The sequence below is a fragment of the Carcharodon carcharias genome, chromosome 1 (assembly GCF_017639515.1).
Source record: "Carcharodon carcharias isolate sCarCar2 chromosome 1, sCarCar2.pri, whole genome shotgun sequence".
Lineage (NCBI taxonomy): Eukaryota > Metazoa > Chordata > Chondrichthyes > Lamniformes > Lamnidae > Carcharodon > Carcharodon carcharias.
Genome location: NC_054467.1, coordinates 27,441,917 through 27,514,005, shown reverse-complemented (window position 1 = coordinate 27,514,005; position 72,089 = coordinate 27,441,917). Strand labels below are relative to the sequence as shown.

Below are 72,089 nucleotides of genomic sequence, written 5' to 3'. Positions count from 1 at the left end.
TGAAACCTGCCATCACCTGACAATGCAGCAGGTGTGGGTGGACTATAAAAGAACCTCCTGGGCAAACTCACAGGCTCTGCATCATGGCCCCAATTTGCCTGCCAAGCTCCCTTGCGTCAGTAATCTCATTTTATGGTTGAACAGATTGTGACCCTTAATAGCCACACCCCCAACTTCTTCCCACATTACTCTCTACCTTATTATTTACTGTCATTCACCAGCTCTCCCCCTACCCTCACCCCTCACCCCACACCACCCCACCTATCACACCTAGTTCCTAATGTTGAGGCTAGACAGAGACCAGCCCTATGGTTTAGCAATGCCTCCCTGATGGTTCTCCTCCAGGCCAACAGGGAAAAGTGGGAGGTGCTCTTTCGCACAGTTGGCAACCAAAGACCGTCCCACTAGAATCATGCAGCCTAGATAGAGGTCACAGAGGAGGTGAGCAACTATGAGGCCCATGCAAGAACCTGTGTCCAGTACAGGGACCCTGGCAGATCGGAGCAGGTCGTTGATCTGTTTCCTGTACTGGATGCAGGTTCTTGTATGGGCCCCAAAATTGCTCACCTCCTCTGTGACCTCTATCAAGGCTGCATGATTCTAGTGGGAGGGTCTCTCATGGAGACATCAATTAGTTTATATTTGCAAGTGGGCAGCTATGCCAGGTGGGTGAATATGTGATCAGCCTCAGTGTCACATGGCAACTGAGGCCGAAGCATGTGAAAGTTTGGTTTTTGTGTGCACTTGGACGCAATGCTTGATTGGTAGGGCAGTGTGTGTGTGATGGGGATGCATGGAGGCAAAGGTTGGGTGTCACTTGATATGTCACTAACTCTGCATGTTTTCATGCAGGACAAACAGACCAACAATGCAAGGGAGGTCAAGGACAGGAAGCAGAGTCGCAGACCTCGGAGGCTCTACAACTCACAGGAGAGGAAGAAGGCCAAGTGGTAGAAGATATTGAGGCTGGAATGGCCAGGCATAAGCATGAAAATGCATCTAACCTGGCACTGGCATTAGGACAGGGGGAACATGCGAAGACATGTGTTGCACTCAAACTGTGATGAACTTTAGTGTGGCTCCTTTTGCTATCTGGTGTCTCTGGTATCCCATGCACTTCCCTCCACAGCCCTAGCATCCAGCAAAGGCTCATTCAGATCCATGGCCTCCCCCTCAGGCACATCCAATTCAGACCCACCTGGGAAAGAGTGCTGCTCCTTCCGCTATTCCTGTTACAGCGATACTCCATGCTGCATGGCCATGTTGTGCTGTGCACAGCGATGACCATTTTGTGGTGTGTGCTGCAGAGCTCCTTGAGATCGGTCAAGGCAGGGGAAGCGTATTTTCAACAAGCATTTTCAACCTGCTAACGGAAAACCGAAATTTAGACTCCCACCTAATTAAGTCACCCCACCTCCTACATTTCCCAATCTTAAGGCGGGATTTTCTGCACCCGCCCACTGCCGCGATCTCCCAATCCTGCCGTAAGTCAATTGACTTCTGGCTGGGGCACCACCTTGCCCACGGGGGTCCTGCCTGCAACTGGGCTGGAAAGTCTCAGCCTTACAGGCCCATAAAATGCTGCCCATTGAGTCACCCACCGTACTGTAAGGTTTGAGATGCTGCAATGTTGAAGAGCCCAACTTCTCCCCATGACCATGTGGATTGGATCTTCTAATAATGTAGGGGAGTCATAAATCCCTGGAATCATCTAAAGGAGCAGTTGAATGCTGTGATGAGGCATCCACATCATCATTGTACTGATGAGATAAAGTGAAGTGAATAGCTTTCTTATCCATATCCCAGCATTCAATTGAAGGTTCATACAAGTATCTGAAAAACTAAACTATAAACGAAAAGTAAAGAGTTTCACTTGTCGGACGTAAAGGGTGGAATTTTCCGCTCTGGGCCTAAATCCTGGGGATGGGGAGAGTTTCCCACCGCGGAGGGAATTTACGTCATATCACGTGGCGCTGGCCTAATTAATTATGCAGTCGGATGTTTCCCAACACTTAGGGCAGTGGCACCAGCTGGATGGCTTGTGCCCTGCCTCATATCTGGGTGCCCTATTTAAAGGGTGCCCACGCATCGACTGAACCACTGCTGCTGATGGAAGATCCACCTCCTGAAAGTTCCCAATAACAGAAGATGGGCCTCCTGAAAGATCCTGGAGGCAGATGATCCGCCTCCTGGAAGATGCAGCAACTCGAAGATCCAAATAGTAGATGCTCCATTCACCCATTGCTGAACGTGGTGTTCCAGGGTTCACGGTCACTGGAGGCCTCCATCCCAACCTCCACAGGCTGCCACAGGCCTTCTGCAGGTAAGAGTTAACATCTTCACACCACATTAGTCCAGGCATGTTTTGGGCTGGCGTGATATCCCACTGGCGGTGTGGATAATCGGATGCGGAGTGGGGGCAGGGAGCGGTTCCTGTCAGACCTTCATCTGCATCCCATTAACAGGACGCAAAATGTTTCACGCCGGCCTCAGGCGGGAATGGCGACCAGCCATGATGGGCGGGACCGCAAGTCCCCACCATAATTTTACGCTGGCGAGAAAACCATTTTTCAGCTCCTGCTGCATTGTCCCCCACCGCCCCCCCCACCCTCCCCACCCGCTATTAAACCTGCCATGGGAGGGAGTGGAAAATTCCACCAAAAAGGCTTTAACTATTAAAAGCTGTTCTCTTTTGCTTTGTAATAGTTTTGTGTAATAAGATTTCGATGATTATGATAATCAAGGAGGTCAACCTGTGTAGCTAGGAAACACTTGTCACAGCTTTGATTTTTATGAACATATTAAAAATTGTTGTAAATGCAGTGGGCTTGAATTTATTTTGTGGGGCAGTGGGGTGGAATTATCCCAGTCTTCTGCCACATTTTTGAAGGGAGACCAGCAACAGACGTCTGCATCCCCCAACCCAAAGAAACAGTGCAAATGCTCATTTTCAGCTGCTTTTGCCATTTCTCTGCAGGTTCCGCCAATCCACCACCGGCACTACAGCTAAGATCAGGAGAACCGCTGTGGGAATTCAAAGTTGGTGATATTTACTTTAATAAAGTGCTTTGTTTTATTTGTGTGCAAACTGAAATTTTTATGTTACCACCTTTCAGCCCTCATCAGAGTTGCAGTTCAAAACCAATGAACCTGACTATGCTACCTTTACATAACAGAGCTGCTTTGAGTGTAGACGAGCAGGATAATTTGGGGGTTCCTCCACCTTGTTTCATGATGATGTTGAGTTGAAGTATTATTATTTGAACTGCCCAAACGTACAGCAAATATCACAACTCAGAATGGGTTTGGGAGCAAGACCTAGGCCACAAGTGATAGCTGCAATGGATTGCTTGAGACAAGCTTGCACAGATATCACATGCAGAACAATATGTTAGTCCACATAAATTTCGGCCCTGAATGATAACGAGTCTGCTGTCTGGACACCGTTGTTTTAAATAGAGCCTGGCCTTTCCCTCAAAGCCAACCATCCTGGGTGTAGTTTAGGATGTTAGAGAAACCTTAGCAGGCCTAGCTATCCTTTAGGTCTATCTTCCTCCCTTCTGGCTTATTGTCCAGATAATTGAGACTCCCCACATCTCCTCCCTTCACCATTAGTGGCATGTTATTGTCTAATATTAAATAGCTACCAGATAGTCTTTATATTTTATTTTCATCCTTGTTTCAAGAAATAATAATTGTCACTCTAATTTTACTCAAGTTCATTACAAGAAAGTAGAGCAGTTTTTCCTCTTATTGTGCTTAGTTGTATTAAAGCCATAAGTGGATTTATACAGCACAGAAACAGGCCCTTTGGCCCATCGTGTCCATGCCAGCCATCAAGCACCTATCTGTTCTAATCCCATTTTCCAGCACTCAGCCCGTAGCCCTGTATGCTTTGGCGTTTCAAGTGATCATCTAAATACTTGTTAAATGTTGTGAGGGTTCCTGCCTCTACCACCCCCTCAGGCAGTGTGTTCCAGATTCCAACCACCATCTGGGTGAAAAAAATTTTCCTTGAATCCCCTCTAAACCTCCTGCTCCTTACTTTAAATCTATGCCCCCTGGTTATTAACACCTCTGCTAAAGGGAAAAGTTTCTTCCTATCTACCCAATCTATGCCCCTCATTATTCTGTATCTATCAGGTTCTCCCACAGCCTTCTCTGGTCTAAGGAAAACAACCCTAGCCTATCAGTCTCTCTTCATAGCTGAAATACTCCAGCCCAAGCAACATCCTGGTGGATCTCCTCTGCATCCTCTCCAGTGCAATCACACCCTTTCTATATTGTGCTTAGTTATTCCACATCCCATATTTGTTGAAGGATAGACTCTGGAATATATTGAGCACTTCCTATACCTAAGCAGTCACCCATCTCAAAAGGCCACCACTGACAAGGAGATCCAGCAACGGATTAGCTGCGCCAGCTCAGCCTTCTACGCACTATGACAGCGAGTGTTTGACAACCAAGACCCCTGCAAGACAACAATAGTTCTAGTGTGCAGAGCAGTTGTTGTCACCACACTCTTGTACTGCAGTGAGACCTGAACTATCATTGACACATAAGAGTGCTGGAGAAATTCCATCAGCAATACCTCCAACACATCTTCAGAGTTCAATGGGAAGACCATCGAACAAATGTTAGTGTCCTTCTTGAAGCCAGCTCCACAAGCATTCAGGCAACATTTCTGCAAAATCAACCTTGATGGGCTCAACACTGCACAGATGGTTGAAAACTATTTCCCATGCCAGGTCCCATTCTCCCAACTTTCAAATGGCCAACATTCGAGGTGAGGACAAGGAAAACACTTCAAAGACAGTCTGAAGCTTTCCTTGAAGTGTGGTGGCATTGGCATTGATGGCTGGGAGGAACTTGCTCCCAATCATTCAGAATGACAGCAACTTTCCATCAAGCTGCATCACACTTTGAGTCTCAAATGTCTTAACGCTGCGGCAAAACAGCAGCAGAGAAAGAAAAAAAAGGAAGCAAAGCATGCACTCTGGATCTCACTACCTCATGGGATATCCTGTTCCATGTGTTCAAAGATATGTGGGTTGAGAAGATGAAGACCCACGGCAGAAACTTATGGCCCTGAGTGGACATCATCCACAAATCGAGGGACAACTAACAGTCGTAGCTTAGTCATAAAAGATCACCTGAGCACAGTGCATAAAAGGAATTGTGTGAGGGAAGATCAGATGGCCATAATGGAAACTGCTTGATTTTTCTGACCTAGGTTCCTCAGCAACTTGGGCTTATTGTGGCTCTTCAGATCTTTGAGAAAACCAGGAACAGCAGTTGACTGAAAATACAAGGAAGACCATACAGCTACCAGGATGGTTATCAAACACACTCTCATCACCTTCAATCACCTCAGATGCCTAGACATCTCAGGGCGCCACAGTACCATCAAGAATTGGCAGTCAAGTACTAGCAAGCTCCCTTTTTCGCTGTGGGGTCATGTCAGGAGGGTGCTGTACAAATCAAATGACCTGGAACCCAGTGAGATGGGTTGGAATCAGAGCAGATTTGGAGGGATAGACAGAAGTCCTGTCCCGCCGGAATCCTGCCTTGAAGAGGTGAATCTGGCCCCATTTTCTTAAAAGGAGAAAGACATGTAAATCAAGTGGGATTGTGCTGTAATTTCTGAGTGAAAAATAAAAATAAAATTTGGCCCTATGTGGTTTGATTTTAATTTGGAAATTAATTAGCTCCTAATTTAACCCATTAACCTAATGAGGTAATGATATTGCAATAGGACAACAGTTTTGCCATATGAGCAGCTTTCAAACATATGCCAGTAAATTTTTATTCAAACAATAAAACTATGATAACCAGGTTTGTTAAAGGGTTTAAGGAAAATCTAAAATGTTAATATGTTGCTATCAACATTAATTGTTACGTCATATTCAGTGGAATGCTATTATTCTGATCAATTTGGCCAGCAGCCTAATTGATGGTAACCAATTAACACCCCATTAGTAATGTCCTCGGCCATTAAATTCTGCAATGATGTTACGACCAGAGCATTTGTCCTTCAGCAATAAAGAGGTGCCATTACAGTGACCAGTACAATACGGGAATCAGAATGAGTAGAATCTGCAGATGACACCAAATTAGTGTATGGTTAATTGTAAAGAAGACAAAATGCAAGGCAACTTTAATACATTTGCAGAAATGGCAAGTAAATGCATATAGGTTTTAATATAAATAAGTTTTGAGGTGGTGCAATTTGGCAGAAGGAATCTGGAATTCACATACACCTTAGAAGTTAAGAGTCCATATAGGGTGGAGGAGCAAAAGAATCAAGAGCTGCAGACTCACAAATCATTAAAAACAGTAAGGCCATAAAAATGCAAACAGTGCACCGGATTCATTTCTAGAGAAATAAAATCGAAAACTAGATGTTATGCTAAACTTGTATCAAACCACACATAGTCATGGGCTTTATGTAACAAGTCAGATATAGAAGGACTGGAGAAGCTGCAAGGATTTACAAGGACAATAGCACAGCTACAAGGTTAAAACTATCAGGAAAGGCTGAACGGGCTCTAGAAAAGAGAAGGCTGAAGGGTGACCTAGGTCATAGAAATTATGAAGGGGGTTTGTTAGCGAAGATGTAGAGAAGGTGTTTCCACTTGTGGGAGAGTCCAAAACTATTGGTCATAAATATAAGATAGCCATTAATAAATTCAGTAAAGATTTTAAGAGAAATTCCTTTATGCAGAGAATGATGAAAATGTAGAACATGCTATTGTATGGAGTAGTTGCGATGTATAGCATAGGCACCTTTAAGAAGATAGATACATGCATAAGAGAGAAAAGAAAGGAAGGATATGCCAAAAGAGTTAGATTGAGTATGGTGTGAGGTGGGTTATGTGGAGTATAAACCGCAGTTGATATTCTGGTTTATGATGCAAAGTGACGCCAACAGCACGGGTTTGATTCCTGTACTGACTGAGGTCATCCATAAAGGCCCCGCCTTCTCAGCCTCATTCTTTGCCTGAAGTGTGGTGACTCTCAGGTCAAACTTACCATCAGCCGTCTCTCTGAAATGAGAGAGCAGCCTATGGTCCTCTGGGACTATGGCAACTTTCAAACACCAGTGCAGACTAGTTGGGCCAAGTACCCTGTTTCTGCACTGCAAGTTATTTTTAATTCTGTGTAAATGATCCATAGAGACACATGTGATCCCAAGTTTGCTTCTTTGTTCTTGTACTGTATTGTAGTTTTAGAAAGCAGGTTTTGATTGTTAATAAGGAAATGATTGTGATAAATAGCAATCAGTATTACAGATCTTAATAGTGTTAATCCCCATTGCTGTTTTTCATATGTGAGCCATCAAACTCTTCAGCAATGAAACTGTCAATCATGCCATAATAATAAACCAAGGATATGCCAAAATTAACAATGACTTAAGAGAAAAAACAGAAGCATATAGCAGGTCTGTGAGGATCTGAAAAGAGAAAAATCAGGCAAATGTTTTGAGTTCAGGCCTTTTGCCAAAACATTACTGTTACTTTTTTCAGATTTCCAATATGCGTAAAATTTTTATACCTTAACTCAGTTTATTCATGATTGAAAAAGATTTGATGCATATCTTCAGGTGGTCACACTTTGAGCACGGCATACACTATGGGCAGGATATAAGACAAACATAGTATTCTTGATTATTTAAGAGACTCTGTGAACTTCACTACCACAGCTTATGACAATGTTCCTTAGGCAGCCCTCTTCAGGCTTTGAGCAGAGCACGCAGCTGACAGAATGTTCAGCCACAAGATTACATGATCCCGTTTCCTTTGCGGCAGACAAGAAGGGGAACTTATACCTTTCCTGCCACAATCTGGGGCATACAAATTCTCTAATATTAACCTTATTTACTTTTTGAAGAAATAGGACAAATTAGAAGGAAAATATGAGGAAACTTTGTATAGTAAAAATAATAATTTGTCAAAAAAATCATCCTAAATTTATATTATCTATACAAACTAGAAAACACATATGAACAACTCCAAAAAACTAAAGCACAGAGGATATCACTCTTCAAGGAACAAAATTTGCATCCTAAAATCCAATGTCTATTGGTTGTATGTTAAACATCTGACAGCCAATTAGTGAACAAGGAGACAAGAAATCAATCTTTACTCAGATTTTAGATTTCTCAAAATGAAACATTACAAATGTACTACTCTTAATGCTGCAAACCCACCACCAGTGTCCGTCCCTGAATGCCTCTTCAGTAATTATCCAATGAGGGCCCTCAACCCCTACCTGTACACATTTAACCTTAATTTATACAATTAGCACTGTGGAGTGGGCATTTGACCAAAGCAAAAACAAATCTTAATTTGGCACTCTCACTCAAAGAAGCCACAAGATAGCAGACATGGGAAGTGTAAAATGTCACATAAGAGCAATAGAAGTTGGAGCAGAGGTACATTCTTTGAACAGATAGAGGGAGCTGCAGCTAACTGTACTAAATCTGACCAGATATAGTACTGCTTGGTGGCCAAAATGGAAAAGTGCTCCATTTTCCAGCATCGGTATGCCTCATCTTGATGCCAGCTTTGCAACATATATAAAATGGAAAAACATATGTTGAGGATATTAAAAGGAATATTGACAAGTAGATAACATTGAAATTGGAAGGAGAGGAAATAATAAAGAATAAGGTAATCACATTCAGAAGAAGATATGAAAGCAAGAAATCGGAGCAGGAGTAGGATATTTGGCCCTTTGCACTAGAATTGAATATGAGATAGGCTGATCTCCTATATCAAAACTACCTTCTTGTACCATACCCATTATAGTATCCAAGCATCCTTTGATTGCTGTTGTTACGATCCTGTTAGAGACTGTTACCGGTTCAAGAGAAATCCAACCTCCTGTGATTAACTAACAGAACTATGCCACAAGATTTCACATTATGTTTTTCATGTTCCTATGTTATTGTATATAAAAAGACTTAAGCAAAGCAAACACTATTAACTTAAAACTATAGATAATAGCTAATTATGCTATGAACTCATTTCCAATTTTTACTTCCCCCTTATACATTCCAAGAATCTTGAAGGTTCATTCACTTTTCATGGGACTAACCCAAAGGTAAAACACAGGCTTCTGGCATTCAGTCTAATTTTCCTCAGTATTCCAGCTTTCTCCAAGGTATGAAATTCCATGGTGATCCCTCCATTAGCTTTTGGCTAAGCGATCATCCAAATTATCTTCAAAACCTCACGACTCTGGACTTATTGGCTCAAACTTAGGCTTCACTGCATTTTCCAATCTAACTGCTGATTTTCACTATGAGGGTTACTGTAGATTTCTTCCTCTAGCACCAAGCAAGGCAAACCTTGTAGCTTCCTTCCCCCTCTCATGAATACAAAGTCTGCACACTGACTGACTTCTGCCACAAGACTAATTGCCTTTCACTGTGAAGACACTGTGTAGATTTCTTTCTCTAGCTTCAAAGTAGGCAAATCTTCCAGCTGTTTTCTCCCTCACAAAATCCATACTGAACCTAAGCCTCACCTGCATGCCACACAGTGAAGAATAAAGTTAGTATTTTCTCTTCTTGAAGTGCAGACCTGAGTAACAATTGTCTCCTGTTGGCTCTTTCAATCCAGTGAGTTACAGTTTACACCAAAGCAAAATTGCAATTTCCTGCTTTCTGAGTAAACATCCAGATAACTTAAACAAAAGAATCTTGTACCTCCACGGCTCATCCCTATGACAATGTGGCATGCATTGGGATGTCCTCAAACAGAACTGTAAATTTATTATTTTGCCTTAAACATGATCCTTTGATTCGTGAACCCATATGAATAATTAATATCCCTAATAGAGTTTTACCATTCTTATTAAAGGTCCTCTGGCTCCATTACAAGCTTAGAGGTAGGTCATTCATTATTCAAGTTTTTTTTTCATTATCAACTCTGACCTTGTAAGATAAGCACAAGCTAATTAAGTCTAGGCTTATTTGATTTGCCTTTATATTAGGGTTGTTTATCAATTTCTTAACCAGGCAGTTCCATTTATCTTACATTGAATGCTTTAATTCCTAAAACTGAAAGTTATATTCTAAAACATAGAAATTATGAACTAGATATTTGCAACACTAACTTGAATATATTTAATGGCTGAGCATCCACAACCCTCTGGGGTAGAGAATTCCAAAGATTCACAACCCTTTAAGTGAAGACATTTCTCCTCAACTCAGTCCTAAATAGCTGATCCCTTATTCAGAGTTGGTCACCTTTAGTTCTAGTCTCCTCAGTCAGGGGAAGCATCCTTCCAGGATTGACCCTATCAAGCCCCTTAAGAATTTTATATGTTATAATGATATCATCCCTCATTCTTCTGAACTCTAGGGAACATAGGATCAGTCTTCTCAATCTATCCTCATAGAATAATTCACTGATCTCAGGAATCAGCTTAGTGACCCTTCATTGCAATCCTTCCAAAGCCAGTATATCCTTCTTTAGGAGGAGGGCCACCAGGTCCAGGGGATTTGTTGACTTTAAGTTCCATTAATTTCTCCAGTACTATTTCTTCACTAATAATAATATCCCTAAATTTCTCATTTACAATCACCTCTTGATTCCCCATTATTTGTTATTTTTGTGTGTTTTCTACCATGAAAACGTATATGTTAAATCCCTCTGCCATTTCCTTAATTCCTATTAAGATTCCTCCTGCCTCTGCCTGTAAGGGCCACATGTTTAGTTTTGCCAATCTCTTCCTATTTACAAGTCTATAGGAACTTCTACAATCTGCTTTTATCATAGTTTACTGTCATATTCAATTTTTCTTCTTTATCAATTTCTTGGTCATCCTTCTCTGAATTCTAAAACCCTTCAAATCCTCAGTCTTACTACTGTTTTTGCAATATTATTGGCCTCTTCCTTTAATCTTATACTACCTTTAACTTCTCTTGCTAGCCACAGTTGAACCACCTTTACTATGGAGTTTTTATTCTGTACATGAATCTATATTTGTGGAAAATTATGAATTATTCCTTTAACTGTTTGACATTGCCCATCTACTATCATATCTTTTAATCTAGTTTCCAAATCTGCCTTCGCCAACTTTACCCTCATACCTACATGGGTTACTTTGTTCAGATTTAAGAACCTATTTTGCGACTTAACTAAATCAGTCTCAAGCTCAATACAAACTTCGAACATATTATGATCACTCTTTCCAAGATGTCCCATTTCTGCAAGGTTATTAATTAACCCTTTATCATTGCACAATGACCTAAAATAGAATGTTCCTTAGTTTGTCCCTTGACATACTAATTAAGAAAAATATCTTGCATGCATTCTATGAATTCATTCTCCACAGTACTATTGTAAAATTGGTTTGTCCCATCAAAGTGAAAATTAAAATGCACTACAATGTACCCCTCTTACATTTATGCCTCTAATTTCCTGATTTGCATTCTATCCAACATTGGGACTCCTGTGGGACCACTAACGTTTTCTGTACCTTTTTATTTCTCAGTTCCAATCAAACAGCTACTAGATCAAGATTTTTAGAATTAGGACCATTTCTCTCTACTGCCTTTATTCCATCCTATATTTTTGGGGATACCACCCACCACCCCCCTTTCCTTTTCCATTTTTTTCTATCTGTTGCACCTCGCTGAATCACTTTCCAAAACTAATGGACATCACAAAAAGATAGCCAAAAAATAGCCTTAATAAACCAAAACAGCCCAGAAATGAAACTTAATGGAATGAAAATAAAAACAGAAAGTGTTGGAAACATTCTGCAAATCTGGCAGCATCTTTGGAGAGAGGAACACAGTTAACATTTTGAATATAACTCTTCATCAGAATGGAACTGAATGGAACTAATGGAACTGAACATCCCTCTAAATGTTGTTTCTGTAGCATACGTCATGACTGTGGCATGTTTTGGTGGGTGTGATAAGGGGCTGATGAACCAGATACTCCTATGCATCAGTTTTATGATACGATCCGCATTTAGGTGAAGAACCCTTATTCACATATTTTACTGAGGTCAGCGTCTCTTTCAGACAGTCACCAGGGACTCGAATGAATGTCTGACTATGATATTGGGAGAGTGCCTGTGCAGAATGGTGCGCTGCAAAATATGTCATCCTTTCGTCCATTGTAATTCCAGAACATGGGTGAACACATTTCAATTTCTCACTCAATTCCTCAGAAAACTTACCTCATTGAAACAGGTTTGCTAAGAATTGCATTCTATAACCCTAACCATAGATTCTTGGTCACATAACAACCTAAAATTGGAAAAAATCCTTCCCTGAAGTATTTATTGATGTTCCATTTGATAGCCTGACTTGGCAATAAAAAAGAAAAACAAAGCTGTACAAATTTAAAACAGTGTTCTCTCAAGGTACCAATGCAAAGCAAATGAAAAACTAGTCTGCATTTAAAATGTTAAAAAGTTGCTAAGGAGTATTTGTGTGTTTATTTTTGAATTAAACACGTGCTTAATATGTGTTTCATAAAACATTAGCTTAAAACCTAAAGAGTCAACTTCACAGCATGAGTGCTGGGTTGTGCCCACAATGACTCCCTGACCCCATCAGAGTATGCCTTATTTAAATATTGCCTGTGAACTCGGAATGCATTTTGAGCACCTGACAGAAGGAGGGAAGTAAATGCCAGCTGCCAACAACATACCATCATTGTTTCTCTCCTTTGGGTAGCCAAAATCTTTAGAATTGTCCAAATACTGCGAGGCCCAGACCAAGTTCTAAACTTGGTGCACCCAGGCAGGTCCCACAAACCTGGCCAGGACTGTCCTGATTAGGCACAGCAGTCCACTGGCAGATACCCAGCCAGGGCTCCGGAAACCTCTGGCTCTGTCCCCTCTGATCCTGATAGCCTCGTTTAAGCTAGACAAAGCTTCCACCAGAAACAAAACTTTGTGGATACCCAAATTGGAGATCAGGGCTCGGTATTTGGGATCCTGTTCTATTTCTGTACAGCTAGAATACTGTGGAAGGCCATGGGAATTCATAGTCACTGCATTGAAACTGTTAATTGCTGCTGTGTCATAATTATTTTATTTTACTGAAGAGCTCCTTCTATGAATAAAGGAAGGTAATATAGTGATAGAAATATAATGACTTACTAGAATCTATCACTGTTTTCCTCCTTTTTTTATATATGTAATTGTCTTTGGTGTAATTTAAATGTATGAGCAAACTTACCTTTGGTTCAAACTGGATACACTTATTTATGAGAGCTGGAGAGTACATGCTAAAGTAAATACTGTATGCAATGCTAATGATAAAAAAGAAAAATAATCCTTGTTGACAGGAAAGTAATGGTAAAATCAAAAATGATTCTGAGTAAAATACCTTCCTCAGGCAAATTATATGCAATTTTTCAAAAAGATAGAGTAAATAATTTTTGAAGAGGTAAAGATGATGGTATTCCTTACAAAATAATTTATGAGGTCAATTACATATCTAAATATATTTGAACATCCTAGTGCTTTGTGTAAAATATCAACTTTCTTAATTAAACAAGCTGAATCCAAATATTTTGCAAGAGAATTTGAAGTATAATATTTTCCTTTTTCTTAATGAAAAATCTAAAGAGAATACACCACAAGAAAGAGAGGATACAAAAGTGGAAGAATACAGCACTGCAAAGCTGAAATAAAAATAGGAATATGCTGGAAAAACTCAACAGGCCAGGCAGCATCTGTGGAGGGAGAAACAAAGTCAATGGATTTTCCAGTGATCCTGATATTGGCCTCAGTTCATTTGATAGGATTTGGGAGTAGCCTGCCTGGTGATCAGATGCAATTAGGGGCAGCCAGTTAAGAAGCTGAATCCAAATATGGATGGCAGCTGGGTTCCAATGCCAGGAGGTCGATTCAACATGACCCATGGGTCGAACTGTCAGCTGCCCTAACTGTGTTGCTGCTGCTGAGAGGCCAACTGGATGAGCATCAGTGGCGCCATAGAGGCACCTTCAATAGGAATGCAGCAGCTACCATTTCTTTTGCTTATTTGTTCTTGGGTTGTGAGTGTCACTGGATAGGTAGCATTTATTGTATATCCATAATTGCTTTGGAGAAGGTTTTGGTGAGCTATTTTCTTGAACCGTTGCAGTCCACGTGGTGTAGGTGCACCCACAGTGCTGTTCGGGAGGGAGTTCCAGGGTTTTGACTCAGCAACAGTGAAGAAACAGTGCTATAGTCCCAAGTCAGGATGGCGTGTGACTTGGAGGGGAACCTACAGGTGGTGGTGTTACAATAGATCTACTGCCCCTGTCCTTCCGGGTGGTAGGGCTTCAGGATTTGGAATGTGCTGTAGAAGGAGCCTTGGCCAGTTACTGACATTCAGCTAGATTTGTACTTCTGTATCTGTGTGTTAAGAAAGGGCAAATTGAGTTTTCATTTTACTTTAAAAGGTGCTTGTAGTCCTAATGAGGTTTTTACGACCATAAGCTAAGCTAAGCAAACAGGAGTGAAAATAAAACAGCGCTGCTGCCTAGCAACAGGGGTCGAGAGAGGCATGTCCCTTCCACAGACACGCAGACAGAAGAAGAGAAATAGTATTTTGATTTTGGAAGCTGTTTGAGTTCAGATGGTTTTGAAAGCATCTACCAGATAGAGACTGGAGAAAAGGGGACAGATAGCTAGTCCTAAGCTAAAGAAAAGTCTGCAAAATTCAGAGTAGAGGGACAGGGGAAAGCCGCAAGCAGACCTTCCAGTCAAAGGAAGCACAGGAATCTGGAAAAGGTCCTGTTTATGAAATTAAGAGTGAGGAGCAGTGAGAAAGGCTCCATGCTTCAGATTTAAAGAGAAAAAAGCTGCAGAAAGCAGAATTAAAGTGACAGCAGCTTGCAAGAGGCAAGAAGGTCCAAAGAGACAACTGAAGGCCTGTAACTATGGGCATGTGAAGCAGTGGTACCATTGACCACTGAGTCGGTGAGAGCGAGTGGGTGGAAGACAGCTTGAATGTATTTGGTGACCCAGAGAAGAGGAACATCAGAAGGACAGTTCGAAACCCTGGAAGTGAAACCTTGCAGAAAGCTCCTGAGAGAAAGCATTAGTTTAGAAGAAGATTTCAAGGTGAGGTCTTGGACAGTGGAGGTTGGAAACCCTTGTGTGAAAGGCTGAGTGCAGTGAGACCAGTTGGTTCATGGTGAGACAAACATCTAGAGGGAGTTGAGGAGAGATCCATATCTGGCTGAGGCGACATCTGTCACTTGGTGCAAAATTTTTAGGTAAGCGGGCTGGTGCGATCGGCGAGCCTGGGATTTGCCGGGAAATGGACTGCTGACCACGATCAGCCCCCGACTGCGATTTCCCACTGGCTGGCCAATTAATGGTCTGCCAGCATGAAACCCATATTGAGAAGCTCAGTGCTGCCTGGGTGGGGGCTGGGAGGATGGTGGGCACTGACATCAGTATGGGCGCGGGTGAGCGCTGACAGAAAGGGAGCTGCCTCAGGGAGCTGAAGACCTGGAAAGCATTAAATAACGTTTTTAAAATCAGGGAAAAATTTGCAGGCAGCACTGTCAGTCACCTGAACTATGATAAAAATGCTGTCCATAGATTTTTCTTTTTCTTTCATTTAATAGCGGAAACCTCATCCTGCCCTTGGATAAGGTTTCATGAAAATTGCAAAGTCCGGCTGGCCGATTTGCCCATCCGCCAACTGTAAGGTTGGGTGAACCATGAAAAATCGGGGACAATTGCACCTTTAATTACCTTAATTGGCTTCTTAATTGTCGGTGGGCGCGCTTCTGGCTTTTGCGCTCGCCCGCTGACCAAAATATCACACGAGTGCAGGATGACGTCAGGACGCTCGCCTAATGTCATCTCGCATGATTTCACACCTGATCAGGTCGGCCGCGTGCCAGCCCACCAACCTAAAAATTCTGCCCTTGGTTTCAGCACGTGGTGAGTCTGAGCACAGGGTGCCCAATGGTACATGCTCTGTGTACTTGCTGTGCACATTAGAGTATAAAATAGCTTTAGTAACTTGTGTTATCCTTACAAATCTGTATATATCTGTAATGGTATAGTTGTGGGTGAAGGAGTATTGTAATATAGCTCATCTTTTCTTGTTTAATAATTGTTTTATTCTTTTGTTAAAAGTTCACCAGCTGATTCCTGTGACTCTGTTCAGTAGCTACTCTCTACATATCTAAACAAACAAATAAAAGTAAGGATCTATCAAGCTGGATTCCACTCTGGGCTTGTTCAGGGGTAACCTCAGCTGGGATCATAACATTTTTAAAAATGTTAACCTGGACTTTGCAGTGCCAACGGCAGCAAAATTATTAGCATTTGCTATCATTACTCTACTGAAGCTGACAGCAATGTCAGGAGTTTTGACTTGCACAGCTAAATTCTGAAATCCATTCTGTTGTGGCCCCCTCTGGAGCGCAATCCCTAAGCAATGAGTGAATTGACACAAATTTCATTTTTACAGTAATTAGGGAGGAATTTTACTTACCTGACCTGTAGGGTGCAGGTCAGTCAGAAAGTCAGGGAGGAGCCACAATTTGGAGTCTTAGCACCACACCATGTTTGTTACTTCACCGATTGGCTCTCCACCCCATTGACACACTGGGTCTTCAATCAGGCAGGACACTGATGGTAAAGGCCTCAGCAGCAGGTATATCTGTGTTGGGGACGGGTGTTGTTGATTGGGTAGGGAGGAGAGGCTGCTCAATTGAAGGGGAGGGGAGGGGAGGCTCAATCAGGGTGGGGGAAAGGGGGAGGAGGGGAGGGTTCTTTGGGGAAAGATGGGGGTCTCTATTGGGGTTGGGAGAATTGCACAGTAGGAGGATGTTGATTGGCTGCCCCGCTGATCCCGGAGGGGAGATTGTGTGCCTCAGGTGGTGGTGGGATGGATGGGTGCAGAGGTGGGCGGGGGAGAGTAGGCTGGAAACCTTGGGGAACAGGGGTGAGAGAAAGTACTGGTTTTGATGGTGGGGATTCAGAGGCCTTGGAGTGTTGGGAGAGATTAAACATGCAAGGGAAAGTGTGGATCATGGCCAGGGTTATTCATTAACCGGTTACTGAATTCTGAAGTAATTTAGTTGAACTGAACGGTGCCCATCTGCTGTCCTTTAATAACAACAATCTTCATTTGTTCAATTTAGTGAAATGTCTCGCAATGCTTCATATATGCAACAAATGACTGAGAGAGAATCAAAGAATTGGGAGATTTGACAGAAAACTGCAGAAAAAAATACTGTGGCCTGAATATTTTGGATGGAGGAGTTTTTCTACCTGCAATCCGAAGAGTTGGAGGGGAACACATCCCTGCCGACTCTGACTGCCCCACAGCCATTTCATGCTCGAATGAGCATCAAATGGCTGCAGGCAGGACCTCTGCCCCTCACCCGGGAGGAAGTCTCACCTTAAGAGAGCTGCTGACCAATCTGATTGGCTAGCAGCCCTCTAATTCCTGCAACGAAAAGCGCTACAGTGGGCAGAAGACAAAGTTCAGGAAGATATCTGAGCTTAAGCCCTGGCACTGGATGGCAAGGTAAGTTTACAGGGCCCCAGTGCGGTGGGGGTGTGGAAAGTGGGCAACTGGGGTGTTGGAGGAGAGGCCGAGAGGAGGCAGGGAGGCACAGCTGCCACTGGACCTTAACGGGGGTGGGGGTCACTCTAAGTCAGAAGGGGTCTTCTGATAAAGGCGCCACCCCCCCCCCCCCAACTACCGCCACCCCCCCACCCTTCCCACCCCGAGAAGTAAGCGTGTCCATTTTTCCCATTCACCTTGTAAATCCTCCTGTCAGCCTAAAAATTGAGGCTGGGTGTGAAACGGCCATTAAATGGCCACTTAAGGGCCTCAGCTGGGGCAAGGACTGGTGGCCTGCCTGAGGCCTTGCCCGCCACAGTGTAAAATCACTGCGAGGCTGTGGCAGGTGGGAACCCAGAGGGAATCCCATTCCTTCAATCTCATGCTCCCGCCATGCCTAAAAACCCACCAGTGGGGGAGCATGACATTCAGGCCAGTGAGTGACTGGTTAATCTGTGTGGCAGGCTCCCTAGGGAGATACTTAAAGTAATTAGCATTGATTCATTCAAATGCAAATTTTTAGATAGATATCTCTCCCAAATCACATATTGGGATACAGTAAGTATGTACCTTGAGGAATGATATGTGATAAACGTAGCTGCTTGGAGGAACGATGACTTTCCACCTATGTTTCCTTAGTTCACCAAAACTGTTTTTCCTTGCGGTCGGAGTCTGTTGCAGACTAATCATTAGAGATTGATTGCTATGATTAGACAACTCTATTATTGTTATACCATGTGACTGTCAGGATGGTAGAAGATTACTAGATAGTCTTTAATCTTTTTGCTTCAAGCAGTTCCTATGTTTCTAAAACATGGCCAGGGACGTAAGTTTTAAGGAGGCTTGTTCGGTTGGGAGAAAAGTGGCAAGCCAATGAGTTTTAGGGAAGGTCAAAAACTTTGTCACCAAGTGAGGAACAGTGTGAAGGGGAGACCCTGTCAGCCTGAATCAGCAGACCAAAAGCACAAACTAGGACATAGGACTAAAGAAAGTGGCAGGATAGAACTGAGCCACGGGGGATTTGTAAAGGGGGATATGGGTTTTCAGTTCCATGTGAATGGATACAGCGGAGGTTATATATGGATGATATAGGGCGGGATAGGATATAGATGGGGTACATTTGAAAAGTGTTAGCATTTGTGTAAGGCTGAGCTTGGAAGGCTGATGAATAAGGCATTTGGAAAGTCAAGCTTTGGCTTAACAAAATGTTGATAGGTCTTTCAGCAGTGTTAATTGGGGAGGTCAGCTATTGCATTGTTGTATCTAAGAGGAGGAAAACACCTAACAATGTCATCTCACCGATCTAACAAGCGTTTTATATAATGAACACAAACAGCCAAGAGTCTCTCTGCTTTTAATTAGTGTTTTGCATGCAAACTGCATTCAAAATTGTGCTTGTTTTATGAAGAGTTTTCTTTTGCTCAAGTTTCCATTTAAACTCATTAGCATGTTTTGTAAAATCTTCCATGAACCAGTGCAACTGGGCATTTTTTTTGGAATATAATTCTTTTTTAAAAATGCGTTAAATTACCCTTTGAAGAATTAGGGATGGTAACCTGGTGGAGTTTATTAATAAAGCAAGGAAATAGGTTTATCACAAAAAATAGGCATTTTTAGTCAAAATGTCCAGCCCACTACCTGATTTTAAAATTCTGAAAATTACTTTAAGAAGGTATACAGAACCATTTACTAATTACATTGATGCACCATATTCAGTTTCTCATTAAATAAAATTAAAAGGTGTTAAAAATACTTGTATGCTCTTAATGTCCTTTCACTTAAAAAGCTTAATTTTAAGACCCTCCTCAACATCTTGCAGACAGCACAGTTAGTGGAAACTCAGTCATGATTAACATGTTCTGAGGTATGGCCTGATTAATGGCTGAGCAGGGATTCCAGCACAATATGTTTAAAACAGCATAAAAAGTTGTGGAAACTTGATTTGCAGGGGATGTTAATGGTGCTTGAAATTCCTGAAACTTTTGTGCTTGTTTGGTTGATATTGGGTTAACTGCACAGGCAAAACCCATGCAACCTCGCAGAATCTAGTGCCCAGCACACAGAGCGACAAAATTGCCCTGCATAAAATGCTCAAAACCAAAAAGCACTCCAGCCAGGTTTTACGGCCCAGCCCCGACTGATGTGGTGAGCCATTTAAGTCTCCATTCAGTTCGGCGGGACAGTAACATCCCGACGGGTGGGAGGGGCTGTAAAATCACTAATCCAACATGGCAGTGGTGGTCAATACCAATGCTGCACAGAAGAGGTTGGTCACACAATGCAGATAGGGGATGAACGATCTCATCCGTGCAGCCAGGGTATGGCCACCATCTCATCACTTGAAACTCACACACTCAAGCCCATCACACATTCACTGGCATCTCACTCACTGCCAGCTCAAGGGACATCGCCACTCATTCTCATGCACATACCCTCACATGTCCATCTGGTCTCATCTCCGCTGGCGACTGCCTACTCAGCCCTCACCATCTTTAGGCTACTTGCACACGTCAATGTGTGCACCCACACACACCTTGGGATAACACCTTCTCCACTACAGCCCTTGTACTGCAGCCTCTTCTCTTGGCCTGAAGCCACTTCTCCCCTTTCCCCAAGCAAGGCTTAGCCCTGCAGCCATTGAAATGCCACCCACATATGGCTGATCTGGTAGGTAGAGACGTACATGTGAGCACCCATAAAAGTGATGTGGTGCTAACTCTGAAGCCTGGCGCTAATGACTGCGAGTGCTGACCAAAGCAAGATAGGCAAACAAACCTTGGAGCCCCAAGTGAAGGCAGCCTGCCAAGTGCACGTCTCTTGTGTGCTGTTGTGAAACACGTCGGTGTGTTTTCTCGCCAAAGTAGGCGGACAATCCAGGGGGGGATGAGTCCGGTGGGCTGGTGTTATAATGATTTGCTGATGTATTACAATGAGGTTCCCAATATCCAATGGTGGGGAATGCGACTTGCCAACTGCGAGCAAATCGGACAATCGCAAGCTGGTTTCACGACATCGTGAAACTGATTTTTGGCCTTCTCACTATATTATCTGCTTATGCCACTGGCAGGCACAGAAAATCCTGGCCAATGTCTTTGACAGCATTCACATAATGTTATTAATGGCTTGCAAAGTCACCATTTCACGTTTATCAACAAATAACCTGTAGTGTATTGGAAGGAAAATCCTTGCCATATAACAATAGCATTCATGTTTTTATTACCTTACTTACTTTCAGAACTTACATTTAGGAATGTACAATAAATCCACTGCACTACTTTGAAAATAAATGGAGAGAAATTGAAAAACCTCTTTGAAATGGATTTTATAGAAGTCTGAAATGCCTACAAATTGATTTGTATGTATTTGTGTCACATTTAGCATGTCAATACAGTATGAATTACCAAAGAACATTGTTTTTTAATATAGTTAAGAAAGTAACATTGAATTAATTTACTAAGTAAATTAGATAGAAATGAGAAAATTAATGAGACCTATAGTTACTTGAAGTTGATTGTTAGTTTGTAAAAAATGGCAGCTTGTCATATTGAGCGAACAATGAGAATTTATTTCTTCCCCTGAAAGTTACTTTCATTGAAATAGCACTTCAATGGTTCTCAATTTTCTTTAATCTTTGAAGTTTATTGTTGTATTATAAATCGACATAGGATAACATAATTTCCTGGGGGAGGAAAAAAATTCTCAACAACAGCTTAATTAATCTGAAGTAAAATTTAAATGATGTCCCTTGCTAAAAGTACAGGGCTGATTCCATAATTCTCAGCTGATAAGAGCTCACTTTGCTGAATCAGCCAAGTAAGTCTTTATGCCAAATTTGCAAGGAGATGAATCCAGAATTCCAAACATTTTTACTGATTTTGGATGCCATGCCCAGAGCATGTTTGGGCCTCAATAAATCTCTTAATTGTAGTCAATCCTATGCACATTGTTCCCATAATGAGTCCTATGGTTTTGTTATCTTCCTTCCTCTAATAGCAATGCTCTTCCACTGAAAACTGGTGCTTCTGGGTTTGACTGTCTTGGCTCTGACAATGACAATTCTAAAATTTATGAGTGACTACTTAACAATAACAGCAACTTACATTTATATAAAGCCTTTAACAAGTAATTTGACAATGAGACACAGGAGGAGATATTAGGGCAGATGATGGGTTGTAGGCCAACATTTTTTCGAGTTTCCATCCTGTGGTTTTTGCAATACTTTTGGAGCATTACTTTCTGATGCTGTTTGTTGCTGTATTTTTGCATTGCAAGACTTCTTTTCCAGTGACCTTTCGTCACAGCACTGATACTGATAGCTGCTACCCAAGTTAGTAACCACAGTAACTCAGCAGAGGCCTTCCATTGAACCTTCCAAGCATTTGTCATCCAGGGAAAAGAGAGTGCAACACTTTTACCATGTGTCAGGCTTTATAAAAAAATGTTGGACAACCATGGCATGTTTGAATAGGATTTTTTTTGAGAAAAAGGAAAAGTTGAGGTGGAAGGGCCTAAGACAGGTCTGCTTATGTCAGGCGCTTGGTGCTCACTTGGTCTTATCTCAGGACCAAATCTTCAGACCAAGGTACACTTACTTGATGGTTACTGAGTCATGTGGCTTCACCATCTGTGCTTCACAAATAAGCTTATGCAATTAACATAAGGCTAATTTCCAGAGAAGATCTACTACAGAGACAGCCCTGTATGCTGCTATAAAGAGAATCACAATCATCACTGCTGATACTTGCCATACTAGTTTATCTTCAGTCCTTGATGGATCGAGCAAGAGAGAGAAGCCTTCACCAGGGGAAATATATTTCTTTCTGATGAATCCAGAGTGCAAGACCTCATTGGGAAAGATTCAGCCATTCAAACTCTTAACAATAACCCCATGGCATGTTTCAATAGAAAGGGTTTTAATTCCATAAAGATGCAGGGTGTGATGGATCACAGGAACAGAATAATGGTGAATGTGCCATTCAATGACAGTAACTACAATATCTTAATCTTGCAGCAGTTCACTGAGCCAGTGTTTTTTGAACAAGCAAGCAGACAGGATGGCAAAGGCTACCCCTGGGTCCTGTCTGTTGATGCTACTGAGGAAATCCCAGTGGTAGAATAGGATTTCAATGGCACTTAATCTGATAGAATATATAATTGGAATGATGAAGCAATGATTCTGCTGTTGGTTAAATCAACTAGTCGGAAGGGTATGCTTTCCTTTTTTGACAAAGTTGTTAAAATTATCCTCATCTGTTCAAGATATGAAAAGTTATGCAAATGTGTCCGGTGCTCTGTTGCAGGTGTTGCACCAAGATGGTGGCCCAGTATTTGAGGCTTGCATTGATTTGTTTTGAGTTGTTAACCTGTGCTTTGCCACTTCCCTGGGCCAGCCAGTTTCTTTCTCATTTGCTCCCGTGACCTATAGATGTGGGCCGACAGCCACCCTACTGCCCTAAGACAAGGCTGCCCTCCAATGCCCCACTTCTACAGGCAGAACATTCCAGCCCTAGATTTCCTGAGGCCAGCAGTACCCACTGGAAAACAGACAGAAATCCTGTCCTGCTGAAACCCCGCCACTTTGTACTCCAGAGTATTTTTCCTGTAGGCTGGAACCATGTCAGTCAAAGCACTTAGCTGAAAATGGCTGATGCTTCATGTGTAGGTTCATCCACTCTCTGTGTCATTATCTACCATTCTGTTTTGAATGACCAATTTAAATCATGCCCATTTCAGCTTCCTCAATTGCTAAGCAGTGGAGGTCATGGAAAAGATAAAACAGCACAAAGTTAAGTCTTTAACCATTTTGAAACTGTTTTTCTTCTTTTCAAGCCTAGATTTTGAGATCAGTGTTACTTTAGTACCAGAGTCTGTCTCTCATGGCCCTTTGTGCCTAAGTTATCCATCTCCTTACCTCCAGCACCAATGCATCGGACAGGTTTATAAGAAGGAAAATCTATGAAGGGATACCAGACAGATTAGGGTGCACCAGACAAAATTAAAATACGTGGGTGGGATTGTCCCAGATTTGCACTATGTGTGGTAGAGGGTGGGGAAAAGGATGTTTTGTCTGTCAGTTGCAATGGTGGCTTTTCATGCTGTATGGTTCACTTCCCGCCTCATTAATTATGCAGCCACAGGAAACATGCTGCCTCGCTGGCGGACGGCCTCTGAATTGCCTGCCACACCATTAGCTCACCGTTTCCTCACTCCGGGCGCTATATCTAAACTGCAGATACCACACAGTTCACAATGCTTGTAGCCCAGGACTGCTCCAGTGAAGACATGGCCCTGAAAACCAAGGAGAGTTCAGTGGCCCGTTACTGGAATGCCTTTTGGAGGCCTGCCATGATGTCCTTCACCCCCGTTCTGGCCACAGGAAGTCCAGCAATCTCACCATTCTGGCTTGGGAGGCGATGGCCGTGGTGGTCTGTGCCAACGCTGCACAGAAGACCTTGGCCATCCAGTGCAGAAAGAGGATGAATGATCTCACCCGTGCTGCCAGGGTAAGACAACCACCTCATCCCTCTAAACTCAGAAGGCCACACACACACATATACATCTTGTCTGGAGACTGCTTCCTATGTCCTCACCATCTTGAGGCCAATTGCACCGATCAACCTGTGCGCCCCCCCCCACACACCCTGGGATATCTCCCTTCCCTAGTACAGCCTTCACCCTGCAGCCTCTTCCTTTTCCTTCTTCCTCTCCCCCAAACAAGCCTTAGCCCTGCAACCATCGAAAAACCTCATCCACCTTACAGCTGGTCTGGTAGGTAGAGGGGAGACCTGCCCGAAAGCCCCCCGTAAACGTGATGGGGTGCTGCCTGCAAAGCCTGGTGCTGATGACAGCAATTGCTGCCCAAAGCAAGGTAGGCAAACAAACCTCGAAGTCCTGAGTGAAATGCAACTGGCCAGCTGCGCGTTGCTTACGTACAGATGTGAAACACGTCGGCATGCAATCAAGGCGATGCACTCGGATGATCCAGCGGGCAGGGATTATAATTATATGTAGATGTAGTAAAATGATGTTCCCGATGTACGGTGGTGGGAAATGCGGTCTGCCATTGATGGGTGGAGTGGACGATTGCAAACTGGTTTCATGACATAATTGAAATGATTTTTGGCCTTCCTGCCATGTGGTCCACTCATGCCCGCCATGACGCCCGAGGGGGACGGGAATTTCCGGCCTATGTGTGTGGGAAATCTATCACAAAGTGCTGGAAATACTCAGCTGGCCAGGCAACATCTGTGGAGTGTGAAACACAGTTAATGGGGGGATTTGTCCCTGAATTGCACTAAGTGTGGTAGCTGGTGTGGAAATCGACGCTTTTCACGCCAGCCGCAATGGCTGGTTTTCGTGCTGTATTGTCCCTGGCCCACCTCATAAATTATATATCCACGTTAAACCCTCTAGACTGCTGGTGGGTTGCCTCCGGTTTGCCCCCCCGCGTGGCCTCACCGCTTCCTTGCTCAGGGAGCCGTATTTAAATGGCCACAGCGTACAAAGTTCTCCATGCTTACAGCCCAGGAGAGCTCCATTGAAGAGATGACCCTTCAAACTAAGAAGGGTGCTGTCCCCAGGTTTAGTGATGCCTCACTTAAGTGCCTGCTGAAAGCTGCAAAGGCCTACAGCAATGTGTCAGTACAGACTCGATGGGCCGAAGGGCCTCTTCTGCGCTGTGATTCTGTAATTCCGTGAATGTTCTCTACCCTCGCTCTGGGTGCAGGAAGGGCAGCAACATTACCAATCTGGCTTGGGCAGCGGTGGTTAGTGCAAATGCTGCCCAGAAGAGGTCAGTGCGGAAAGAGGATGAATTATCTGTTTTGTCAGGGTAAGGCAACCATCTGATCACTCTCAACTCACAAGGCCATCGTACATCCACAGGGTTCTCACTCACTGCCAGCTCAAGGGACATCACTATCCACTCTCTCACACACATCCTCACATCTCCATATGGCTTCATCCCCTCCTCTGATCTTGTCCTCATTGCATCCACAAACTACCTACAAATGCCAGCCATCCTGCTCATCTGTCCTGCCATACATATTGCTTACACCCTCTCCATTTATCTTTATGCAGGACAAGGTCGCGCAGAATAAAAGGGAGAGGTCCCAGACCGAGGCTGGTGAGCCGGAACTCAAGGTTCTCAGTGACTACGAGAACAGAGACATCGCGCTGGCTGGAGATGATGTTGACCCTTCCTGTGGCAACAGTGAAGCCAGTGGCAAGCACCATGTGAGGATCCTGCACCAGATCATCCCTCAGTCAATGCTGCTGTGAGTGCACTGTTCTGTGTGTTACTCAGCTGCCTTGCACTAATCTCCACTTTCTCTCCTAGGCACATCTGCCATTGGCCCGATGCCCTCAGGCAATCAGGACCCCAGATCCAGACCCGAAAGCATCTCAGATAAGGACCCTGAGGACAGCACCTTAGATAGCCCATCACAGCACTTACCCGCACCCTCCACCAGCGCAAGTACCCATATCTCGTGGGGACCTAGGTTTAGAGCAGGCTCAGGGTCACAATCTTGTGAACACAGAACACAACCTGGTCCACAGCAGGCGGAGGCAGGGACACCCCAAGGGTACCAGCACCTGGACGACTGCTGGAGGCCATGGCTCTGCTGAGTCTGTGTCAGATGACAAATCTCCAGATTTGGTCATACCTCAGTTGCTGGATCTGCAGAGAGAAGCTTGGGAACATCAGGAAGGGATGTCAGCTGCATTCCTCAGATTGCAACGTATGATCGAGAAGTCCACCCTTCTTCAGTCCAAGGAGATCGTGCCAGCATGCCGATGCACTGAGGTCAACACTGGCAGAATGGCAGCCACCATGGAGACCATGGTCCAGGACATCGGCCCTGCACTGCTGCATGGACTGAACTCCATCGCTGAAGGCATAGTTGGCCTTCAGCAGTGTCAATGCAAGCGAGATGCAGGGCAATTCAATCTCACTCTAGCTTCCCCTTCTCCTCAAGGAGTCAGCCAGGGTCCCTTGGACACCCAGAGGGAGGAGGACCAGCAGGTACACACTCCAGGGCCATCCACCCTGTTGACTCCAGGAGTGTCCCGCCAATCAAACTCGCCTCTTCCTGTGACCCCATCAGCTCCAGCTCCAGAGGGAAAGGAGGGCGCACGTGCCCCACAGCAGGACACCTGAATCAGGCCAGGGCCCTCCAGGACTCAGCCCTCTAGAGGATACCCACCAAAGTCATTACAGACAACAGAGCATAACAGTCTACAGGCTGCCTCCGCCTCCATGGCTGTCAGGGAAGCACCAAGATATAGTGGTAGCGTTAGGAAAAGTAAGAAATATTAGGAGCACAATGGTGGCACAGGAGTTCACAACATGTATATAATGTGCACAACTGAAAATAGACTGTAGCCCATTCCATATCTCCTCTTGTGTTTGCCTTGTGTTACAGTCAATCAGGTGATACCATGATCCCTTCCCCCAAATATTGTGGATGTTGCGATCATGAGCATGTTGTCTCTGTAATCTGCTTACATTTCACCGCAGTGCTGTTTTCATATCAATTCCAACATCAGTGATGCTCATCCGTGATGTTATCTGTGCTTGTGGAGGGCATGTTGTTCTGGCGCTTTGCAGAGTCATTTCATTTTCACTCTTGGCTGTGTGACGTAGAGGCTGAGGTGTTCTGTCATGTCGCATGCACTGAAGATTAAGTGTGCTCTATATTGGAAAATACGTGTGACCCTGAGGGCTTCATGATGTCAGAGATTTTTCAATTCGCCAAGGCCAGCGCTGTCCATGAAAGGCCAGCATGCAATTGCTTGAATGTTGTCATCCTCAGGTGATCCACATCCATAGTAAGGTGAGAAAAGTACAGGCCACCATCCCTGAGTGAGAGTGCCAGATGAGAAGAAGGTAACAATGGGGACTGGCTCATCTGTACATGGATTGAGACCTGCTGAACCTCCTTGGCTGCCTTGGCTCAAGTCTCACCCATCAGTTGCACCATCGACGTTACTCAGAATGCGTAGTCATGTTGATGGACATGGATTGCCGTGAGAAGCATAGTCTGATTGAAGGCTATGACCTATGAGCCCATTCACAATAGTGGATCAGCTCCTGCCATCATGTAGGCTGCTGTCACGACTGGGATGCTGCAGGGATGCTTGAAGAATCAGCATCTTTGAACCTTTAATGGGAACACACCTTCCTCCAGTCAGCGCCTCATCTCAGCAAGGAAGCATGCTCCCAAGGCTTCATTAACCTTCAAAGGATCACGCCAAGGGGAGCCTGATATGGAACTATGGACTCTCATTTTGAAGTGCATAGTTGGAAAGATAGGAGCAGTAAAGCTCTTGTTCATTTTGGCCCCTCATGTAGGCTACTTGTCCAAGAGGATGCTCACTCCATCTTGTCATCCTCCTCCTGGAATCTTGAGGTTATGAGGCCCTGCCATGCATGCCTGCCTCATCTGTCTTGTGCTATGACCCTTCATCTGCACCATTGGCTTCCTCAAACTCATCGCTGTCATCCATTTCGAGGCCCTTCTCATTGGAGGAGACGTGCAGCTCCTCCATCTCATCACCTGGCAGCTCCTCCCGCCTTTCCAGAGCCAGGTTGTGTAGCGCACAGCAAGCCACGATGATTCATGACACCCTATGGGGAGTGTGCTGGAGTGCTTGAGCAGATTTGTCCAGGCATCAGAATCGCATCTTCAGCATCCCTATGGCGTTCTTGACCAATGTCCAAGTAGCCGTATGAGCCTCATTGTACTTTCTCTCTGCGGGAGTCTGAGGCGTTTTCACAATGTCTTTTCTGGGTACCCTTTGTCCGCGAGGGGCCAACCCTGGATCCTATGTGACCCTTTGAAGATCTTCAGGATCTGTGATCTACTTGAGATGCACCAGATATCCAGGAAGTGTCCACTCAAGTGAATGCTTTCTGGATATCTGGTGCAAAACTGCAGGATTTGTTTCTTTTGGTTAAACACCATTGGTACATTGAGTGAGTGGAAGCCTTTCCTGTTTGTACATTGTAATGCATTCTGCCAGAGTGTTTTGATAGCCACATGAGTGCAATTAATGGCACCCTGCACTTGTGGAGACCTGGTAATCTCTGCAAAGGTCAGTGCTCTGGCGTCCAGGTGTGTTTGATCTCTATTGAAGTTGATGTAATTGTGGGCCTTGTTAAAAAAGGTGCCTGTGACCTCTTGTATGTATTTGTGTGTGGATGCCTGAGAGATCCCACAGATGTCCCCAGCTGAGCCCTGGGAGGAGCCAAAGGCCACTGGCAATGGATGTCCACCAAGTCTATGTGGCGCCAATTTATGGAGAATGTGGCAACTATGACTTACCAGATCCCTGAATTTGCGGCAGTGTCGGCGATGCTGGTTTTTGGTCAGATTGGCAGAAATGACAGGCAACGTCTGTACACCCCGGCTCTATCAAGGTACCTATGCACAACATTTCTGCTCTCCACATCCTCTGCATCTGGAGTGGGCCCTGCTGAGCCTTAGTCTTGAGGATTTTACTCTTCCCTTTGGCAAGCTAGCCTCCTCCATCGCAATCTTCTCCTTCTTTTCTCATTCCTATCTGCAATTATGCAGCAGCAATACACCCAGGCTCCATCTTCCTGATGGCCTCCTCTCTGCAGCATCAATGAGAAACGGGCAAAAGCCAGGGCTTGTCTGCAGTCACAGTCTTTATGATAATGACTCGTGAGCGATTATGGATTCACAGTCCTGGTTCCTGTGTTGCCATCTACTCACACAGAAACGATCTACAATGTGGGGTGCGTACAAATGTGCTTCCCCTCCCTCTAATCATAAGCAACTGCTATGAGATTGCTTTGGCCAGGTGCCTGGATGTGCTCAGCCCAGGCGTTGGCATCCTCATACGCAGCACTGTAATGCTGCAGTGTTTGAAGTATACATAAGTGTCAATTTTTAACAGGCTATTCAATATGTTGAGGGCGGCCTGTGGTTTGTCTTCTGGGTACCTCCGGTGCCACTACTGAAACATGCTTCAAAAGCTCATCAAGGCGCCCAATTACAGTTAGTTCATCATTGTTCTGAGGAAATGCCAGGCTGCAAGCAAGGAGTTAAACCCAGGAGATCAGTTACTATCACTTTGTGTGATTAGTGTCGCATGAATGCGCGTCATTGCTTCACTTTGATGATTCCCTGCAATGTCAATGACAGACCACTAACATCTTTCAGCTGTGCCTGTCTGCTCTGCACAGTTCAATTGGGTGGCTCTTTAATTGAATCTCCTGACACCCCCTCGACCCCAGTGCAGTCAGCTGGCATCCAAAGCACCTGCAGAGCATTCAGCAGCAGGGTTTGTTCTCATTATACCTTTTGTCTGCACAATCCTGGCAGATAGGAAGATGGTGGTGGTGAGCTTTCACTGCCAGACTAGCTTGGACCCTCCTTGTGCAACTCCCCCCAACTCATTTGTCACCGAGGAAGTGAATGTTAATATTACCCTCCCTTACAGACCCCTCAGTCCTCCTCCTGTATCCCTTGGTCCCATTGTTCTTATGGTGCATCTCCATTAGTTAGCCCATGGACATTCTGAGGTGGAGGAGCATATGCCCAGTGTCCACCTCAGCTCTTAACATAGTGAGGCCACTTGCACTGTTAAACATGTACCCCCACACACACCCTGGGATTCCCCCCTTTTGCCAAGCAAGCCTTGCCTGAAGGCATTGAAAAGACACCCCCCCGCCATACTGCTGGCTGGTGGGTTGAGACTTTCAAGTTAGTCCCACCTGAAACCGATGTTTTGCTGCAAAGCCTAGCACTGAATATCCTGAGCGCTGCCCGGAACAAAGCAGGTGAACAGCCCTCGAATTGAGAAGCAAACTGCAGGTCGCCAAGTGCACACCGCTTATGTACTGCTGTGAAACACGTCAGCGCGATTGCACGCCGTGGTGGACTCATGATCCAGTTTGGGGAGATGATTCCAGCAAGCTGGGTTTATAAATATATGCAAATCTATGGAAATGCGACCCACCATTGATAGCAGGAGTGGACGCTTGCAAAATAGTTTTACAACAAAGTAAAACTGATTTTTGTGATCTTGCGAGATTTTCCACTCACGCCCTCCATGATGCTTATCGCAACCGGGAGCAGAAAATCCCGGCTGATGTTTCAGGTTAATGATATTTCACCAGAACAAGTAGAATTAAAGAGATGGAACTATTTGTAAATGAGTACAGAGCCAGGAAATGGAAGAGGGAGGAAAGAACATAGCAAGAGCCAACACTTAAAGGATGATAGTGCAACGCCAAAGTGGTTGGGAATGGGACACGTAAAGAATCAAGAGATGACTCTTGAGGAGGTATAAACGATTACAGTAGAAGCATTGCCAGTATTGGCTTTCCTAGTAAATAGAGCCCTTGCTTATTATTTAAAGTTGAGTTTGGCAGGCTATAAACTGTCTAATTGCAAGATGAGGTGCTGCTCCTCAAGCATACAATGGACTTAATTAAAACAGTGTAGGAGGTTGAGGACAGAGAGGTCAGAGTTGGGTGCCGGGGAGAATTAAAATGACAAGTGGACAGAAGCTCAGGGTCTCGCATGAAGATTGAATGGAATTGTTTAGCAAAGCAACCACCTATTCTGCATTTAGTCTCCCCAATATATATAGATTGCACCATGAGGGGTGAATATAATATACTAAGATAGAAGAAGTGCAAGTAAATCACTGTTTCACCTATAAGGATTGTGTGGAGCCCTGGATAGGAAGGGAGGAAGTGAGAGGGCACTGTGACATTTCCTTTGCTTGTGTAGAATGTTGCTTTGGAGTCAGTGTTGGGGGTGATTAAAAAGTGGACCAGGGCATTGCAGAGGGAACTGCCCTTGGAAATACAGAAAATGGAGAGGTGCTTAGTGGCTGCATTTTGTTGGAGGTGCCATAAATGGTGGAAGATGATCATTGAATTTGGAGGCTGGGTGGAAGGTGTGCACAAGAGGAACACTGAGAGTCCTGGGAAAGAGGTGAGGGAACAAGTGCAGCAATTGGGATGGACACAGTTGAGGGCCTGTGAACCAGGGTGAAGGGGAATCCTTGGTTCAGGAAAAATACAGCATTTATTGCCCATCCCGAACTGCCCTTGAGAAGCTGGTGGTGAGCTGTCTTCTTGAACCGCTGCAGTCCATGTGGCATAAGTACACCCACAGTGCTGTTAGGAAGGGAGTTCCAGGATTAACGGTGATTTAGTCCCAAATCAGGATTGTGCGTTGCCTGGAGGGGAACTTGCAGGTGGTATAGCCATGTAAAAGTTTCCCCTAAGACCTGCCAAGGCCTGTAACTCTTTCAAGTACAAACCCATTTCCATCTGTTCCTATTCAGATGAAGTTACATTGTTTCATAGTTTACCATTGTGAGATTTGAACTCTTGATAATCTTTTAAATGAAAACCAAATCAACAAAATTGGGATAAATCAGGCACAGCCCCTAATTCAGGTCAGCTGTAAAACCAAGAACAAAGTTTTAAAGGAAACTTACAAACTTTAAATCAAAATGTGATTAAAGGGGTCAACAAAACACCCCAGTCCCCGCGGTGCCCACCGAGCACGGAAGGCCTCGAGAGTGCCAGCAGACACCGCGTGCTCCTTCTCCAGGGACATCCGGCAGCGAACGTAGCCGCGGAAGAGGGACAAACAATCGGGCGGGACTCCCCCGTCGATCGCCCGCTGCCTGGACCTGTTAATGGCCAACTTGGCCAGGCCCAGGAGCAGGTTCACGAGGAGGTCCTCCTCCTTCCCGACCCCCTTCCGCACCGGGTGCCCATAGATCAGGAGCGTGGGGCTGAAGTGCAAACAAAACATCAATAAAAGGTTTTTCAAATAACTAAAAAGGGAGTGCAGCCTACAACACCCTATGTATACATGGTCCACGGACTCCACAAGACTAAAGCCAATGAAATCCATCCACTCCCAAGGGATGTAATGATTTCAACTATGATTTCAAGGTTGGGATGCAACCTGCAGAGTAACTCTTTTGAGTACAAACATGTTTCCATCTGTTCCTATTCAGATGAAGTTACATTGTTTCATAGCTTGCCATTGTGAGATTTGAACTCTTGATCTTGGGGTTACAAGCCCAGTACCATAACCACTTGGCTATTTAGGCCAAGCCCTAAAGAATTGACTTGTAACTCTTGTGAGTACAAACACGTTTCCATCTGTTCCTATTCAGATGAAGTTATATTGTTTCATAGTTTGTCATTGTGAGATTTGAACTCTTGATTTTGGGGTTACAAACCCAGTACCATAACCACTTGGCTATTTAGGCCAAGCCTAAAGTACTAACCAGGTCTGAGTCTGCTTAGCTTCCGAGATCAGACGAGATCGGGTGTTTTCAGACTAGTATGGCCGTAGGCAATGTTAATAGGCAGCAAGGTTAGTAACTCTTTCAAGTACAAACCCGTTTCCATCTGTTTCAGATGAAGTTACATTGTTTCATAGTTTGCCATTGTGAGATTTGAACTCTTGATCTTGGGGTTACAAACCCAGTACCATAACCACTTGGCTATTTAGGCCAAGCCCTATGGAACGCTTCACGAATTTGCGTGTCATCCTTGCGCAGGGGCCATGCTAATCTTCTCTGTATCGTTCCAATTTTAGTATATGTGCTGCCAAAGCGAGCACAAAATCAATCTGAATATCAACACAGCCAGAATCACATTTTACAGCACCAGCATTGTTTCATAGTTTGCCATTGTGAGATTTTTGAACTTTTGATCTTGGGGTTACAAACCCAGTACCATAACCACTTGGCTATTCAGGCCAAGCTAAAGCCAATGAAATCCATCCACTCCCAAGGGATGTAATGATTTCAACTATGATTTCAAGGTTGGGATGCAACCTGCAGAGTAACTCTTTTGAGTACAAACATGTTTCCATCTGTTCCTATTCAGATGAAGTTACATTGTTTCATAGCTTGCCATTGTGAGATTTGAACTCTTGATCTTGGGGTTACAAGCCCAGTACCATAACCACTTGGCTATTTAGGCCAAGCCCATGCCAAGGCCTGTAGAGCAGCCAGGCTTGAAAACTTGACAATCAGTTTTGATTGCACTGGCTAAAATTGAAGCAAATCATCACACCAATCAAATACCTGGAACGAATCAGGAGATGAAAAAAAAAGCACTTGTCTAGGATTTATGCAGGTTTCTTCTAATCTCCCAATTTAACTTCTGTGCGAGATCAGCAGAAAACTTGGAGTATAGCTTCTCTGGGGTTTCCACTGAAGTTTCAGCAGGAGGTTGGAAATAGCCATGGAATTTTTGCCCTAATGTACAGACTGACAAATGGTCACAACTCTTGAGTTTAAATTGTGAGTTTACTTCACGTGTGTTGATTTGCTGCATCTTGCATCTTGGAATTCCCTACCCCAGAGAGTTGTGGAGGCTAGATCATTGAAAGTATTTAAAAAGGAGGTAGATAGATCTTTGAAATATTGGGGAGTTGAGGGCTATGAGGAGCTGGCATGAAAGAGGAGTTGAGGCCTGGGGCAGATTAGCCACGATCTTATTGAATGGCAGAGCAGGCTTGAGGGGCTGGATGGCCTTCTCCTGCTCCTATTTCTTATGTTCTTATGTTCTTATGTAGTGTGATAATTGTGTAGATAAAACCATCTGGCTACAAAGAGAGAGTGAGAGGGGACATAACTTCAACACATAAATGTGTAGTACGCAGCTTAAGTACAGCGTGAGACTGTACAAATCTTTCAACAGATCTCTGTTGCAATTAAGCTAAGAATATTAAGTACATAGTGGCCCAAATCAAGTGTAATCCAGATTTCAGTTCAGTTTAATGTGCTTGTGCCATTTAACAAAATCTTGGCAGTGATCATTAAGAGAGACAATCTGGCAGCTTGTGAAGCTGCATCTGCGACAACTTGTTTGTCCAGTTAACGTTAAACACAGACCGCAGTGAACTCATGCAAAATCAGGAACAAAATAAAATTGAAGACCAAGGTACACAGGCCATAGTACAAACACAAAGGGTGAAAGCTTTAGGGCTTGGCAAGAAGTATCAACAGAGAAAGAAAAACATTGGCATCAGGCTGTGGGATGGCATTACGCACAGAGCCCATTTACAATCTCATAGCAAACATGATTTTATGCATGCCAAGTCCTAAACAAACCACTGATACTGCTTTTCTCATTTAATAATTGGCATCAGACATCCTTCAAAGATCTATGCACTATAGCACAGTTGATTCTGTTGATTTATTTCAAATTTGCATTTATTCCTTTGCTTGTAAATTTTACATGGAACAATTGTGTTCATTTATATAGAAAAGTACTGAAAAATTTAAACTATGGGCTTTATTCAGTAAGCTGTCCCTTGTCTTTCCTATAAAAATAAGTTATTTGAATGGTCTTTCTTCACAGTGCTTTTCATTATATCATTTAAAATTAATATTTTATTATTTAAGCGATGCCGAACAACAGAAAGTTCCAAAGATATTTTACTAATATCTCCCAAGACATCATTGTTTCTATGACAACAGCCACATACAAGCACCCAAAACCACTTGTGAATTAATACATGCTAAACCACAGGGAGTGTTGGTTTACCAAATAATAAATGAACCATTAAGTGATTTTGGGCTGAATAACTCAAAGTGACTTGACTTAATGCTTGTCGGCATGTTTTAACACATTGAATGAATGATGGGATGAGGTCCTTAATGCATGCAAGGTTAGGAGTTAACACTAGGGACAATTAAAGGAGTTCCACAAACTGATGGATAACCAAAATACGGAGAAAATGAACCACACTGAGCCACAAACAGGGAAAGAATGCTCATTTTTATGACTACCATTGAAGGAAAGTAAACCCCTGTACCGAGTGTAATCCATATTAGGTAAGGGAAGGAAGATTTGATAAAATGTTAGCCACAATAACAGGAAAGGAAAATAGGTTATTATACAGAGATACGGAGGGACCTGCAGTTATGGGCAGGTGGTGAGAGAGCAAACAAGGGAAAATAAACTACCTGCCTGAAAAATATACCTGTGGTAGATGCATCTGTCAATGATAGTATTGATAGGAGCCTCTGCTTCACATTGAGGACGTGCAGTATTATTTTAAGACAATAGCATCGTTATAAGTGGGATATATTTAAAACAGAACTAATAGCTCAAAACTGGGCATCCGTGAGGAATTATGGGCGATTAGCAGCAGCAAAATTGTATACAGCACACAACCTCATGGCCTGCCACACACCTTGCTCTAAACCATTGCCATCAAGCCATGGGAGTATCTTTGGTTCACTAAGGAGTACAGAAGAGCATGCAAGGAGCAGGCTAATTAAAAATTAGGTGCTAACCTGGTGAAGCTACAACACAGGACTACAAGCATGCTAAACTGTGGAAAATAGAATGGTTTAGACAGAGCTAAGTGATCCCACAACCAATGCATCATATCAAAACTCTGCAATTCTGTTACATTGAGTTGTGAATGGTGGTAGATAATTAAACAACCATCTGGACCAGGGAGGCTCCACGAACATCATCATCCTCAATGACGCTGAAACCAGTACGTGATTACAAGGCAAAGTTGAAGCATTTGCAACCATCCTCAGCCAGAAGTGCTGATCAAATGGTTCATCTTGGCCTCTTCCTGAGGGCCCTTTCATCACAGAAGTCAGTCTTCAATTCAATTGCTTCACTCTAGGCAAAGTTAATAAATGATTGAGTGCACCGTATATAGAAAAGGCAATGGGCCCTGACAATATTTTAGTTGTAGTGCTGAAGACTAATGCTCCAGCACAGGCTGTGTTTATAGCCAAGCTATTCCAGCACAGCACTGGCAACTACCTGACAAAGTGACTAGGTGTGCCCTGTACACAAAATGCTGGACAATTCCAATCTGGCCAGTTACTGCCCAATCAGCCTAACAGCAAAGTGATGGAAGGGGCTGTCGACAATGCTATCAAGCGGCACTTACACAACATTAACCTAGTCACTGATGCTCAGTTTGTGTTCTGCCTGGACCACTCAACTTCAGACTCATTACAACCTTGGCCCAAACATGGACAAAAGAGTTGAATTCCACAGGTGAGGTGAGAGTGGCTGCCCTTATTACATCTGACTGAGTGTGGGCATCAAGGAGCCCTTACAAAATTGAATTCAATAAGTGTCAGGGGAGGAAACTGTCCACTGGCTGGAGCTATTCCCAGCAAAAAGGAAGATGATTCTTGGAGGACAATCATCTCAGCTGCAGTATATCGTTGCAGGAGTTCCTGAGAGCAATGTCCGAGGCCCAACCATCTTCAACTGCTTCATCAATGACTTTCCCTCCATCACAAGGTCAAATGTGGGCATGTTTGCTGATGATTGCATAGTATTCAGTTCTATTCATAACTCCTCATGCTTGAGTTGATAACTTACAAGGAACATTCCTGCCACAGAAGTCCCGGCCAATGGCTATCTCCAGCAACAGAGAGTCCAACCACCCCCCTTTCAGATGATCAGGCATTATTTGTGTTGAGAGAAATAGAGGGCGGAATTTTCCATACCCGCTGGTGTCGGGTGTGTTTGCCGGTGTGAGCGGACAATATAGCGACAAGGCCAAAAATCGGTTTGAAACCAATTTGCAATCGTTCATTCTGCCCGTCAATGGCAGGTTCCGTTTCCCATCTTCGGGTGTCAGGAAACTCATTGTAATATACCTGCATATCACTATAAGCCCAGCTTGCCAGAATCATCCCCCTACACTGGTATATCCGAGCACAGCAGCATGATTGCGTGCTGACGTATTTCACAACAGTATATTTAAGGCGTGCACCTGCTGGGTTACACTCCGAGGGGAATTCCGAGGTGAGTGCACAGTAACGTTGTGCAGCGCTCGCCAAGTCTCCTGTTGGACTTCAAGGCTGAGGCACTGCACATTCAGGCGAGGGCACAGGTAAGTTGCTTTTTCCCGGCTGGCTGACAGTGTGGTGCTGGGGCAAGGGCTGTCCTGCGGTTGAAGCAAGTTGTGGGGGTGGGTGAAAGAGCTGACCTGTGGTTGAAATGACTTGGATGGGAGAGTGAAAAGACTGCCCTGTGGTTGATGGTAATGCACAAGCACATGCGGGATGGGGGGAGAGAAACGGCCACGCATTAGGGAACCCTATTATAAAATGACCACTCCAGCTGACACAGTTCAGACACAGCCACATTGCTATGCTTGGAGTCGGGCCTCTCGCTTACCTGCCCATTCAAATAATTCAGAGGCATGAAAGTGCCACCAAATGCTCCTGAACTTTTCACCCCTTGGACACAGACTGCAAACTAATGAGCATTTTAGCGGACTGCAGAACAGTTGGATGACTGGGCATGTTGTACAATCTCCTTGCTGAAGCTAGCCATGGAGCAATCATTGATGGAGGATTCACAGCCCCTTGAAATCCCATTTTGGACCACTCTCCCCCGTGGTTCAAGCTAACAGTGCAGCCTTCCAGCACGGGTTAGGAGAATGCCGGCGACCAAGTTGAGAGCACAGCATGCAGTCCAATGGGTGAAGCTGCTGCCAATCGGTCAGGTGAAGTGGGGCAGAGGTAGGTGGGGTCTCAGGCAGCCATGCAGCGTACTAATCTCTGGCCATCCAACTGGTGGCTAGTACTCTCTGGGATGCATTAAAGGGCCTACAGACGTAACCAAGAGAGGTTCTTAGAGCACACATGCTAACCCACACATCTCTCTCTCTTTCATTCTGCAGGAGGAGTACATCAGGAGCATGGAGCCTAGTCTGGCTGTAAGCCTCATGGTGTACAGAGAGTGGAGGCAAAGGAGAAGAGAACGACGGAGGCATCTGGCTGGGCAGAAGGAGGAGCAGCACTTTCAGGAAGGAGGGGCTGCTCATGCCGCTGGAGAGCCACTGTGAGCCATCACTAGTCAGCTTCTAGCTAGATCGAGGGTCTATAGGCACCGACTTTTATTCCTGCAAGATCCAGTCTAGGATCGCCTACGGAATTGATTGGTCACATCTATCATCTATTGTAGGATTTGGTGCTATGGGGCCATGGAGGTCATCCACTGCCAGTTGCCATAGGAGTGACTGCAGTGCTCAGTTTCTATACCAGTGGCTCCTTTCAGGGCTCCACAAGTGACCTCTATGGGATATCACAAGCCTCCACCCACAAATGCATCCTTGCGGTCACAGATGTCATTTTAGCAAAGGCACACATCTTTGTGCATTTCGTCCAGGACCAAGAGAGTTGGGGTTTGCCCAGATCTCAAGCCTCTGGGTGTCGTCGACTGCACTCACATGGTGGTCAGATCTCCATTGCTACAAGCAGTCAACTGTGTCAAATGCAAGGATTTCCATTCACTGCAATGTTCAGCTGATGTACGACAACAAACGCCTCCTGCAGTTCTGCGCATGGTTCCCAAGGAGTATTCATGTCTCCTACATCCTCAGTTGGTCTCAGATCCCTGACATCTTCCAGGGTCCACAGAAGCTCCTTGGGGACAAGGGCTTCCTGCAGAGGGCATGGCTGATGACACCTATGCATCTGCCTCAGACTGCAGCAGAGTGAAGGTATAATGAGGCTCATGGTGCAACTCACACATTGGTGGAGCAAACCATCTGGCTGGTGAAAATGAGGTTCTGGTGCCTGAACCGGTCTGCTGGAGCCCTGAACTATAGTCCACGGAGGGTGTCACACATCATTGTCGTTTGCTGCGCCCTTTACAGCCTGGCGCTGCAATGGGGAGGGGGGTTGGCTGAGGAGGAGATGGAGGCGTTGGACGACTCCTCCGATGATGAGGACATCAGTGGGGAAGAGGGTGATAAGGTCCTCGAAGGTGAGGATGATGTCGATGAGGCCAGATGAGATAGGGGTCCTCAGATGGCTCTCAAAGCTGCTAGATTTGTGGAGGATGAAGATGACATGCAGTGAGGAGACACCATAAATCCTCACATTGCATCTGTAAATGTTTGACTCCAGTCTGGCTGATGGCAGCCCGCATACCCCTGCGATAATGCTCCTGCCATGGAGTCGCAGTGGAGGCCCTAATAGTCGCTTGACTACAAGAGGATGATGATGACATGCAGTGAGGACACTCCATAGACCTTCACAAAGCCTCTGTGAATGTCTGGCCCCTGTCTGGTTGAGGGCAGCTCGCTCCATGTCACATCATGGAGATGCAGATGTGAAACTTTAAATGCACCTGATCCTTTGTCAGCCTTCAGCACCTGACCCCTTCAGGAGCTCAGCATCACTGGTCACAGATGCTGATGAGGTGGTAGCCACTGCTCATCAGAACAAGGAGCCACAGGCAGAAAGACATTCCTGGGAGCTTAATTACAATAGTGAACATTATGGACAAGTGATTAGCACCTGTGCCCAGGCTGTGCAAGTTTGTCTTGGCCTAAATAGCCAAGTGGTTATGGTACTGCGTTTGTAACCCCAAGATCAAGAGTTCAAATCTCACAATGGCAAGCTATGAAACAATGTAACTTCATCTGAATAGGAACAGATGGAAACATGTGTGTACTCGAAAGAGTTACATCTTCTACCTAGCGACTTACCTGGCAGTGGAGAGATAATGATCATGAAGGTTGTTCTCCCAGGACGAGGCTATCCCATTGCATTTCGGGTGTGCTGATGCCTGCGATGTCCCCAAATGCGGGATACTTGACTGCAAAATTTGTGGTAGTGGGGGACTGTGTTCGCGCTCTCCCCGATTTCAAATTCAAAGAAAATAGATACATCCTCTACCTAGCTCTGCTGCTATGTCTTGGTGCTCCCCCGACATCCACAGCAGAGGCAGCCTGCTTACTGCTATGCCCTGTCTTAGATGATCTTGGTGGGTGTCCACTGGAGGGCACCTGGCCTGCTTTTGGGGTCCTGCTGTGTGGCAATGGCGTCCCCTTGGCCTGTGGAGCTGGAGCTGCTTGGATCACAGGAAGAGGGGATTCAGATGGGCCAGATACTCCTGGCCTCACCTGGATGGATGTCCTTGGGGTATGCACCTGCTGGTCTTACACCTGATCGGTGTCTAAGGGACCCTGGCTGACTCCTTGAGGAGAAGGGGTAGCTGGAGTAAGATTGAGTTGCCCGGCACCCCTCTCACATATACATTTTTGGAGACAAACTAAGGCTTCAGTGATGGAGTTCAGCCTACGCAGCAGTGCAGGAACGATGTCCTGGACCAAGTTCTCCATGGCAGCTGCCAACCTACCAGTATTGAATTTGATGTGTTGGCATGCTGGCGCTACCACCTCAGCCTGAAGGCAGACAAACTCCTCCATCGTGCCCTGCAATCTGAGGGGTGCAGCGGACATCCCTTCCTGATGTTCCTGAGCTTGTCTTTGCAGCTCCAGCAGGGGAGACATGACCGAGTCCAGAGGCTCATCATCTAACTTGGACTTAGCAGATCTCTGGTCACCAACAGCCCTCCAAGTGCCAGACACCTGGCAAGTCGCTGCTGCCGCCTGCTGTGGATCAGACACTGTGATGTGCTCACCAGATTGTGATCCCAAGGCTACTCTAAACCTAGGTCCCACTGGGGTATGTGTCTCTGCGCTGGTTGATGGTGTGGGTGAGCACTGTGATGGGTCTTCAATTAAGGTACCTTCGGTTCTTCTTCTGAGGTTTCATTAGGGCTTGGTTGGAGGCCCTGGATCATGGACTCCATCAGTAGTTTCCCAGATGTGCCAGCGAAAGGAATGAGAGACAATTAGTGCATGGCAGTGGCCTGTGAAACAGGACACATCACTCACCGCATGGTTGTCTGATGAACGTTGCACTGCTGGATCCTTACTTGGTACAGCAGCGCCGACCTCACAGTCAGCACAGGAATGGTCCAGATCCTCACCAGCCAGCTGGATGGCTCTATTTTCAAAGTCTGTGAGGATCTTGATCTCAGGCATTCCTCCATCAGTCTGTGACCTTCGCCTCTTGCTATGTGCCAGCTGGTCCTGCATGAATAGAGATATAGATAGTGTAAGCAGGATGCCTGCCAGGCCAGATGATAAGTATGCCTGTCATGTGTGGGTAATGAACGGTTCCATGGGCAGGATGAGGACAATGAAGGTGTCTGTGAGGGTATGAATGGTGATATCCCTTGAATTGGCAGTGAGTGAGATCCCTGTGAATGTGTGATGGGTTTGTGAGTGTTTGAGTTGAGAGTGATGAGAAGAGTGACTTACCCTGGTAAAATAAAGGAGATCATTCATCCTCTTGTGGCACTGGGTGGCTGTCCTCTTTTGTAGGCCTTTAGCACTGAGCAATGCTGCCACTTCCCCCCATGACCAATTGGTGATCCTGCTATCCCTCCAGTGGCCAGACATCAAGGTAAGCCTCCATTGTGTCCAAAAATACTCAAGGAACATGTCATTAAACCGGGGAGCTGCAGTCTTCTTGCCTTTCAGGGCAATGTCTTCTTTGCAGCAGTCCTTGCCTGGAAGCACTGAGAGGTATTTGCACGGCTACACTTTGAGTAAGTTGCCTGGCGTGATGAAGCAGTGAGGTGATGTTGTGACGGGCAAATGAGAGCCCGCCCGCCATCGAAATGGCCTGTTCCCCGGGAAGGTATTATTAATGAGGTGGGATTGGAGCGATACAGCGTGAAAAGCCGTCACTGTGGCATGTCGGCACTATCACCTCAGCCAGAAGGCAGACAAACTCCTCCATCGCGCCCTGCAATCTGAGGGGTGCAGCGGACATCCCTTCCTGATGTTCCTGAGCTTGTCTTTGCAGCTCCAGCAGCTGAGACATGACCAATAAATGCTGGCCTAGCCAGCGATGTCCACATCTCATGTAGTGAATGAAAATAATTATAATGTTTCCCAGTTCTGATGAAAGAACACAGACCTGAAACGTTAACTTTGTTTCTCTTTACACAGATGATGCCTGATCTGCTGAATGTCAGAGGGCGGTGGTTTGACTCTCTCTTGCTGGAAATAGCCATTGCCTGTGACTTCTGTGGCAGGAATATTACTTGCAATTTATCAACCCAAACCTGAGGAATTACAGATTGAACTGGTTTACTGAGGAAGCTCTGCACTGTTGGACTTCTAGATGATAATTTTCATAAATTTTTTTTTGGTTTGTGGTAAAGTAGGTTTATGGGTGTGAATGTAGATGGTTCTGTCTTTTTGATGTAAGTACATTTGGAGTCAGGTAGACTGCAAGCTTGAAATTATCAAAAGAATCTCGGTGTAGAAAGTATTTGAAATGCCACTGAATAAGCATGGATGCTGTCTTAGCATATAAGGCGTGAAGGGAATTTGCATTTTTTGCTAAGTGAAGGGATTATTTGGATTTCAAAGGGATGTTAGTCTGTTTATAATGAGCTAGATTAAGGCTAAGGAGTGTGTTTATTTTCCCAAAGGTTCCTGAAAATATTGACAACATACAAGCTTTTATATTATGGGAAAGGTACAAAGACGTATGGAACTGTAGAATTTACATATCAAAGAGAGAAACACATATATAAAGGAGAATGAAAGGCTATGTTGGGACAATGTAAGATCTAACAGGAATGTGTGAAACAGCCTTGAAGAAGCCTCCAACTATTTGTACATAATTCTACTGTGTCCAGTAACTAAGGTTGGAGAAAGCCATTTGGAATTCCACTGTCAATTGGGAGCCGTGTTAACTTGCTGGGTTTTTTAAAATCTCAAATCTATTTTGGGCTGTTGCCTTAAAGTGGGTGTGTAACTGGAAGTCAGGTTAGTTAGGAATTTTAGGATTTGTTATCATAATAAGTAATTGCAGTCTTATGTATGTGCTTGAAATTTTTTCTTTTGTTAATAAATATTTTAATTTAAATTTTAAAATCTCTAAATGTCTTGGTGGACTCACCACTTCCAAATTCAGTGCACCCATCTTCTCGTAATACATACAAATTGCAAAACCGTTGCGATAGCATGGTCAAGTTTCCCTTGTGGGTTTGGTCCACCTGGCACACGTCATCTGCTACGTCATAGCAAGATGAATGTACAAGATCCCATGGCTCTATTTCAAAGAAGAATAGGTAAGTTATCCTTGGTTTCTTGGCCAATATGTATCCCTCCATCAACATCACAAAAGCAGATTATCACACTGCTGTTTGTGGCAGCTTGCTGTGCAAAAATTGCCTTTTTTAAATTCATTCATGGGATGTAGGCTTCTCTGGCTGGGACATCATTTATTGCCTATCCCTAATTGCCTTGAAAAGATGGTGGTGAGTTGTCTTACTGAACTGTTGCAGTCCATGTGATATAGGTACACCCGCAGTGCTGTTAAGAAGGGAGTTCTAGGATTTTGACCCAGTGACAGTGAAGGAATGGCAATATATTCCCAAGTCAGGATGGTTAGTGATTTGGAGAGGAACTTCCAAGTGGTAGTGTTCCCATGTGTCTGTTTCCCTTGTCCTTCTAGATGGTATTGGTTGTAGGTTTGGACGGTGCTGTCAAAGGAGCCCTGGTGGATTCCTGAAGTGCATCTTGTAGATGGTGCACGCTGCTGTTACTGTGCGTTGGTGGTGGCAGGAATGAATGTTTGTGGATGTGGTGCTTTGTCCTAGATGGTGTCAAGCTTCTTGAGTGTTGTGGGAGCTGCACTCATCCAGGCAAGTGGGGAGTATTTCATCATATTCCTGACTTGTGTCATGTAAATGGTGGGCAGGCTTTGGGGAGGCTGAGGTGGGTTACTCATTACACAATTCCTAGCATCTGACCTGCTCTTATAGCCATAGTATTTATATGGCTAGTCCAGTTCAGTTCCTGGTCAATGGTAACCTCCAGGATGTTGATGGTGGGGGATTCAGTGATGGTAATGGCAATGAACATCAAGGGGTGATGGTTGGATTCTCTCTTGTTGGAGATGGTCACTGCCTGACACTTGTGTGCTGCAAATGTTACTTGCCACTTGTCAGCCCAAGCCTAGATATTGTCCAGGTCTTGCTGCAACTGCAACTGTGATCTTTCCTACAGCACAACAATGAACACATTTCCAAAGAAACAAGTATTTCATTTGCTGTAAAGCTCTTTGAGATATCTTGTGGTCATGAGAAGAGCTCTATAAATGCAAGTTTTTCTTTTTCTTCCTTTCAATGTTGAGTCTTCATTGGAACATTGCAGTAGGCCAAGGACAGAAGGGCTAGGGCAGGAGTAAGATGGAGAATTAAAATTACAGATAACTTGAAGCTCAGATTTGCATTAGAACAAAGATGTTCCGCAAAGTGATTACTCAATCTATATTTGGCCTCTTCATTGTAGAGGGGACTACATCATGAGCAGCATATACTGTATATTAAATTGAGCAAAATGCAAATAAATCACTGGGCTTCACCTGGAAGGAGTGTTTGAGAGTTTGAACAGTGCAAAGGGAGGAGGTAAAAGGGCAAGTGATATATCTCCTGCGTTTGCATGGAAAGGTGCTTTTGGGGAGGGGTATGTTAGAGGGACTGAGGAGTGGACAAGGATATCATGAAGGTAACAGTCCCTTCAGAACACTGAAAGGGGAAGGAAATTTGTGTCTGCTGGTGGCTTCACACTGGAGGTGGTAGAAATGGGGGAGGATGATCTGTTGAGTATGAAGGTTGGTGAGGTGGAAGGTGAGGACAAGGAAAACCCTGTTGTACTTCTGGGAGGGAAGGCTGAGAGCAGAAGTGCGTGAAATGGAACAGACAAAGTCAAAGGCCCAGTCAACCATGGTGGGGGTGAAATTCTCAGTTGAGGAAAAAGGGAAGACATGAAAGAAGCAGTGGTATGGAAAGTTGCACCATCAGAACAGATGTGACAGAGAAACTGAGAGAATGGAATAGCATCCTTCTGGAAGCAGTCATGAGGGATTATACTCAAGGTAGCTGTGAAGTAAACATTGGTTGATAGCCTATCATCAGAAATGGTGACAGCAGAGTCAGGGAATGTGAGGGAAGAATCAGAAATGGACCGTGTGGAGGTAAGGGAAGTGTCGAAATTGGCAATGTAGTCGATGAATTTTTCCAGGTAAGGGCAAGAGCAGGAAATGACATCAATAAAGTAAGCATTATACTGGAAAAAGGTGAAGGAGAGGACCTATTTAGGACTGGAGCAAAAGATATAACACATAACCCACAAAAAAGGAGGCCTAGCTAGCTTCCATGCAGATACCTACAGCAATACCTTTATTTGGAGGAAATGAGTGGAAATGCAGGTGATGCTGTTCAATGTAAGAACAAATTAAGCCTGCTAGAGGTGGGTGGTGGTGGATGGGAACTCCATTCAAGCTGGAAATGGAGATCTTCCAGACCACTCTGGTGAAAGACGATGGTGAGGAGGGATTGGATGGCCATGGTAAAAAGACAAGAACATGTACAAAATGCACTGCAACAATTTTCCCAGGTTTCTTTGACGGCATATTTCAAATCCACAACCTCTGCTTCTTGGATTGACAAGAACACCGCCACCTCCAAATCTCCTTCATTCTTACTCAGAAATATGTCACCGTTCCTTCATCATTGCTGGGCCAAAACCCTGGAACTCCTTACCTATTAGCACTGTGAGATTATGTTCAATAAGCACACTATTGCAGTACAAGAAGGCAACTCAGCACTGCCTTCGCCAGAGAAATTAGGGATAGACAATAAATGTTGGCCTTGCCAGAGAAGGCAACATAGCTTGGATGGAAAATCCAGGAAAGAGTGATGGGCGGAAGGTACTGAAGGAGAAGCAGGGAGGCAGGTAAAATGTTCCATCAATGAACAAAGCATCTCACTCCCAAAGCATATAATCTCACCCCTTTGATTCGGCAACTGTCTGGCAATCCAGCCAACATCCTGTGACACATAATGAAACAGTGCAGCTAACTATTAAGCACTCTTTCACAGAGACTGGGTTTTGTAATAGATTGGAAAATTGTCCTCTTGCCAATCCAGCTCAGACAAAGTTCCTTCCCTTTGCTGCCGAGAAAAACTCTGAAAGGGGTTTGGCACTTTCTTATAGTTGCAAGTCAACACTCAAATTAGTTTCATTCAGAAGTGCCAAAATGGATAGTTGTTATTAGAAAGGGAATTATCACACTGATGTAGTCAAAAGTGTCTGGGTTCAAAAAGTTACTTTGAAAGGAGATTGTCCTTCTATGAAAAAATATTTTATTTCACAGTTGCAAAATATCAGAGTCAGTTTTCTGACTTTGAAGTCCCGGTGGGATGTTCACCTGCAAAGGTTGCATATCAAAAATTTAGGTACCCTACTGTACATTATTTGCAGACCACTTAAAATAATAGAAAATCATAGAAAGTATAAACAAGTAGGACAAGTCCTCAAACTCAAGGGATACAATACAATCACAGCCACGTCACATGTTGCGAATGGTTAACGAGCACAGCTACAGGTACTGCACTTACTTTGTTCCTCGAAGCTTCCAACAAGTGTGAGAAATGTTTTGTTTACTTTCTTGTTTTACTAACGACAAGAAATAGATAAATTAACAAAGTGAGATGCAATGCAAGACAAAACACTGCCAAAGAATGGTGTTAGACTGGCAATTACAACATTGCTGTGATTGTATTGTATCCCTTGAGTTTGAGGACTTGTCCTACTGGTTTATACTTCCTATGATTTTCTATTATTTTAAGTGGTCTGCAAAGAGAGGAAACAACAATGAGGAATTCTAAGTTAAATACTGCGGATGCTGGAAATCTGAAACAAAAACAAAAATTGCTGGAAAATCGCAACAGGTCTGACAGCATCAGTGGAGAGAAAGACAGAGTTAAGGTTTTGAATCCGTATGCCTCTTCTTCAAAACTAAAGAGCAAAAAAAGTGTGGTGAAATTTTTACTGTTTAAGGGGGGGTGGGACAGGTGAAGCTGGATAGAGGGCCAGTGATGGGTGGAGGCAAAGGGGAGATTGCAAAAGATGTCATAAACATAAAGTCAAAGAGCTGTTGATGGTGGCAATACCAGCTAAAGGAGGTGCTAATAGTGACATTAAGAGTAGAAAGCAGAATGAGCAAGTGACAAAAGGCCCTAGTGGGGGTGGGGTGGGGGGAGAGGACAGTGTGGGAAAACAGATCGAAATAGGCTGAAAGGTGGGGATAAAACAGTGAATGGAAATAAATTTGAAAAATAATAATAATGAAAATAGATGGGGAAAAAATATATAAAAATCAAAAAATAAATATTTGAAAAAGGGGTACCACGGCACCTTCCTATGCAATCGCAGAAGGTGCAACACCTGCCCCTTTACTTCCCCTCTCCTCACCGTCCAAGGGCCCAAACACTCCCTTCAAGTGAAGCATCGCTTTACTTGGACTTCCCTTAACTTAGTCCACTGCATTCACTGCTCCCAATGCAGTCTCCTCTACACTGGAGAGACCAAATGCAGACTGGGAGAATGCTTTACGGAACACCTTCGGTCTGTCCGCAAGCATGATCCAGACCTTCCTGTCCCTTGCCATTTCAACACACCACCCTGCTCTCATGCCCACATGTCCATCCTTGGCCTGCTGCAATGTTCCAGTGAAGCTCAATGCAAACTGGAGGAACAGCACCTCATCTTCCGACTAGGCACTTACAGCCTTCTGGACTGAATATTGAGATCAACAACTTCAGATCATGAACTCTGTCTTCCATCCTTACCCCTTTTTGATCCTCTTTTTCGAATATTTCTTTTTTAATTTTTATGTATATTTTTGCCCCACCTATTTTTATTATTATTTTTCAAATTTATTTCGATTCATTGTTATATCCTCACCTTTTGGCCTATTTTGATCTTTTCTCCCACACTATCCCCTCCCCCCACCCCACACCCACTAGGCCCATCTGTCACTTGCTCATCCTGCTTTCTATTCTTAATGTCACCATTAGCAACTCCTTTAGCCAGTATCATTACCATCAACACCCCTCCGACCCCTTGTTTATGACAGCTTTTGCAACCTCTCCTTTGCCTCCACCTATCACTGGCCTTCTATCCAGCTTCACCTGTCCCCACCCCCCCCCCCCCCCGCCCCCCCACCCCCACCCCCCACCTCCCCTAAACTGTATGTATTTCACCACATTTTTACTTCTCTTTGGTTTTGAAGAAGAGTCATACGGACTCGAAATGTTAACACTGTCTTTCTATCCACAGATGCTGTCAAACCTGCTGCGTTTTTCCAGCAATTTTTGTTTTTGTATGAAGAATCCCAAGCCATGCACACACATGACAATTGCAGAGGCGTTTTAACTGAGGTGGGTTTCAACCGTTTGTGCTGGGCAGGGAACAGGCAGCAGCAGCATCTTAGCTTTCCATTTTCCATTTGCCTCACTTCCCTGCCTAATGAAGTCAGTAGAAAGGAACATTGGGTGGGGTGCACAATGCACAAGCTACCCACTCCTATCCATTTCCCATCTAGTGGGAAGGGTGTAACCCCACTCCAACCTTTCTCCACGCCCCCATCCCCAAAGCCCCTTTAAATCAAAGAATAAGCTCTCCATGCTTTGGATGGTTTTCTTAGAACCTAGTACATTGAATCCCTGAAAAAAGGGAGCTTAGAGGCATCTTATATTGAAGTAAATACATGGTAGTCTGCAGACTCCTTCATACCTTTAGGCAAGGTATGGAAAGAGAGAGAAATTTTAGGGCCTAGTGCATTCACACTTTGTACTTGAGGAATGACCCTTTGGCCTACCCTTTCTGCACTTCAATCAATGAGAGATATTTACTTGAGGAAAATGGGAAAAAAAAAAGAAACATTAAAAAAGCTATAAATAAAATAAAAAAATTCTCAGGGTACATTTCTACAGAATTGGTTTATGGCTGCATAACATGAGCCAGCAGTTTCTATTGATTAATAGAGAAAAAGAAGCTGACTAAAGCAGAAGTAGGAGCTGAGTGCTTTAATCAGTTCAAGGTTCTCCATTTCAACATACAATCTCATGGCTCCTGAGCTACAAATATCAGTGTTAATCTTTTTATATTGCTTCCACCATCATTGTTTATATTCTTTAAGAAGTACTATATAAGGTTTCTTAGAATATGGGAATCTAAACAAGGGAGAGGAATATAAAAGAAACAATAAAATAAAACTATTATAGATGATTTCATAAGATCAATAATTGCATGCCCTTTTCAAAAGAAAAATATTACCATTTAATATAGGGAATGCACAAAGAGTTACTTGTGAACATACACAATTAATGGCTGAAAAAGACCAATTGATTTATCAAGCCTTTCTCAAATACCATGAGGGCTGAAGTATCATGATTAAACACATTCCCCCTCCATCCTGAGCCTTCCCCAATCAAACCCTCAGTCCTAAGAAAGCCAAAAAATGTTAAAAAAAATCAGAGCCAATAAAGGAAAAAGTGCTCAGGAAATTTCCTTTCTGACCTCTTCAGGCAATCACAACCAGAACAGGAGATCACATTCCTCTGCCGGCAGGTTTAAAGATGGGAGATCATGTAAAATCCAGCAGGTGGCCTTTCCACCATCTACCTCCCCTCCCCGACCTGTCTGAAATTTCACTGGGGGTGGGGTAGGCATCAGGCGGCCCACCCACTCTTTGTCTAGTGAGGCCCTTAACTGGCCAAATAATGGTCACTTAAGGGCTTCATTTCCCCACCAAACCCCTGGTATTTCACCTCTGGCAGGGGAAGGCCTACACCATGCGGAAGTCTGTCAAGTTAACTGCACAAGCTGGTGTCAGGGAAAGGTGGGGGATCTCCTTTGTGGGTTCCCATGGCCGATTGGAGGTATCCGACTCCCACCTCCCTGCTCGCAAGTTCATCCCTCCTTTTAACCTTCCCCGCCCGGATTCTTGAACTTAACCTCACCTGACCCCCTTGCCACCCTTGCTGAGTCCCCGACCCTGGGCTTAACTGGGACCCTCAGCATGGTAGTCCCACCAGTGGCCACTGGTTGGCTCTGTTGAGACTTCAGAGCTGCTGACCATTTGATGAGCCTGCAACTCCGTAACGTGGGTGTTCCTCCTGAGAAAGGGGTAGAAATCTGGCCTTAAGATGATTAATGTTGCTCCCGGAGTTAAATTCTGTGGGGCAGCCATTGGGGTTGTGGGCATGCTCCCTCTCTGAATTTTTAGCTGGGATGGTGGGCCTGCGGCAGCCTGTAAAATACCAATCATTTCTAATGACACTGGGGGCAGTTTTTCTGAGGTGGCTGAGATGGATTAAGTTGCAAAACTATTTTTCTAGCACAAAACACCATCTTGGTAAAAGAGTTGAAACCTGAACAAGGAACAGCAACTCAGAGCCTTATTAAAAAGCTGATTGCCGCTTCAAATTCCTGCAAATGCTCATTAAAGGGGCTACACAGCATTTTGGTGTCTAGCTTTCAGCGAACACCCTGTCCAGTCTATGAACAGTGGCTTGGGAGTAAACAAGGCATTGATGTTGATTTCATGTGCTTTTTAAAGCGATATTCACTTTTTCATGTTCATATTGCTGCTGCAGCTGTGACCAGTGGCTCCAAAACACATTGAGAGACTTTCTGGGACACTTTGTCAAGTCTTCATCAACGCTCCATCAACATTCATTTCGGAAATTATCTGAAGGCTTCACCTAAAGCGAGTAACTGCTGTGCTACTCTGCCTGATATACCTTATACGAGTCACCAGGAGAAAAGAAGTGCTTGATCATGGGCATCTTGCTAGAGGACCCTCTTGATCTGGATGAGGCATGTGAAGAGGACATGAAGCCAGTTGGAGCCGGGCGAGTTGCTGCACAAGAAAGGGACAGCAGCGGGTTAGGGTGACATCCTCCAACCCTTTCAAGACATGCTTCCTCTTCCATTGCCACATCAGAAAACCTGTGCTCCTGTTTCCTTGGTCCCTGAGTCATGCTGCAATAATGTAGCACTGTGTGCTAGCCAGAACACTCCTGGCCTTCAGTGGAAGGAGGTGCAAGGAGCTCACAAGGAGTTCTGCTTCATGAAAATTGTATCTAATCAACAGTTGAGTGCTAACCCCTTCCATTCTGTTACACTGGAATAATCTCTTGATAAACACTCCATCCAGCCCTTTTTTGAATTTATGGATATCTATCAGGTCACTTCAACTCAAATTGGTGCAATTTACTATAGAATTCAGGAAATGTTATGAGTTCAGAAGCACAAACCCAACTTGTGTTTATTTATCTAGCAAATGTAACTCTTAATTATATCTTTCATGGTTAATTGCTTTTGGCCAAGCTTACTTGTTTGAATTAGTGAGGAGTTGCAAGGTGAGCTGTGTAGTCAATTGATTTGCAATGTTCAGTAACCAAAAAATTACAAAGAAAGTTTTCAAAAAAATTAACTTTTTTTTAAAGGTGCAGTTGTTTTATAGGAATTTGGAACACTCGTCCCCTTGCATATACAAAATTTCAGCTAATGGTTTACTAGAGACATAACCTGTTTGTATAACCCAAATATCTGTTGTAAACGAGAAAGCTTTGCAATAACAGGATGATTTGATGATTTATGACTATTTTGGCAATAAATGACTGAGAAAGAAATGAACTGAGTTACTTGAACTCAGTCTCTCAAACAGAATCTATCATAAGGTAAAAATAAAACAGGGAATCCCCCAATACTATGGTCTCAGAAGGCAGCCATGTTCACAAGGGAGCCTCAGGGAAAGATAGGGCGACTAACACTAGAGCCCCAATTCTGTGACTCACTCTTCCAGTGAGTGTGGTTCCCCACTGAGAGCACAGAATCCCACATTGATGCCTAAAATGTGATAACACAAGGTACCTTCTTTGAGAGATAAATGGAAGGTGTAATGAGCCTTCATTCAGGCAATAGTTTAACTAAGTCAAAAAGCGGATACATGGGGCCAAATTATCGCCTGGCTGCAGAGGAGAGCTTTAGCATGTGAATGGCCATGTTTAGGCTCAGATTCTCTCTCCCAAGTCAGGTGTATAGAGATGGGAGAATTCCGGGCCCCACGAACCCGACCTTTAAAAATAGCTGCTGAACTTCTAGGTTTGGTCCAAGGGTGTGGTGGGGGTGGCATTGGCACAAACTAGAATAGGTGTCAGGGCAGGTGACCATGGAAGTAGTGAGGGGCCGGAGGTGAGCCTGGCATCTGTTGGGCTACTTAGGTGAAGATGAAAAGTGGCCTTTTAGAAAGGCCCATTTGAGATGGAGGTCATAAAAGGTGAAGATCCTGTACCTGAGAGGAGATGTCATTGCCTTGTCAGGTGTGTGTCAAAGCTGTGAATGTTATCCAACTGTTAGCTGATCCTGGAATGGGTGGCCCTTCAAGGGTTTTCCCTATGGGAGAATTATCATTGTTGCTGCCTAATCAAAATGTACTCTACTGAACCACTGAAAACATGGAGTGGACTCTCAGGACATAGCCAGAGAGGTGGCATCCTCTTGCTATCACTACTTGATGCAGATATATGTAGTCATTTAGTTAGCTGCTGAGATCAGTAGGTGAATGAATGATGAACAGTGCCATGCTCATTATCCTATCTACTGGCTCACTTGCCACCCATCTATCAGGATGCACCCACACTGTTGACCCTTGACCAGGTCCCTCATAGCTGCACACTGTCATGGCATAACAATGTTACTAAGAGGGAGGTAAACAGTAGAGCTGTCAGAGGTCACAGAGTACAGTATGTTATCTTGGAGTTATAGCTGCAAGATACATGGCTCCAAGCATTTGTGCAGAGCCATGTTCTACGCCAAACCTAACCAGTAATCATTGATGATAGAGTGAGAACGGCTAGTGCATGTAAGCACACAAAGTGAATGAGAGTGTGGTAATCTGAATGGCTCACAACCTTCCTCTCACCTTACAGTTGTATTCATAGAATGTCACAAAGAGGAGGCATGGGGGGAAGTGATAAGTCCAGCTGCCCCATCCTTTTCTGACCAGGGCCTTCAACTTATGGTTGAAGAGGTCCAGAAGAGGAAACCTGTTGTCTGCCCTGCTGGTCGCTGTAATGCCCCTGGAATGCAATGGGTCATTGAACCTTTCTCTGCACTAAATCCATGAGCAAAAATGCTCGCCACAGCCACAATTTGCATCCAGGCCTTCTTGGTTTCTCGGAAGGGCGATTCCCCCTTTTTCCAATAATTTATATTTTTTAACATAGTTTTCTTTTCCCACCTATTTCTATTATTTTTAAATGTATTTCCATCCATTGTTTCATCTCCACCTTTCAGCCTATTTTGTTCCCTTTCCCCCACCCCATCCCCACAAGGGCTAACTCATCCTGCTTTCCACCCTCAATGTCACCATTAGCACATTTCTTAGCTAATATCACTACAGCCAACACCTCTTTGTCCTTTTGTCTATGACATTTTTGGCAATCTCTTCTTTGCCTCCACCTATCTCTGGCTCTCTGTCCAGCTCTACCTGTCCCACCCCACTCAACCAGCTTATATTTCACCTAATTTCTATATTTCCTCAGTTCTGATGAAGAGTCATATGGACTCAAAATGTTAACTGTATTCCTCTCCACAGATGCTGTCAGACCTGCTGAGTTTTTCCAGCTATTTTTATTTTTGTTTCAGATTTCCAGCACCCGCAGTATTTTGCTTTTAACATAAATTCATGTTGTCATTGCAGACCGGAAGGGTGAAAAACGCCATGGAGTTGCCCCAGACCGGGCGTGGGTCAGTCTAGCTGAAACACATCTGTCTTGTGGAAATGATAGCCATGGAGATTGCCAGGGTGCCTGAACAGCTGTCTGTTGGTGATGGTGAATCGCCGCTAACAGGTGATAAAGCCAGTGTTGAAACCACCTTGGCACTTGGTGACAATGGTGGAGGTCATGATGTCATGAGAGGGAATGTCAGGATAGGGTTGCGTCAAAAGGGCAGCATGAACACGGTTAAGGCATTGGAGTGCATACGAACATACAAACATACAAAACAGGAGCAGGAGTAGGCCATTTGGCCTCTCAAGCCTGCTCCATCATTCAATAAGATCATGGTTGACCTGTTTGGGTTTTGAGTTCCACATTCCGATCTACCCCCAATAATCTTTGATTTCCTTACCTCACAAGAATCTATCCACTCCTGCCTTAAAAATATTCAGTGACCCATCTCCACCGCTTTCTGCATCTGGAAGCATATTTACAATAAGAAGGGATATACCTGAATAACTCTTTTCATGTCCCACACAAGGGGTACCCTATCTATCCAAAGACATGTCCAGGTTATCCAAAGAAACGCGCCAAGTTCAGATCTGCTCTGACCAGGTCTACTTCAGGTTCCAGGCTCCTGGGCTACCAAAATCCAACAAGCATGGAGGCAGCTGACGATTTAAATGGCCAGCTGCATCCATAAATGCGTACGTGTGAAAAGTGCTCTGCCTCCATTCCTGCCACCCCCTCCACCCACGCCCCCCCCACCCCTCTCCCCCACGATCCCCCCCCCCCCACCCCGCCCCAAAAAAGAGAAATGCTGCTTTCGGGGGTGGAACTTATGACTTTTGGCCAGTTCCGCTTTTTTTTTTACAAAATGAGGAGGGTCTCCATCATGAAAATCCAATTTCCCTCTGCATTCCCAATCCTGCGCCACCTCCCTGTGGCCTTTTTGCAGGTCGGGAGTGCCTAGTGTGCAAAATGAACATCTGTCCCTGCTGAGGTCAGGCCCTTCATTTTAAATGGGGGGTAAGTATTGGATTTCCTCCCACACACCATTTCCTCTGGTGGTGAATGGTTCTGGAAACCCACTAAAAGCACGCCAGCTTTGACAGTTCGTAAAGAAATGGAAAGGCCACTGAAGAGATGGGAACATCCTGAAAGGTAAATTTAAAATGTTTTCACTCCTTCAGATGTTACTATTAGGTGCTGCATTGTAAGGTAGATGTGCTATTGGGGATCTGACTTTTAAAGATAAGTTGACCCTTACATTGACCAGCATTGTGTAATTATTCACATGCAGTGTAGTACTTTTCCAATGGAGAAAGCACCTTAAAATGGACTGGAAAGTATAAAAAGATGACCCCTGCTATCATATTTTTGGGCTCTGATTTAACCGGACTGCCAGACTGCTTTTTTTTTAAGAACTGCTTCTGAAATTAGGAAAAAAGCACAGCACCACCCGACCCACCCCACCCCAACACACACACACACACACACACATACACACACACACACACACACACACACAAAGCCCTCCATTTATTGAGAGGCACTTTGCTTTAAAATGGAAATTGATCTGCGGGCTGGGATTTTATGGCCCCATCGCAGCGGCAGGGGTGGGGGGGTGGGGTGCGGGGTTGTTAAATGCAGCAAGCCATTCAAAATTCCATTGACTTTAGCAGGACCATAAAATCCTGCTGGCATAAAACTCTTCCTGCACTGTGTCAATGGTGCTGGACACAAGCAAATAAGCATTTGGTACAGGAGTAGAGTACTCAACCCCACAGATCTGCTTCACCCTTTGATAAAATCATGGCTGATCTGACTGTGGCCTCAGCTCCACTATCCTGTTTGCACCCCCCTCCACCATAACTATTGATCCCCTTACTGATTGAATATCCATCCAACGCAGCCTTATTTCTATATATTAATGACTTTCTGAGAGAAAAAAATCTTCTCACCTCAGTCTTAAATGAGAGACCCCTAATTTTTAAATTGTGTCCCCTAGTTCCAGAGCCCCCAGAAAGGAAAAACCCTCTCAGCATCCACCCTGTCAAATTCCCTCAGGCTCTTATATGTTTCAATAAGATCACTTCTCACACTTCTAAACTCCAATAGGTATAGGCCCAATCTGCTCAGGTTTTCATCATAAGATAATCCTTTCACCCCAAGAATCAGTCAGGTTAACCTTTTCTGAACTACTCCTATGAGAGACTTTTCTCCACGTCGGGCAGGCCATTTGGGAGCAGGCGCGGGCAGGTGCGGAGCCGATTGCTGCCCGCGGTCAATTAAGGCCTGACGGCGTGACATGTGCCTGGAAGCGCTCAGCACTACCTGTGCATTTGGGGAAAGGAGGGAGATTCAGGGCCTTTGGTCTTTCATGCATGTGTGCGAAAGAGTGCAAAACTCCACCGAGGCAAGGAGCTGCCTCAGGGAAATTAAGCTCATAATGTGAATTTTAAATAAAGATGCTAAAAAATCATTTACACATGTCCCCTAATGTGACAGTGTCACATGAGCTGGGACATGTTTTTGAAATGTTCAAAAAATATTTATTATTGTTAGAAACCCTTCATGAAACCTCATCCCGCCCGTGGATGAGGTTTCATGAAAAATGCAAAGGCCGTTTGGGCTTTTCGTCTGCCCGCCAATCTTAAGGTTAGATGGGCAGCCCTGTCAATATTAGTCTATTGATGGCCTTAACAGGCCTTTGAAAGTTTGGCAGGCGCGCTGTTGACTCCAGTGCGTGCTCGCCGAACGGAAGATCGGAATGACGCACAGTGACATCAGGACACACGCCCAATTTCACCGCACATCATTTTATGCGTCAGTGTGCAGGGCCTGCCCCCGCACACCAAACAGAAAATTCTCCTCCTAGTGTAATTATATCCTTTATTAAGTAAGGACACCAACTGTATACAGTTCTCCAGATGCGGCTCATTAAGGCCCTGTACAGCTGTAGCAATGCTTCCCTACTTTCATATTTGATTCCCCTTGCAATAAATGCTAGCATTCCATTTGCCTTCCTAATCAGCTGTTGTATCTGCATACTAACTTTTTGTGATTCATGCACCACAACATCTAGATCCTTATGTTCTGTAAAGTTTTGTAGTCTCTCTCCATTTAAGTAATATATTGCTTTTCTATTCTTCCTGCCAAAATGGACAAGTTCACATTTTCCCATGTTATACGCCATTTGCCAAATTTGTGCCCACTCCCTTAACCTACTGAAATCCCTTTGATGATAGCTTTATGACAGCTGTTCCCTTATGAATGCTTGGCTGTGTTTCAAAAGCTTTAGTTCAGCAGGTGGTCTTAGAACAATTAAGACTTATAATTAACAATTAAAGCCTATAATCACTGAAAATGTCTTTGATATGATTTCTTACTTGTTACAAAGCTAATAGGCACTTAAAAGATCACAAGTATTTTTCCCTTTTTTTTCTGTTCATGATAGTGTGTTTGCATTCCAGGTTTACTTAGCTTGTTAGAGGTTTTATGTTTTTTCCAATGATTTTAAAATAATTCCCATTGCTGTTGTCTGGCTCCTGAGGTATGTACATAGTGCATACTGGGTGAATAGCTATGGAGGATACAAGGGGAGCATGGAGGGGCAAAGGGCAGTATGGGTGATATGAGAGGGACCATGGCGGATACATGGGATCATAGAGGGGGCTTGGGGTAGCACGGGCAATCTGAGGGGGCATGGGCTGGAATGGGGTGGATGAAGATGAGAGAGATTAGGCGTGAGGTTTAATGGGTCTTTAAACAATGTTGGGAGCTTTACTGCTGTATTGGTGAACTGAGGCATGCTTTTTAACCAGCACCTGCAACTCTGCACCTCCACTCCTCACAGACTCCAATGTGGCTCAAAAAAAGCACTCTGAACCCAACCTCTATGTGGCAAGACAAAAATGGAGTGTGAAATCACACCTGGGTCTGGTGTGCAGTTTATGAGCCGCAAATATGCACAAGTCAGACGAAGATTCGAGTCATGGCTTTCAATTTTACTGGTGAATCGTTACAGTAGAAGGCTATTGAAATTTGGGCAGGATTTTACATCCCGCTGGTGGGCACATGTCTGACCCGATCAGGCGTAAAATAGCGCATGATGATGTTGGGTGAGCCTCCCGACGTCATCAGCACTTGCGCGATATTTCAGTTGGCGGGCATGCACGAGACTCGGCAACCCGCCCACCGACAGCTAAGAGGGTTACTAAGCCCATTAAAGTTTCAATTAACTGCCATTTTTCGCTGCCCGACCAACCTTATGGTTGGTGGGCGGGCAAATTGGCCAGGCGGTCTTGGATTTTTCAGGAAACCTGATCCGCAGGCAGGATGACATTTCCGACATTAATTTTTTAAAAAGTTTTGACAAAACTTTTATTACGTTTATGCTCATGTGACTGAGTCCAATGTGAGGACATTTTTTTTTTCCAATTTTCAAAAGCTTTATTTTAGGTTTTAAAATTCTTCAGCTTCCCTGAGGCAGCTCTCTGTCTTCAGGCAGCTTTCAGTGCGCGCTCCCCTGCGCGTGCGCAGACTTTTACGCTTGCGCTCCTCCTGCCCCCACCCCAGCAGCGCTGAGCTTCTCAGTGCGCCTTTCAAGCTGGCTGGCCATTACCAGCCAGTGCGAAATCGCAGTCGGGGGCCAATCGCAGGCGGCAGGCCATTTCCCGGCCGTTTATGGGCCCGCCCGCCTGGTGACCCGAAAACCCTGCCCTTTATTCCTGGAGGGAAGCCTGGCAATTCAGGCTATAATTTTAAGTTGCATGACGTTTGTGGGATAATATGACAAAGTTATCCTCCCAGTGTGGAGCCTAGTCCCTTGGGAGCACATATTAGAAATAGATAATTATCGGTCCATTGACAAATGGCTGGGACCAAAGGGCATGTGGCCAAATTCCTGATTTGTGCTTTCAGTGGTAATACTCTGTACCAGAAACACAAAGAAGATGAAATTTGACTTTTACACATTGAAAGTGAAAGGAAAAAAAAACTGGGCAGAGTGTAAAATGGGTGGTTAAATTGGTATTATCTTATTTGCACTATGGTCCAAGATAAATGTTATTGCATTTCTGCAGAATTATCTCTTATGTTGGGTTCCTCCAAGCTCAACAAACAGCTGAAATGCATTTGGTGAATAATCGATTTTGGCAAGTTTCTTTCTTGAATGAGATTACAAATTTACCCTGCCTACTCATTGCCATACGTTTGGGCAGAAATAAATATCTACCAACAATAATAGAAACACATACTTAAGAATTCTTTAGTACTAAGGCTTTTATCTAAAACTACTTAAGCATGCAGTAAATCTTTGGTACATCTTGTCAGTGAGCAGAATTATTTGATGCCACATTGTACAGTTTAGTATGCCAATCTTTATGGGTAGGGCAATGAAACGTTTCTTTTTTCAAAATACATTTTAGAGCAAAATAAGATTGAATAAGATATTCAGAGTGATTTGGGTGTCCATGCACATAAATCATAGAAAGTCTTTATCCATGGATCACAGAAAGTTAACATGTAAATACAGCAAGCAACTAGGAAAGCAGATAATACATTGGCCTGAATTTTTCAGTCAGCGGGCTGCACAATTGGCGGGCCTGAGAGCGGACAGGAAATGGGCTACCAACCGCAATTGGCTGGATTGATCCCTGAGGTGAGAGGGCTATTCTATGAAGAGAAATTGTGCAGAATGTGCCTACATTTTCAGGAATTTAGAAGAATGTGAGGTGATCTCAATGAAACGTGTAAAATTCTTTTAGCACTTGACAGGGTAGATGTTTCCCTCGACTGGTCTGTCTAGAAATAGGGGACATTGTCTCAGGATAAGGAGGTGACCATTTTAGATTGGGATGAAGAGAAGTTTCTTGGAATTTCTACCCCAGAGGGTTGTGGATGCTCAGTGATGAGCTTATTAAAGACTGAAATCAATAGATTTTTGGGCACTAGGGGAATCAAGCGACATATATGTAGGGAGGGAAAATGAAGTTCAGCCATGATATTATTTTATGGTGAAGCAAGCCCAAGTGACCATATTAGCTACTCCTTCTCCTATTTGTTCTGTCCTTTTTGAGTAATATTTGGATGCTGATATCAGGGAAAATGATTTGATGAAGAGAGTGGAAGCTCCAGGCCAGCATTGTGGAAATTCTCCAACATTTAAGGTTACTGAAGCCATAAAAATGCATTCAAAGAAACAGAATATGTACTTCAGGTTTCAGTAAAATAATTAAAAGTAAATCATTCAGAAAGATCACAAAAAAACAAGAAAACACTTTTGTTTTGTGCTGTACCTAAAACTCTGAGCTTACACTTTTACACTTGTTTTGCACTTGTTTTTACATTTTACACTTGTTTTGAACCAGTGTGATTGATGGAAATTGTCATGCAGGGCCGTATAGCTTCAGCTCACAACTAGTACTGAGATGCATTTGGGGGGAGGGGTAAATAGATGGGTATAAATGAGTGCAGCAACTCAAGCATAACATAATTATGTGTGTAATGTGCTCCCACAATCTTTTCTTCAGACCCCATCGACAAGTGTCTCTAGATGTTAAGTACACAGGAAACTCCAGTCCATGAAACCTGTGTTTATTTGAAAGAAGAATGTTTAAATTCTGACACTGTAAATAAATTGTTCCTGTTGCTACTAATGTGACATAAGCACACAAAACAATTAGTCAACAGTCCGGTCATATTACATTTGGAAGTCCTAAAATGTGTAGCTTATAATTCAAAAACCAAGACAATATCATCAGTGGACAGCCAGGGACACAGATGAATGCCTAGATACCTAGTAGATTTACAGGGATTGTGTGCGTACACACATAGACCACTTTACAATATACATTTCCCGCTCCTAAGTTCTCACACTCGTGTGCCAACATGCATACATATATTACAAAAATACCCTCTAGAACCTGGGAATGTGTCCCATCCCCATGCTTAAAGAGATTCTTTGTCATTGTACTCTCAAGGAATACAGATAGATAGACTACCAGAATTGATCATTCCTTCAATACATTGGACAAATGTGTAAAATAAGCTTTTTTTAATTGACACTGAAAAACCACTTTACTTTTTACTGTGGTTATAGACAATAGGACAATGAAATTTGTAGCTTGCAAGCAAAGACAGGCATTTTAAAACTAAGAAAGGAAAGCACTTAATCTAAATAAACCCAAGGTCGCTTAGAAAAAAACAGAGGTAATATTATCAATACAAGTTCGCTGACAGCCTTTAAGGGAGGTTTGAAAATGCTTTTGTCAGTTCATCAACAAATTTTTCAAAAAGCCTAAAACGGTTTTAAAAGGTGATTTTTGGAAGCAATTACAAAAAACTCCTGAATTTCAGCAATGACTTTCTAAATATCCTGCTTACCGAGACTTAGCGGCGTTAAAGTTCAAAGGTGCCAGTAAAATAAAGACAGAATACTCACTTCATCATTTGCATCTAATATGTTAATGTCTATGATAAGCTCAAAGGCTTTTGTGATAAAGCACTAGAAATTGGAACTGAAATTATACTACCGAAAGCATAAAAGGTTCTGTTATCTAACAGAATCTCATCAATACCCTGAGGGCCTCATATGTGTTATTAAAGATGGAAATATCCCACTTGTGCCTGACCTATGAAGCTGTCATCATAGTAATGCATAATAAGTGATTGTGCTTTTAATATATATATATATTTTTATCTTTCTCTTGCAGTTGTTAGTTTCTTGTTGAAATATTGGCCATGCCAATGCCAATCCTGCTTTGTAATAATCAACTGGAAAGTGCAAGAAGGCAACTGAGAATGACCAACATTCCACTGGTGAGAGGTCTCACCTCTGCTTGATGCCTTTTCCAATTTTTCAGCCAAGATGGGCAGGTATCTGCATCCCCTACCTCCATGGCACATCCCAATACCCCTATGCCCTATTTTGATTGCGTTGGGAGGTAATTATGGGCAGAATTTTTGGTTTGTCAGGCAGGTGTGCTCCCAACCCAAACGAGCATAGAATGACGCGCGATGACGTCAGGCAAGCGTCCCGACATCGTTGCGCACTCACATGAAATTTCGGTCAGTGGGCACGCATGAGAGTCAGCAGCGCACCCGCCAACAATTAAACAGCCTCTTAAGGCTCCTAATCAACTAATTGATAGGAATTTTTTCCCTCCCGTCCAACCGTTCCGGGCCAAAATGGTGAAGCGGCCTTTGCATTTTTGGCGAAACCTCATCCACGGGCGGGACGAGGTTTCGCCCAGCGATTAAAAAAAACCTTCTTGCACCCATGTTTTACATGTTGCTGCGCATGTGACAGAGTCACATGAGGGGACGTGTTTTCATCATTTTAAGATTCTTTATTTTTATTGGTTAAAAATCTCCAGCTCCCTGAGGCAGCTCTGTGCCTCGGGGTGCTTTTACTGCGTGCACCTGCACGCATGCATGAACTTCAGCGCTCCTCCTGGCCCTCCCACCCTGGCAACGCTGAGCGCTGCAGCGCGCGTTTCACGCTGGCTGGCCGTTAATTGGCTACTTGGCATGAAATCGCAGCCGATGCCTGATTGTGGGTAGCAGCCCATTTAGTGTCCACTCCCACTTGCCCCTCCGAGCCCACCCGATGACCCAAAAATCCTGGCCTGGGTATAATTTTTTTAATTTAGAATTTACCTCCAGTTTTCTTTGCCCGTTGTTAATGCTTAAGATAAATAGGTTAATGCATCTCCTGAAAGAGTGGAGAGAGGAATTTGAGTTAAGCTTCTAAAGTGTTCAAACACAATTACCCCATGTCAAATTTCAAAGCCTAGATTGGCTCTTTAGTCGAACATTAGTGACCTGTTGTTTGACTCTATCACAAATAATTCTACTATTTCTGTAATTTGCCCATTCCCAAGTTACACTTGAGACCTGGTGGTTCACAAGAAGTTTTTTTTTATTTAGTCATGCTCAATTCTCCGAAATAAAGTTAGTGATAGCCTTGTTTCTGCAATACACAATCCCAGGTTGCAGTGCCATAACTGGCTTAAAGTCTTATCTGTAGTGACATGAGATTTTCCCCATGAACGGCAAAAATATGGATAAAGGAAAGCCAATCTGAGCTTTTTAGTGTTGTTAGGATGCTAATAGAAATTAGTTCGAGCAATGACAATTAGGTCCTGGTGACACAAGGCCACACAGCAAAAATTCATTCACAATGGGGGTGAAATTGGTTTTGGACAAAAAATGCAAAATGGGTGATAACAAATTGGCCACCCTCTTTAGAATTTGCCCAATTTTCTTTTCCATCAACTTCCATGATTCTCCTCCCAGAGTATACATTTACTGGCCTACAGTAAACTAATGGTATGATAGGGCCACAAAAATCTGAGGCTACCAAAGTGTCAATGGAGCTGGTTTTGTTGAGGCATGGGAAATGGGGCAGAATTTTTCCCTGACCGGGCGGGCACTCTCCCGACCCCCTCCAGCTTAAAATAGCGCGTGATGATGTTGGGCGAGCATCCCGCGTCATCACGCACTCGAGCAAAATTTTGGTCGGCGGGCGCGCGCTAAACTCGGAAGCGCGTCTGCGAAAAATTAAGAGGGCAATTTAGCCCATTAATGGCGCAATTAATAGATTTTTTGTTGCTTGTCCAATGTTACGGTTGGAGCGAGAGCGAATCGGCCAGGCGGACTTTGCAATTTTCAGTAAACCTCATCAACAGGCGGGATGAGGTTTCCGTGATAAATTAAAATAAAAATAAATTTCTGTGTATAGCATTTTCATTATCTACGTTTTCAGGTGACTGATTATGAAGCCTGGACACTTTTTTTCTGGTTTCTGTGACCTTTATTTTAGGTTATTCAGGTTCTTCAGGTCCCTGAGGCAGCTCTCTGCCTTCGGGGAGCTTTCTGTGAGCGCTCACCCGTGCCCGCATTGACTTCAGCTCCCACCCATCTCCTGCTCCCACCTCCGCAGCTCTGAACCTTTCAGCGTGCACTTCACGCTGGCTGGTGGTAAATGGGCCAACCAGTGTGAATTCGCGGCCGGGGGCCAATCGCGGTGGGTGGTCCATTCCCCAGCTGATCCCGAGCCTGCCGATCGTGCCCGCCCTCCGGACTAAAAGTCCTTCCCATGGCATATTTGGAATCAATTTTGATCTCTTTCGCTTGGCCATTGACGCTGTAGTCAACTGTTTGCTTGCTCTTCTTTGGCAAAACTGGCATTGTGTAGGTTACTGTTGAGTTTCATCATAGCATCAGAAACCATTTCTTTGTTCATTCATGGGATGTGGGCTTCGCTGGCTGGGCCAGCATTTATTGCCCATTCCTATTTGCTATCGGAAGGTGGTGGCGAGTTGCCTTCTTGAACCGCTGCAATGTTGTTAGGGAGGGAGTTCCAGCATCTTGACCCAGCAATACTGAAGGAATGGTGATATATTTCCAAGTCAGGATGGTGAGTAACTTGGAGGGGAACTTTCAGGTGGCGGTATTCCCATCTATCTGCTGCCCTTGCCCTTCTAGATGGTAGTAGTCATGGGTTTGGAAGGTGCTGTCTAAGGAGCCTTGGTGAATTCCTGCAGTGCATCTTGTAGATGGCACATACTGCTGCTATTGTGAATCGGTGATGGAGGAAGTGAATGTTTGTGGATGTGGTTCCAATCAAGCGGGCTGCTGTGTCCTGGATGGTGTCAAACTTCTTGAGTGTAGTCGGAGCTGCACTCATTCAGGCAAGCGGGGAGTATTCTATCACACTCCTCACTGGTGCCTTGTAGATGGTGGGTAGGCTTTGAGGGGTCAGGAGGTGAGTTACTCATCACTGACTCTAGCCTCTGGCTCGCTCTTGTAGCCACAGTATTTATATGGCTATTCCAGTTCAGTTTCTAGTCAATGGTAACCCCCCAGGATATTGATATTGGGGGATTTAGTGATGATAATGCCATTGAACATCAAGGGCTGGTGGTTGGGTTCTCTCTTGTTGGAGATGGTCATTTCCTAGCACTTGTGTGGTGCAAATGTTACTTGCCACTTGTCAGCCCAAGCCTAGATATTGTCTAGATCTCACTGCATTTGGACATGGACTGCTTCAGTACCTGAGGAGTTGCAAATGGTGAACATTGTACAATCATCAGTGGACGTCCCCACTTCTGACCTTATGATGGAAGGAAGGTCATTGATGAAGCAGCTGAAGATGGTTGGACTGAGGACACTATCCTGAGGAACTCCTACAGTGATGTCCTGGAGCTGAGATGACTGACCTCCAACAACCACAATCATCTCCCTTTGTGCTAGGTATGACTCCAACCAGTAGAGACTTTTTCCCCTGATCCCCATCGGCTCCAGTTTTTCTAGGGTTCCTTGATGCCACACTCAGTCAAATGTGACCTTGATGTCAAGGGCAGTCACTCTCACCTCACCTTGGGAGTTCAGCTCTTTTGTCCATGTTTGAACCAAGTCTGTAAAAAAGTCAGGAGCTGAGTGGTTCAGGTGGAACCCAAACTAGGTGTCAGTGAGCAGGTCATTGCTAAGCAAGTGCCACTTGATAGCACTATTGGTGACCTCTTCCATTACTTTACTGATAGGTGAGAGTAGACTGATGGGGCGATAATTGGCTGGGTTGGATTTGTGCTGTTTTTTGTGTACAGGACATACCTGGGCAATTTTCCATATTGCCAGGTAGATGCCTGTGTTGTAGTTGTATTGGAATGGCTTGGCTGGGAGCACGGCAAGTTCTGGAGCACAATCCTTCAGTATTATTGCCGGAATATTGTCAGGGTCCATAGACTTTGCCGTATCCGGTGCCTTCAGCTGTTTCTTGACATCACATGGAGTGAATCGTATTGGCTGGAGACTGGCATCTGTAATGCTGGGAACCTCGGGAGGAGTCCGAGATGGATCATCACTCGACACTTATGGCTGAAGATTGTAGCAAATGCTTCAGCCTTATATTTTGTACTAATATGCTGGGCTCCTCCATCACTGAGGATGAGGATATTTGTGGAGCCACCTCCTCCAGTGAGTTGTTTAATTGTCCACCACCATTCGTGACTGCATGTGGCAGGACTGCAGAGCTTAGATCTGATCTGTTGGTTGTGGGATCACTTAGCTCTGTCTATCACTTGCTGCTTATGCTGTTTGGCACGCAAGTAGTCCTGTGTTATAGCTTCACCAGGTTGAAACCTCATTTTTCGGTATGCCTGGTGCTGCTCCTGGCATGCCTACCTGTACTTTTCATTGAACCAGGGTTGATCCCCTGCTTGATGGTACTGGTAGAATGGGGGATATGCTGGGCCATGAGGTTACAGATTGAGTTTGAGTACAATGTTGCTGCTGCTGATGGCCCACAGTGCCTCATGGATGCCCAGTCTTGAGTTGCCAGATCTGTTCAATATCTAACCCATTTAGCACAGTGGTAGTGCCATACAACATGATAGAGGATATCCTCAATGTGAAGGTGGGTCTTTGTCTCCGCCAGCACCTTGCGGTGGTCACTCCTACCAATACTGTCACGGACAGATGCATCTGCGATAGGCAGGTTGGTGAGGAGGAGGTCTAGTATGTTTTTCCCTCTTGTTGGTTCCCTCCACCGCCTGCTGTAGACCAAGTCTAGCAGCTATGTCCCTTAGGACTCAGCCAGCTCGGCCAGTCGTGGTACTACCAAGCCACTCTTGGTGATGGCCATTGAAGGTCCCCACACAGAGTACATTCTGCACCTTGCCACCCTCGGTGCTTCCTCCAAGTGATGTTCAACATGGAGGAGCACTGATTTATCATATGAGGGAGGGCAGTATGTGGTAATCAGCAGAAGGTTTCCTTGCCCATGTTTGACCTGATGCCATGAGACTTCATGGGGTCCAGAGTCAATGTTGAGGACTCCCAGGGCAACGTCCCCCTGATTGTATCCCACTGCGCTGTCACCTCTGCTGGGTCTGTACTGCTGGTGGGACAGGACATACCCAGGTATGGTGATGCTGGTGTCTGAGACATTATCTGTAAGATATAATTCTGTGAGGATGACTATGTCAGGATGCTGCTTGACTAGTCTGTGAGACAGTTCTCCCAACTTTAGCACTAGCCCCAGATGTTAATAAGGAGGACTTTGCAGGGTAATCAGGGTTGAGATTGCTGTTGTCGTTTCTGGTGCCTAGGTCGATGCTGGGTGGCCCATCCAGTTTAGAACCATAGCACCATAGAAAAGTTACAGCACAGAAGGAGGCCATTTAGTCCATCTTGGCCATGCCAGCCCGAGGACACACAGGTGCCCTTTCTAATCCCACCTTCCTGCACCCGGCCCATAGCCCTGCAGCTTACAACACTTAAGGTGCAGATCCAGGTACTTTTTAAAAGAGTTTAGAGTTTCTGCCTCTACCACCAACTTGGGCAGCGAATTCCAGACACCCACTACCTTCTGCGTGAATAAGTTCTTCCTCATGTCTCCCCTACCCCTTCTGCCACTTATCTCGAATCTATGTCCCCTGGTTCGAGAATTCTCCAACAGGGGAAACAATTTTATCTTGTCCACTTTATCTATTCCCCTCATAATTTTGTACACCTCAATCAAGTCACCTCTTGGCCTTCTTTGTTCCAAGGAAAATAACCACAACATATCCAATTTCTCCTCATCGATACTTTTTTCTAACCCTGGCAACATTCTTGTAAACCTCCTCTGCACTCTCTCCAGAGCTATTACGTCCTTCCTGTAATGTGGTGACCAGAATTGCACACAATACTCCAGCTGTCGCCTCACCAGTGTTTTATACAATTCTAACATTATATCCTAACTTTTATATTTTATACCTCTGCCAATGAAGGAGAGCATTCCATATGCCTTCTTTACAACATTGTCTACTTGAACTGCTGCCTTCAGGGACCTGTATACTTGTACGCCAAGGTCTCTCACTTCATCTACCCCTCTTAGTATATTCTCATTTATTGTGTAATCCCTGTAACTGTTTGACCTCCCTAAATGTATGACTTCACACTTCTCTATGTTTAAATCCATCTGCCACTTTACCACCCACTCCACCAACCCATCTATATTGTTTTGGAGATTATGGCTATCTTCTACACTATCCACTACTTGGCCAATCTTTGTATCATCAGCAAATTTCCCAATCACGCTCCCCACATTCATGTCCAAATCGTTAATATATAATACAAACCGCAAGGGTCCCAACATCGAGCCCTGTGGAACGCCACTTGAGACAACTTTCCATTTGCAAGGGCATACATTGACCATTATCCTTTGTTTCCTGTTACAAAGCTAACTTTTTATCCAGTTTGCCACATTACCCTGAATCCCATGGGCTTTTACTTTCCTCACCAATCTGCCATGTGACATCTTGTCAAATGCCTTGCTAAAATCCATATACACAACATCCACTGCACTACCTTCATCGACCCTTCTTATCACTTCCTCAAAGAATTCAGTCAAAATTGTGAGGCAAGACCTTCCTTTAACAATTCCATGCTGACCATCCCTGACTAGTCCATGCCTTTCCACATGACAGTTAATCTTATCTCTCAGGATTGATTCTACTAATTTGCTCACCACCCATGTAAGACTAACTGGCTATAATGGTTTGGCATTTCCTTTGATCCCTTTTTAAACAATGGAACTACGTTTGCATTTCTCCAGTCCTCCGGTACCTCCCCTGTATCTAGAGAAGATTGGAAAATCATCCTCAGAGCATCTGCTATCTCCTCCCTGACTTCCTTCAGCAGGTTCCCTTTCATTCCTTTTTTTTGAGACTTTGTAGTGGTCTGATACAACTGTGTGGCTTGTTAGGGCATTTCAGCATCAATCATATAAAAGTCAATCATATAAGAGCCAACCATTTTGCTGTGGGTCTGGAGTCACATATAGGCCAGACCAGGTAAGGCAGCAGATTTCCTTCCCTAAAGGCATTAGTGAACCAGATGGGTTTATACAACAATTGTTTCATGGTCAGACTTTTCATTCTGGATTTTTATTGAATTCAAATTCCACCATCTGCCGTGGTTGGGAATTCAAACCCGGGTACTCTGGGCTTTACCCTGGGTCTCAAGATTACTAGACCAGTGACAATACTACTACACCATTGCTTCCCCCTTTTCGATATGATGACCCTCAGAAGTAACTATTATGAGGAATTCACTCGATCCATCAGTTTCCATATTAGAGTGGAGCTCAGAAATGTGACAGAGATTGATACCCAATGCAATGTAATAGAGAAGGGCAACAATCTTGGTACACTAAACATCATCAAAGGAAAAGTAACTTAATGCAGAAGGGGAAGCCCACTCTTACTCTAACAGGATTAAAGCAAACTCCAGGCATAAATGTTTATACAATCGTTCTTTATATCTTATTCTGCCCAAACCTGGCATTGCCTGCCATTTGTTCTCCTTTATAATTGATGCGGAACATTTTTGCAGTCTCGTCTACACCTTTAAGCCTAATCCTGAGGCACTTTGGACAAATAGAACATGGGATAAAATTGATTCTTGTTCTGCTGCTGCTCTGCTGACATCAATTCACTAAGGTACAACAGAAAGGCAGGAAACGAAAATCAAATGTGATGTTCGTTTTTGTCTCCTCATGGACTGAAAACTCTCACTTCCAGGCTCTGGAAGACTATGGGCAGAATCTTATGTTCTGCGAGCGGGCGAGCGTCCCGACGTCATCACACGATATTTCAGTTGGCAGTGCGCCCACCGACAGTTAAAAAGCCTATTAAGGCCATTATCGCATTAATCAACCTGGATTTTTGCCTGTCTGTTCAACATGACAGTTTGTGGGTAGGCGAATTGGCCAGGCAGCCTTTGGATGTTTGAGGAGAGCTCATCCAAAGGCGGGATTAGGTTTCCGCTGTTAATTTAAAGAAAATAAAAATGTCTGGGCAGAATTTTTATCATCTGTATGTTTAGGTGTGTGATTCTTATGGGTGAATTTTTTTTTTCGGAATCCCATAATGTTTATTTTTTGCTTTAAAATTCTTCAGCTCCCTGAAGCAGCTCTCTGCCTTCAGGGAGCTTTTGTTCCCCCACGCCCGCGCTGACTTCAGCGCTCGCCCTCTTCCCGCCCCCATCCCAGTAGTGCTGGGCCTTTCAGCGCGCCTTTCACACGGGCTGGCCGTTTAAATCACAGTCGGCGGCCAACTGTGGGCGGCAGTCTGTTTCCCAGCTGCTCCCAGGCCTGGCCACCGCATCTGCCCAACGACCTGAAAATCCTGCCCAAATGTGTAGAAACTTAATGTCTTCCCCAGAGTTATTACCACACTTGCATAGCCCATTCTTGTTCATATCTTAATCTGCTGGTTTTCCTCGCAGAATCTTAGAAAGTTTATGCTGCTTTCAAATGATTACAGCAGAAGAAGTTAAAACTTTGGAGATCTCCCCATTGGTCAGTTTAAATACTGGGCTCGACTGCACAATGGCTGAGCAAGTAGCCCGGTGCAAACTCCTTTCCCTAGCTACTGACGCCATGGCCTGAATCTCCCCGGGGAAAGAATTGCCTTGAATGGCCACTCTGCTCCAACTCCTTTCTGCGCCACAGCCGAGCTTTGCATTTTTGGCCCGGACTTCTGATCCCGGCTTCTTCGGAAATGCCTGAAGTACCTGAAATCCAACTCTTCCCTCATTGGGTAGGATTGTCAGCGGAAGACAAGCCATGACCCCTTTTCATGGCATTATCTGCCGCATTCTGGTAAGAGTTTAAATGTCCCACAGCTTGTGTTAACTGAGCTATTTCCAGCTCTGTTCTCACAGTAGAAAATATGATTTTCAGAAATAGCATCTAGAATTATTAATTATCCTGTGGCTGACCTTTCTAAATCAAATTGATTGCAATTATTAGCTTAGTAATCTTTGAATGGATACGTCAAGACAGAAGGAAAAACTCATGGGTATAAGATGGCCGCTGAAGTGGCAGAGGCTCAACCCACTGACAGTGCCCATACCCTCCTCGCCTCCCCACAATATTCACCCTCCCCCTTTGACATCACCAAACCTCTCACCGCTGACAGTGTTCATCCCCTTCCTTCATCCCTCTGCAGTATTCATCCATTCCCTCACACCCCAGCAGTGTTATCCTCCCTCCCTCATCCCTGGCAGTGTTCATTCCCCCTTCCTTAGCCCCTGATAGTATTCTCCTCCTCCTGTCACCACCCCCTCCAACAGTCTTCAGCCCCCACCACCCCATGAAATGCGCAACTCACCTCCTCCCCCTTACCCCCTGGAAATCCTGACTTTTCTGACTTTGGCCAGATATGAGCCCATTGGTTAGACATGAGCCAGGGATTCCAGATGGATACAGGAGGGTGTGAGCACTATCTTGGGTGGGGTGGGCTGGGGGAGCATGGGGGAGGGGGTGAACATTGCTGTGGGTGCAGGTGGCACTCCAGCTAAATTATATAAAGGTACACTGGCTTTATAGCTATAATGTAAACTGTAAGTAAATCTGTGTAAATGCCTGGGTAAGCTTAGCACAAACTGCCCAACTGTCTGTGGTTTTGGCCAATCATGGAGTAATCAGGGCGGGGTAAAACCAGCAATCAGAAGTTTAAACTTCCTGCTTAGGTACCACTATTCCAATGGATTCCTGGCTGGCCTCCCACATTATACCCACACTAAACTAGAGGTCATCCAAAACTTTGCTAAGACTCGTGTCTTAACTGGCAGTAATTCCCATTTCCCCATCACCCCCCTGATCGTTGACCTACATTGGTTCCCAGCCAAGTAACATACTGACTTTAAAATTTTCGTTCTCATTTTCAAATCCCTCCATGGCCTTGCCCCTATCTATCTCTGTAATCTTCTCCTCTCCCACAACATTCCAAGATACCTGCGCTCCTCTAATACTGCTTCTTGCACATTCCCATTGATAATTATTCCACCACTAGTGGCAGTGCCTTCAGTTTTGCCTCAGCCCCAAGCTCTGGAATTTGCTCCCTGCACCTCTCCACCTCTCTGCCTTGCATTCCTCCTGTAAGACACTCCTTAAAACCTATCTCTTTTACCCAGCTTTTGGTCATCAGGCCTAATATCTCCATATGCGGCTCAATGCCATACTTTGTTTTAAAATACTTCTGTGAAGCTCCT

At 44.4% G+C, this 72,089-nt stretch overlaps 2 non-coding genes across 2 annotated transcripts; one reads left to right on the top strand and one right to left on the bottom strand.

Annotated features, from left to right (window-relative positions):
- Positions 1-33,085: 33,085 nt before the first annotated feature.
- Positions 33,086-33,192, bottom strand: LOC121285766. The gene has a single exon (XR_005944778.1). It is a non-coding gene; the product is annotated as a U6 spliceosomal RNA (small nuclear RNA).
- A 6,874-nt stretch (positions 33,193-40,066) lies between these two features.
- LOC121285668 lies at positions 40,067-40,230 on the top strand. The gene has a single exon (XR_005944740.1). It is a non-coding gene; the product is annotated as a U1 spliceosomal RNA (small nuclear RNA).
- The last annotated feature ends 31,859 nt before the right edge of the window (positions 40,231-72,089 follow it).